At 46.1% G+C, this 60948-nt stretch overlaps 4 protein-coding genes across 4 annotated transcripts in view; all 4 read left to right on the top strand.

The window, feature by feature from the left end:
- Positions 1-2719: 2719 nt before the first annotated feature.
- LOC132579943 (nicotinamide N-methyltransferase-like) lies at positions 2720-9699 on the top strand. The gene is made up of 3 exons (XM_060250525.1): positions 2720-2892; positions 5225-5432; positions 8255-9699. The coding sequence occupies exons 1-3, from the start codon at positions 2739-2741 to the stop codon at positions 8673-8675; spliced, it is 783 nt and encodes a 260-aa protein (XP_060106508.1). The 5' UTR covers positions 2720-2738; the 3' UTR covers positions 8676-9699.
- Positions 9700-11846: 2147 nt separating this feature from the next.
- On the top strand, positions 11847-23000 carry LOC132579942 (nicotinamide N-methyltransferase-like). The gene is made up of 3 exons (XM_060250524.1): positions 11847-12035; positions 17201-17408; positions 22580-23000. The coding sequence occupies exons 1-3, from the start codon at positions 11882-11884 to the stop codon at positions 22998-23000; spliced, it is 783 nt and encodes a 260-aa protein (XP_060106507.1). The 5' UTR covers positions 11847-11881.
- A 10698-nt stretch (positions 23001-33698) lies between these two features.
- On the top strand, positions 33699-41692 carry LOC132579941 (nicotinamide N-methyltransferase-like). The gene is made up of 3 exons (XM_060250522.1): positions 33699-33854; positions 36743-36950; positions 41272-41692. Exons 1-3 carry the CDS (start codon positions 33701-33703, stop codon positions 41690-41692), a joined length of 783 nt encoding a protein of 260 aa, XP_060106505.1. The 5' UTR covers positions 33699-33700.
- Positions 41693-55941: 14249 nt separating this feature from the next.
- LOC132579947 (nicotinamide N-methyltransferase-like) overlaps positions 55942-60948 on the top strand; it is a 5812-nt gene continuing 805 nt past the window's right edge. Inside the window, exon 1 of the mRNA XM_060250529.1 lies at positions 55942-56165. Coding sequence (XP_060106512.1) covers positions 56083-56165 — 83 coding nt within the window. The 5' untranslated portion in view covers positions 55942-56082. The remainder of the gene's footprint in view (positions 56166-60948) is intronic.

The following is a 60948-nucleotide window of genomic DNA, read 5'->3' as shown; positions in this document are numbered from 1 at the left end:
ATGTCTCAATTGATGCTGTAAAATTGTTATCTCTCTCATTATTTCCCCCCCCCCCCCGGTCTTTTCTTCAAATCATTTTCTTTTCTGCCTATTTCTACTTGCAAGTCCTTCAGTTGTTTTTCCTTGGCTCTTTTGTCTTTGTTGTTCATTGTAATTAGTAATCCTCTCATAACAGCTTTATATGTATCCCATACAGTCTGAATAATAACCTCTTGGTCTTCGTTAGCCTGGAAGAAAGCTTTGGTATCTTTTTCAAGAGATTTCACTACTTCAGCTTTTAACAACAGGTCTTCATTTAGTCTCCATCTCCTTCTCTTTCTCCTTCCCTTTGCTGACCACATTAATGGATTGTGGTCTGCACCTATTTTTGGAAGAATCTCTATTTTATTAGTAATAAGTCCCAAATCCTTCGTAGTCCATATCATATCAATTTTTGAGAAGGAATCATGCCTTGCGGGGAAAAAAAAGTATAGTCACGTAGATTAGGATTAAACTTTCTCCAGATGTCTTCCAAACTTTCTTGCTTTATTATTTCAAAAAAAAAAGACTTTGGCAGCTTACCATCTTTTTTCTTTTTGTTTCCCGATCTATCCAGAGAGTTCTTAATTGTTCCATCAAAATCTCCCATTAACATTACCTGTTCATAAGTCATTTGATCAAGTTGTTGCTGAATGTCTTTAAAAAAAGCATCTTTTGCCCCATTAGGGGCATATAGTCCCAACGACAACATTTTTTTTTTCATTCATAAACACCTCCACAGCAATGTATCTGCCTTCATTGTCTTTAAAAACCATTTTTGGCTCCAATTCTTTTTTAATATAAAAGACCACTCCCTTTTTTTTTCTTTAGCTAATGAAAAAAATTCTTCCCCCAAAGCCTTATTCCACAAAAATTTGTAATCCAATTGCTTAATATCTACTTCTTGTAGACATACTATATTATATTTCTGCCTTTTAATCCAATGAAAAATTGCTTTTCTTTTTTGAGGTGAATTAAATCCATTTACATTCCAAGAAATTAATTTGTAATCCATAATGATTTTTCAATTATTTTGTATCCTCAAATTCTTTATTGTCCGCCAAAAATTCATTCATGCCTTGCATGTCCACTATTGTCTTCCTCAGTCTTTTATATTCAAAGCTAAGACCTTCTGGTAAAATCCATCTGTATCTTATATCCTTGTCTCTCAGCTTGTCTGTCAATTTCTTAAATTGTTTTCTATCAGTAATGACTTTCCTCGGCAGTTCCTTCATCATCCGCACTCTGCTTTCCTCCACCACCAATGGACTTTCAAATTGCTTACTTAAGATCCTTCCCACCACGTCCTTTGTGGTAAACTTCACTACCATATCCCTGGGTAGCTTGCGCTTCCTGGCAAATTCTGAATTGACCCTGTAGACATAATCACACAAACGTCCCATCTCGTAAGTGGAAGAAATGTTTTAAATAAATAAGTAATAGATGGGTAAGTGATTTATGTAGTCTGGAGATCAGTTGCAATTCTGAGAGACCTCCAGCTCCCATCTGGAGCTTGAAGCAACATTCTGCTTTTTCAGCATCTCACATTGCCACCTTTTCAAAGACAGTTCTTGCCGCATCGAAGCGTGGTGGAACGAAGGTTGATTATGGGCGGGATAAGCTCCTCTGCTCTTTGGAAGTATTACAGAAACAAGTCTGAGCTTTAGTTGTTTGGATGTTGGTACATAGCCCAGCCTCAAACCCCAAAGGTGTTTCCCTCAACAAAGGTGTTGGAGAGCCAGTTTGGTGTAGTGGTTGGGTGTGTAGATTCTTATCTGGGAGAACTGGGTTTGATTTCCCCACTCCCCCACTTGCACCTGCTAGCATGGCCTTGGGTCGGCCATAGCTCTGGCAGAGGTTGTCCTTGAAAAGGCAGCTGCTGTGAGAGCCCTCTCCAGCCCCACCCATCTCACAGGGTGTCTGTTGTGGGGGAGGAAGGTAAAGGAGATTGTGAGCCACTCTGAGACTCTTTGGAGTGGAGAGCAGGATATAAATCCAATATCTTCATCTACCTCACAGGGTGTCTGTTGTGGGGGAGGAGGGAAAGGAGATTGTGAGCCACTCTGAGACTCTTTGGAGTGGAGAGCAGGATATAAATCCAATATCTTCTTCTTCTTCATATTTGGATTATATTTGAACTACCACACTGTTGGATTTCTTCTTTCATTGTGGAACAAAAGATTCTTCAACCTCAAAGTGTGCCTTGAGTCAAATTTGAGGGACTTTATTATTGGACTTGGTTGGTTTCTCTGTTCCTCTCTATATTGGAGATGTTTGTTTCTGATTAAATACCGTTATATGTATGTGTAGGAAGGAATTATTTTGACAACTTTAATAAATTAACTTTGGATATATCCGTTGCATTAGAGACTTGTTTTGTACACTGAGGCTTTTTGCTTTTCTTTGACCCGCCTGGAGGCTGGCAGTTATGCATCTGAGAAAATCACCCCTTGAGCTGTGTATCATGCAGGGTTATGTTTATAAAGAGGGGCCATCGAGTGCCCTCGCAATACAGATGGGTTATTCAGCCCCATTCACTGGCCTGGAAGCAGGAGAGAGAAACATGACACCAGAAAGGGGTTGAAACAAGGTGGGCAAATCGAAAGAGCTGGATCCTGGGGAAAGCCTTTGGTTGGACTGAGAACCAAAAGGGCTGGACAAACCCATAGAGCCCAACCCCGGACAGAGAGCCTCCGGGAAGCATTCTGCAGGCGTCCATCATGGAGCCAGCCTTCAGTGACAAACAGTATTACGCTCAGCATTTTGACCCAAAAGCCTATCTGGAAGCGTATTACACCTTCAGCTCTGACAAAGAGGCAGAAAAGGCCTTAGCAATCTTTGCTCTGAGAAATCTGCACAAGGCCTTCCTTTCGGGTAAGCAGAGAGGGCTGCTGGGTGTGTTCTGCAGCATTTGCAGAATAGACTTCCTTGGGATTAGATTTGCCAGAATGCAGCGACTGCTCCATTTCCTTCTGTGTGAGGTTGCTGACTTTTCAGCTGGCCTCCTCCATTGCTATAGTTGCAGCAGTAAATAGCTTGAAGTGCTGCTACTCTGGGCAGACCAAACTTCTTTGAAAGGTACTGCGACTTGTTTGCTTTTTCCTGGCATTCAGCTCCCAGTTATCAGGGCTGGCTTGAATATATGCAAACCAAGGAAATTACTTAGGTTGTCAGAGCTTGGGGGTGGGGATAATCCCCTGGAATTAAAGCTCACCTCCAGATGACAGACACCAGTTTAGAGGTGCCAGACCCCCTAGCAGGGGTGAAGGTCCCCCACTTTCGGGTCCTACCCCTCAGTGGCATATAGCTTCCTTTTATGTAGAAGGCTCCAGGTGCAATTGTAGATGTTGCTCGTTAAAATGATGAAGTACTACAAAATGTTATTACTCAATTACTTAGGCATTTGGTGCTCTCCTCCCCCCCATAATGCCCCAATGCAGCTTGTAGAAAATTCCAAAATACAATTGCAACAACCAGTTTTAAAGAATAACAAATAAAACACAAATATAACCTGGGGGCGTACTGGTCTGCCAAACTGCCTAATGCAGGCTACAGGCTGTAGCCCTTAATCTAACAGCCACGGATCAAGAACCCTTTGGCTCTTGCCCTTCCAAGCTAAAACTGCAAACAGAGGAGAGTGGTGGAATTGGGGGGCGGGCAGGACAGCGTGATTTGATGACTGACCACCAATGTAATTTTGACATTCTGCTGGTTCTCATTGCAAATGGATTAACAGTGAATTTATAGGGTTGCCAATCCCCAGGTGGGGTCAGGGGATCCCCCGGTTTCGAAACCCTCTCCCCACTTCAGGGTCATCAAAAAGCACGCCAGGGTATGTGTGGAAATGTCTGCTGGGCACTCCATTGTTCCCTATGGAGACCAATTCTCATAGGGTATAATGGAGAATTGATCTGTGGGTATCTGGGGCTCTGGAGGGGCTGTGTTTTGGGTAGAGGCACCACATTTGCAGCATAGCATCCAGTATCTCTCCTCAAAATACCATCCAAGTCTCAAAAAAATTGGACCAGGGAGTCTAATTCTATGAGCCGCAAAAGAAGATTCCCCTATCTTTCATTATTTCCATGGAGAGATGGCATTTAAAAGGTGATGGCCAGAACTCCCTTTGGAGTTCAATTACACTTGTCACAACCTTGCTCCTGGCTCCACCCCCAATGTCTCCTGGCTCCACCCCCAAAGTCTCCAGATATTTCTTGAATTGGACTGTCAAGCATGCGAGTTCAATGACGAGTCGAAGTTGCTACAAAGACTACGTTTATTGATAGACCGATACTTTGGCATAGACAGTTCTTGAGAAGAATGAAACTGATACATTGATACAATACTTTTGAGGCTTACTTCAAAGGGATTCCGAAGGATGGGGTTGCGGGGTAGCATTCACACATAAACTATCATAAATGTCTAGGTTCCCAAAGCGTTATCAGGACTTTGTCCTTGCTTTCTCCAGATGGCCTATACTCCCTTCATGGGATGTATGAGAAGGTGCCGATTACTTGGTTTCAGTTCCCACTACTTCTAATTGCTAGCCATAAAGCGAGAGGGAGGTGGGGAAGGGAAAGAAGGCAACATGGGTGAGCCCTTCTTGACACTTTGCAGACCAGACTCAAGAAGGACCCTAAAACAATCAATTAGCAATGGAATTTTACTCATGCTTGACATGGACTTGGCAACTCTAGTGAACTATTGCTCAGTTTGAGATGCACCCCCCCAAACATGCTGAAACTACTTGCAAAAATGAAGAGGTTGATGCTACTCTGAAGTATTTAAAATGCAGACAGTTTGTTACATGAGTTGATTTGGAAAGAAATGCCAGCTAAGGGCCAGGGCTTTTTTTGAGAAGGAACGAACAGGAACACAGTTCCAGCTGGCTGGGTGTCAGGGGGCATGTCCTAATATGGAAATGAGTCCCTGCTGGGCTTTTTCTACCAAAATTCTCTGCACAAAACAATGGTGATGTCAGGGGTGTGTGGCCTAATATGCAAAGGAGTTCCTGCTCAGCTTTTTCTATATATAAAAAAAACCCTGCTAAGGGCCATGCTTGACTGACAACCACATCAGCCAACCTGGAAACTCATTGTTGGGTTACCAGAGAAGTGTTGATCAGTTGTGCTCTCTGAAGAAGCACTGCTGAGCAAAAAGAAGCCCTGTACTATCAGCTTGTGTAACCAGAAGGTGTGGTGCCATGCAGGTGGCCTTAAAGGAGACACCCTGATTGATATCGGAAGTGGGCCCACCATCTACCAGCTCCTCTCTGCCTGTGAGTCCTTCCAAGAGATTATCGCCACAGATTATGTCGATGAGAACCGGGAGGAGATGCAGCGGTGGCTGAGGAAGGAGCCGGGAGCTTTCGACTGGAGCCCAGTGGCGAAATACGTCTGTGAGCTGGAAGGGGACAGGTAATGAGTGTTAACTGGCATCTGGCTCCAGTTGCCTACCAAACTCCTGTGTGCCCCCCTTGGTTTGATCATGCCCAGGTCATGCTTCTCTGCCTCTGTTCATTAATACCAGCTATCCACATATCTAATACCCATGGGTGCCTCCCCCAGTGCAAACCAAAGAAACCATGCAATTCGACCACTGACAGCCACAGTATTGGTTTAAGGCAGCCCATGTTTTGCAGGAAAATGTGAAAAGTTTACAAAGGCTAAAACAAACAAATAAAGCTCCAAGATTTAACAGTCATTCGTTGCCCATACAGAGACATGGAGGAAAAAAATAGTTCAGATAGCATTTTGAATCGCCATAGCAACAGACCCAAAAAAGACATCCAAAAACCAATGCCGTGAAAATATTTACTTATTATTTTAGAGTCCTGCTTCTCCCCAAAAAAGTAGGAAAAAAGCAAGAATTCAGGAGCACCTTAAGGAGTAAAAATGTGTGAAAGGGGAGGAGTCTTTGTGAGCCATTGCTCACTTCTTCAGACGGGAAGAAGTTATCTGAAGAAATGAGCAGTTGCAGGTAAATGGAGACAGAAAAAAGGGCCCAGGTTGGAGGAATGGCATAATGCTATTTGGAATCATTTTGTCTTGGGTAAATTAGATCTCTCTTCAGGGTTACAGAATTTAGTTACTTATCAGAAAAAAATTTCAAACAGTCTGGTTTCCGATAGTTCAGTTTCTTCAAGAGAGAGAAATTCTGTCATCTAATTTTTTTCCCCAGGAGTTTATATATATATATATATTTTAAAAAGGATAAATTACTTTTAAATGATAATAGATTAAAGAACAATGAACAGGGGAATAATGGAGTATTGAATTATAGGAAACGAAATTTTGCTTAGGGTTTTAGATTGGATGTAGTTTTGTTTCATATTTCATATTATCTTTTGTGTTACTAATTAGAGATGTAAAATTTCCAGAAACTTTGATGCTCGGGAAAAACCCAGTTTTTTTCTGGGAAAAATGGAAATTTTCGGAATAATTGAAAAAAAAGTTTCTTTTTTCTTTTCCAGATTGAAAGTCATTCTGTTACTTTAGGAACATAAAATATGACTATGGACAATTTTACTTGGCATGAAATTATCACAACTAAATTATCACAAAAATATAGTATATCCAAACAATTATTACAAACAGGATTTATTTTTAAAATAATACTTATTTGTAATTGTAACAAATGGAGCAACAATCCGCTGAACTATTTACTAGTTCATTTGGAACAGACAAAAAAAACCTCCACAAAACAATTTTTAAAAATCCGAAAGTAACAATTATTCATATTTCCTTTCCATAGTATTAAATAAAAATAAAAAACTCATTCTCATAAAAAGAATTGAGGGGGGGGGGGAGTGTATAGAAGGGAGTCTAGGACTAAGTTTCAATGAATGGGGATGACTTAGAACTTGCTTGTCCTCAATGCACAGAAATTAGAATAATCTGATACCATACATATTTTTTAGAAATGAATTGGAAAATATTTGAACACAGTGTCTTAAAATATTATATTCATCATGCTAAAATAAAACGTTCCATAATCATTTTTTTTCTTTTTTTCAATTTTTTCAGAAAAACAAAAACAAAAAAGGCTTCAGGAAAAAAACGGGGGGGGGGGACCCGTTTTTTCCTCCCAAATTTTTCTGGTTTTTTTCCCCCAGGCCTTCACATCTCTATTACTTATATTATGTTTTGTGTTACTAATGTTTCAAAAAAGAAGAAATGAGCCGTGACTCACGAAAGCTCTTCCCCGACACAAATTTTTGTTAGAGCGTTTTCGCACTTACCTTACGCCAGAGCGACGTCCCTCTTCACCGCGCAGCATCTGCACGGATTTCGCACTAATTGCTCCGCAGAACTCGGAAGAGCCGCAAAGTCCCGCGGCTTTTGTGTCGCAAATGTAAACTGGGTTTTGGCGGTTTACATTTGCGACGCAAAAGCCGCGGGACTTTGCGGCTCTTCTGAGTTCTGCGGAGCAATTAGTGCGAAATCCGTGCAGACGCTGCACGGTGAAGAGGGACGTCGCTCCGGCGTAAGGTAAGTGCGAAAACGCTCATAGTCTTGAAGGTGCTCCAGGATTCTGGCTCATTTCTGTGGCTACAGACAAACTGACACAACAATCCATCTAGTCTAAAAAGTGCTACCCAAGGTGGCTGGGAAGAAGCAAGAATTTTTGGGAGAAGCACAAAAAGAAAGCAGGTGGGAAGGTGTGTAGGGGGGAGAGAAGGTGGATGAGAGCAAGCAGGTTTGATGAGAGGCTGGGAGAGGAGAGACAGATCAGAGGGATGTGTGTGGAGGGAGAGGAAAAAATGTAAAGTGGAGACAGAGCAAAGGGGGGGGACTGCAGACTTGCCCTCCCCTGAAACTCCTTGTAGATCTCCCATCTTGTGATGCTTCTTTTGTAAGCATGCTCAGTCCTGTAAGTGTTTTTGAATTTGTTATGCAAATGCATATTATTTATTAAGCCAGGAACCTCCAGGTGGTGCTTGAGGATCTCCCACTATTACAGTTGATTTCCAGATGACCAGGAATCACTTGCCGTAAAGGAAAACAGCTGCTTTGGAGTGCAGACTCTGCTATGGCATTGTGCCTTGCTGAGGTTCCTCCCCTCCTTAAACTCCCCCCTCCCTAGGCTGCATCCCCCAAATCTGCAGGAATTTCTGCAGCTGGAACTGGCAACCCTAATGTTGACTGACTGTGTGATGCCTCTGCAGGAGTAAACTTGCCTTTTAACAGGGCAGTTTGTGGTGCAGGCCTTGTCCCATTGCTCTTGCCTTCTTCCCTAGGGAGAAGTGGGCCCAGAAGCTGGAGAAGGTCCGAAGCAGCGTCAAGCGGGTCCTGAAGTGTGATGTCACCCAGCCCAACCCCTTGGCCCCGCTCTCCCTCCCTCCGGCTGACTGCATCCTCTCTGTCTATTGCTTGGAACTGGCTAGCAAAGACCTCCCGGCCTTCCACTCTGCCTTGAAGAACATCGGCTCCCTCCTAAAGCCAGGAGGACACCTTCTCTTGTTCACTGCACTAGAATCCAGCTTCTATATGCTGGGCCAGTGTCGGTTTGGTTGCCTGTACTTGGAGCAAAAGACTATAGAGGAAGCTGTGAAAGAGGCTGGCTTTGACATTGAATGGGTGGACACCACCAAGCTCAGCTTTCCAATGCCTGTGCTCGATTCTAGTGGGGCTAGTTTCGTGGTTGCCCAGAAACGCTGAAGCAACACGAGCAGGGGGTGGGCTGTGGGGGGAGGCAGGGGTCAGTGAAAATTATAATTTAGCTTTGTTATTGTTGTTAGGCAATACTCACCTCTAGAACAACATTGGAGTCCAGTAGAAGAAGGAGAATTGCAGATTTATACCCCGCCCTTCTCTCTGAATCAGAGACTTGCAATCTCCTATGTCTTCTCCCCCCACAACAGACACCCTGCGAGGTGGATGGAGCTGAGAGGGCTCTCACAGCAGCTGCCCTTTCAAGGACAACCTCTGCCAGAGCTATGGCTGACCCAAGGCCATTCCAGCAGGTGCAAGTGGAGGAGTGGGGAATCAAACCTGGTTCTCCCAGATAAGAGTCCATGCACTTAACCACTACACCAAACTGGCAGCTGCCTGTGGGGGACTTCTCTCATGTGCATGCAGCACACGCAGTTACCACAGCTAGTTGACCCATCAGAAGTGATTTCTTATGGTACACGTCCAACTCACCTCTGTCGGGTCCCTCAAACATCCCTGTTCCAAAGTCCAGTCTCATTGCTTCATTATCCGTTTGCTGTTTCATGTCCAACGGTCAAAGCTGCACTGATAAGCACCCTCCAACCCCTCCTTTTTGACCCAGAGGAATACCAGGAGAGATCTGGGCAGGAGACTTCCATGCCGCAGGAAGAGACTCCGCGTTTCCCCTGGCTGCCATTCTTGATCTGCAAAAGGTCTGTAATGGATCAATGCAGCTTTTGCTGAGGGAGAGGTCAGTTTTGTGAGTATCTTTACTGACCAAATTTCAGTCTCAGGAGCTGGGGCAGGTCAAGTAAGCCTAGATGGCTGTCAAGTGAGACCCCCCCCACACACACACACACTCTTAATGCCTCCTTGCAGGGAATTCTTTCCCTTCCTGCACCTGAGTTGTCTGATGCACACTGCCTAGCAGGTTTTTGTAGCCCACTGGATCTGCATCCCATGCCGAATCTATGCACAAGCCCAAAAATGTGCTGAGTGCAAAACCTACATGACCCTGGAGCTGATGGAATATTTACATAACCCCCACCCCTTTCTGGTTGGTCCAAGATGAACCGTGCCCTTCTCTAGAACTTCTGAAATGAGGACTAGGAAGAATGGAGCCTTTCTCTGCTTTCAGCTACAAGCCCTGGAAATGCTGGCTTATCTTGCAAGGAAGTTATAAAGACCAGAGAATCCTCCGAAGTTTTGCGTCAGCTAGAATTCATTCTTTTCTTGTGTTCTGTATTTCCTTCCCCAGTTTCTCTCATTTCTCAGTCTCTGGGTGCAAGCTCAGAAATAACTTCAAAAACTGGATTTTAGCTTCCTGATCAAAAGGGGTAGAGGAGAATGATGTAAACTGCTTTGTTCTCCACTGTGGGGAAAGATTGTACTTTTCCTAGGTAGAAGCTGCGGGGAAGGGGGGAGGAGAGGGAAAGCTGAAATCAGAGGGGCAGATAAAAGTAGGTGGGTGGTTGACTGGGAAGGAGAGAGGGTTGGGAAATTCCTGGAGATTTGAGGGGTGGAGCCTGGAGAGGGTGGGGTTTGAGAAGGGATAGGATCTCAGAAAGGTGCAATGCCTTAGACCAGGGGTGGCCAAACTTGCTTAACATAAGAGCCACATAGAATAAATGTGAGATGTTTGAGTGCCACAAAACATGGACCTGAGATGTTTGAAAGGGGAAGGAAGGAAGCAAGGAAAGGAGGGAGGGAAGGACGGAGGGAGGCTCAGTCATCAGAAGTGATAGTGTGGGGAATAATCTTGTCCCAAGAAGACTGACGTCTGACTATGGATTTTGGCAAGTAGTTGCAGGCTTTTCATGATCCCTTTTCTTTCAAGGGAGAGAAACCTCACTCTTTTTTCTCTCCTAATGCCTGCTACTCAAATCAAACCTAGAAGTCAGCCTCAGCATCCATTCCATTCGCTGAAAGACAATCTAAGCATCACATCTGAAAATGAATGGATTCAACAGACAGTGTTTTAGCTATCCCCAGCCTGAATTCACACCACTCCTGCTACCCCCAGGATCAAGACCATCCTGCTGCCTGACTTGGAAGGTTCAGCTCCACCATAAAGTAAGAGCTTGCCACGGAAGGGGCTGGCTGGTCAGATTCTCTGGACAGTGCTGGATTCAACCCTGTGGAGGCCACTGGGCAGTCAAAATCTTGGGGGGCCCCTCACAGATTATCTCAGAGTCTGAGCACCTGCCCCACCACCCACAGCCCCCACTGCAGCCATCAGGCACCTTCTCAAAAGCCCCTTTGACAAAGTTGTGGGGGAGAAGCAGAAGGAAGCAAACTTGGCAATGACGCTAGCAGCAGCCTCACCGGCAAATCAGGCAAAGAGTGGCCTAGTTGCTGGTTGTGCCTGCAGGCTCCAAGGGCTGCAAGAAGGGGAGAAACTGGAGGGGAAAGTCGGTCCAGGGCCCCTAAAAGTGTAGGGGCCCATAGGCCAGTGCCTATATGACCTAATTGTTAATCTGGCCCTGCCTCTGGGAAGCAGAAAGAAGGGATACACACACTGCTGAGCTGAGATCCTATGGGGAGGGACGGTGGCTCAGTGGTAGAGCATCTGCTTGGGAAGCAGAAGGTCCCAGATTCAATCCCTGGCGTCTCCAAAAAAGAGTCCAGGCAAATAGGTGTGAAAAACCTCAGCTTGAGACCCTGGAGAGTCGCTGCCAGTCTGAGAAGACAATACTGACTTTGATGGACCAAGGGTCTGATTCAGTTTAAGGCAGCTTCATATGTTCATGTTCATTGTTTTGTCCTTCTGGGGAGGAGTGGGGAGAGAACTGGGCAATCATTAACTGCCTGCTACTGCTGAGACAGTGGAGAGAGTTATAAAATGGGACACTAGGGCCCCATCTCCCGGAACCGCCCCTCTGGCACGGTGTCAGCCTACGTAGCACAGCTCTTGCACCGGCATCAGGGTCCTGAAGCCAAAAAAAAAAAAAAAAAACCCACCTCGTCCAGCGCTGTCTAACTTTATAGGGACAGGATAGTTTTCCCTGTTCTTTTAGAATTAAATTTAATTAAAAATTGAGAAGGCAAGACTTTAGGGAAGGAAACCATTTGTGAGCTGGGAAATGCAAGACAGAAAGAATTTGAGCTTCGGGAGAGAAAAACATTTGGTTCAATGACAAGATCTGCTGAGGCAGGAGAGAGAGAACCATAGAAACCCGACTGTGAAGGATTTTGCAAGGATACAAAGTATTATGGAGGCCGCCTTCACGGAGAAAGACTCCTATGCTCAGCATTTTGTCCCAAAAGATTACGTGGAAATGTATTATTCCTTTTGTCCTGAGACAGAAGATAAAAACAGCCTGTTAGTCTTTGGTCTGAACACTCTCCACAAGGCTTTTCACTCGGGTAAGTTTGGACAGCTTTTGTTTGCTTTAGAGCTCTGGTGCAAGTGATAACCTGGGAATAAAATCTCTCCAGATTGTTCGACTGCTCCAGTTCATTATGCACGGCATTGCCAACTTCATTGCTGACCTTACCCTGGGCCACGAAGAGCCAGGTGATCTTTTGTACCCTGAACATGTTGGCTGAAATTCTGTCCCTTCGGTGTGTTTGGAAGTGGGCAAGTGAAGCTTTTCCAGGCATGGAGGGGAAATAGCTTCATCTGATCGGTAAATAAAGTCTCATCAAGACTTTGTTAAAGGGACAGAGTACTCCTCCCCCCCCCCCCCCGATAGAATGCATTTCTCTCTCGGCTTGGCTTCGCGAACGAAGATTTAAGAAGGGTGCAATAGTCCACGTCTGCTGCAGGCTCGCTGGTGGCTGACAAGACCAATGCGGGACAGGCAGGTCCGGCCACAGTGGCTGCAGGGAAAAGTCTGATTTAGGGTTGGTGCTGTAGCAGTGCGATTCTTCCTCAATCTCCTTTTGTCCTCAAGACCAGCTATGCGCGCGTTCTCAAAGGAAGAGACAGCGGGGTGGAAGGTGTGCCTCCATGCTTTGCAATCTGAGGCTAGGTCAGACCACTGGTGATGGTTGATGCGACAGGTGCCAAGGGATTTCTTCAAGGAGTCCTTGTACCTCTTCTTTGGTGCCCTCTATTTCGATGGCCGGTGGAGAGTTCGCCATACAGGGCAATCTTGGGAAGGCGGTGGTTTTCCATCCTAGAAATATGCCCTGCCCAGCGCAGCTGCGTCTTCAGCAGCAGTGCCTCGATGCTGGTAACCTCCGCCCGCTTGAGGACTTCAGTGTTGGTCACAAAGTCACTCCAGTGGATGTTGAGGATGGTGCGAAGGCAGCGCTGATGAAAGCGCTCGAGGAGTCGCAGGTGATGACGGTATAATGCATTTAAGAACGGTTAAAAATCAGAAATAGAAGTATTATTGTTTTGATTAGGCTTGCCAAGCCCCAGGTCCCAGCGGGGGTTCTTCCGCTTTCCCAGGCTCCTTCCCGCCCCCAGTCAGCTGGCCGGTGGAGGGAAGCCCCGCCCCCACAGCCATCATGTGCCTTTCCCCCTCCGGAGGCTTCAGTCTCTACTCGAGGAAGCCTTCCTCTTTGGAGGGTGTGTCTGCGTCTTTAAGGCTGAAGGGGAGCTGGGTGGGGGAAGAAGGCAGAACAACATGGCTGTGAAAGGAGCCTCTGTGTGTTGCACAATCCTTGCAGAGGTCGTTTGCATAGTGTGAAGGTTGGTTGTCCTGTGTTACTGTGAAAAACTTGAAAGTTCAGAAACTCCTGAGTAGAGGTGCCAATCCCCAGGTTGGGGGCAGGGGATCCCCGGTTTGGAGGCCCTCTGTCATAAGCCCTGACGAGGAGGAGCTGGAAGGGTTAACACACCTGGAAGAGTTGCCAGCCAGTTCCTCAGCTGAACAAACAGTAGCTGGCCCATCAATCACTCTCCAGGCACCAGTGTCAGCTGTTGACGATCACTCTCCTCCAAGCTCTTCTCCTCCCATCTCAAGAGATCGAAGCAGGCTCCGGAAAGAACTTTCAGAGCGAAGACATGAGGCACTCCGAAATCTCTCAGATCTCTCAGCCCTGCGTTCTAGCTGAGTTAGGGGAGGGACGGTGGCTCAGTGGCAGAGCATCTGCTTGGGAAGCAGAAGGTCCCAGGTTCAATCCCTGGCATCTCCAAAAAAGGGTCCAGGCAAATAGGTGTGAAAAACCTCAGCTTGAGACCCTGGAGAGCTGCTGCCAGTCTGGGTAGACAGTACTGACTTTGCTGGACCAAGGGTCTGATTCAGTATAAGAAGAAGAAGATATTGGATTTATATCCCGCCCTCCACTACAAAGAGTCTCAGAGCGGCTCCCAATCGCCTTTACCTTCCTCCCCACAACAGACACCCTGTGAGGTGGGTGGGGCTGAGAGGGCTCTCACAGCAGCTGCCCTTTCAAGGACAACCTCTGCCAGAGCTATGGCTGGCCAAAGGCCATGCTAGCAGGTGCAAGTGGAGGAGTGGGGAATCCAACCTGGTTCTCCCAGATAAGAGAGCTATGGCTGACCCAAGGCCATTCCAGCAGCTGCAAGTGGAGGAGTGGGGAATCAAACCGGGTTCTCCCAGATAAGAGAGCTATGGCTGACCCAAGGCCATGCTAGCAGGTGCAAGTGGAGGAGTGGGGAATCAAACCTGGTTCTCCCAGATAAGAGTCTGCACACTTAACCACTACACCAAACTGGCTCTCCAAGGCAGCTTCATATGTCCATAGTCACTGCAACCCAGGAAGCAGGCTGAATGAGACTCCCATATAGCTCCCACCCAGGACCTAAGAACCTTGTGGAAGCAACAAGTCTATTCTCTGGCTTGCATCCATGCTTCTTCCTGATCTCTGATCCTGAACTGTTTGATTTCCTTGGCACCCTGACCTTTTGGCTTTTGGACATTGACTTCTGATTCTGGTTTGTGATTCTGCATTGGTGACTTGGCTCCTGCTTTACTTCGTGGACTTTGACCTTGGACTGACTTTGGACTCCTGCCTGCCTGCACCCTGAGAAGGTGACACCCTCCGGAGCTTCAGGGTCATCAGAAATGGGCAGTGGGGGAGGGAGGGAAATGTCTGCTGGACCATAGGGTATAATGGAGAATTAATCCCGGGGTATCTGGGGCTCTGGAGGCACGGTTTTTTGAGATAGAGATACCAAATTTTCAGCGTAGCATCTGATGAGTCTCTTCAAAATGCTTGCCAAGTTTCAAAAAGATTGGACCAGGGGGTCCAATTCTATGAGCCCCAGAAGAAGGTGCCCCTATCCATTATTTCTAATGTAGGGAAGGCATTAAAAAGGTATGTGGTCCCCTTAAATGCGATGGCCAGAGCTTCCTTTGGAGTTCAATTGTGCTTGTCAGAACTTTGCTTATGGCTCCACCCCAAATGTCTCCTGGCTCCACCCCCAAAGTCCCCAGATATTTCTTGAATTGGTCTTGGCAACCCTAAGAATGCATCACCTGCTGATCCCATTGCAGGCAGTTGTTTCTGAAGGCAGAAGAGCAGACCAGCCGCTCGGTGTTTTCTGCCCAGCTGGTAACCTCAGTCCAACACCTCCTGCCAAAGAGACGGGGACTGTCACCCGGGGTTCTAGTTGCCACACCCAGACCTGTGGATGTGGCAACTTGGGGGGCTGGCGCAGGGGGAAGGGAAGTCTTGTGCAACATGGCGACATCCATCCTGGGTGGAGAACATAAAGAGTTGCCATCACTGAGCAACACTTTGCCTGCTATCAATTAAAAAGCCAAACGGCAGAGGAGGGAAGGGCTGTCGGGGGGAGGAAAGCTGAAGATGGGGGAAACCAAAAGAGGTCAGTGGGGGGAGGCTACAAGCACAGCCGGGGGAAGAGGGTGGTAGGGAAGTGACAGCCTCCTAGGGTTGCCAGCCTCCAGGTGGGGCCTGGAGATATCCCGCTTTTACAAAGCTGGCAGGGATCAGCTCCCCCGGAGAAAATGGCTGCTTGGAAGGGTGGACTCTAGGGCATTGTACTCTGCTGAGGCTCCTCCCCTCCGCAAACCCCACCCTCTCCCACATCCACCCCCAAAGTCTCCATGAGAGCCAGTTAGGTGTAGTGGTTAAGAGCATGGACTCTTATCTGGGACAACCAGGTTTGATTCCCCACTCCTCCACCTGCACCTGCTGGAATGGCCTTGGGTCAGCCAGAGCTCTGGCAGAGGTTGTCCTTGAAAGGGCAGCTGCTGTGAGAGCCCTCTCAGCCCCACCCACCTCACAGGGTGTCTGTTGTGGGGGGAGAAGATATAGGAGATTGTAAGCCGCTCTGAGTTTCTGATTCAGAGAGAAGGGCGGGGTATAAATCTGCAATTCTTCTTCTTCTTCAGGTACTTTCCAACACAGACCTGGCAACCCTACAGCCTCCCCTCAAGTTCTTGCACATTCCTCACTTGTGTTTTTATAATATTCTTCCCCCAAAGAGCTCAGAGCATCATCGTTCTGTCTATACCAACATGAATAGCTGCTTTCTCCTGAACCAAATCTTGGTCCACCCTGCTCAGACTGGCAGCAGCTCTCCAGGGTCTCAAGCAGAGGCCTATCACATCAGCTACAGCCAGACCATTTTAGCTGGAGATGCTAGGGATTGAATCTGGGACCTTCTGCATGCCAAGCGGAGGCTCTTCCACTGAGTCTTAGCCCCTCTCAAACAGCTCACCTACCCCTGGGCCATTTCAAATAAGGAAAACAGCATGGAGGGAGCTCTAAGCCCCTTTCTCTGTTCTCCAAAATTTCAGTCCACATCTGGGAAGTGTGGGGAACCTCGACCCATGTCCCAGGCACATTCCAAGGAAAATGCAGTGTGTCATTAGACTAACAGAAGGTCTTTGCGGCCAGGGAAAATCACACATCGGCTGCTGTTCCATGTCTCCTACTTCCTATTGATTTCTGAAGAGTTTCATTTGTTTCCATGAAACATGGTCTCAGTTCATTGATTTTCTTCATTTCCGACCCACCTTTCTCCCCAAATGTAGCTGAGATAGGACTGCAGCTTTAAAGTCCAGTCCTAATTTAGTGAAGAAGGAAGCCCCGCCCCCCTTAACCAGGACGAACTTTTTTCTAAGCATGCATCAGATGGCGCTCTTAGCTATCCTAAAAAACTCTGAACGATACACAGTGATATGAGATCTAGCACAAACAATTAAGAAAGTGCTTACAAAACTGTAGCTTAAGCTATCAGTCTCTACTCTCAGGCAGTAGGGTTCCCAGACTCCAGGCGCAGCCTGGAGAACTCCCAAAATTACAACAGAACTTCATGCTACAGAGAACAGTTCTGCTAGAGAAAAGGGCTGCTTTGGATTGTGGATTCTCTGGCATTATACTCCACTGAGGTCCTTCCCTGCCCAAACTCTCTGTCACCAAATCTCCAGGAATTTTTCAACCTGGAGTTGGCAGCCCTATCCTCCTGTGACTGAGAACTTGCAGCTCTAGCAATGGCCTTAATGGGAGACCACATCTGCTGACTTGGAAGGTATCCCCGGGGCTATCAGAGAAGTGTCGATTAGTTCTAGTTCCAGAAGCACAGCTAAACAAAAACAAGCTCTGTGGGGTCAGCTTGTGTGACCTAAATGTGCGATGTGATGCAGGTGGCCTTAAAGGAGACACCCTGATTGATATCGGAAGTGGACCCACCATCTACCAGCTCCTCTCGGCCTGCGAGTCCTTCCGAGAGATCATCGCCACAGATTATACCGACCAGAACCGGGAGGAGATGCAGCGGTGGCTGAGGAAGGAACCGGGAGCTTTCGACTGGAGCCCACTGGTGAAATATGTCTGCGAGCTGGAAGGGGACAGGTACGTAGGTGGAGTTGTAGAACTGCAACCCCCAGTTCTCCCAGAATTGAAATTGATCTCCAGAAATCAGTCCTCCTAGAGGAAACTGGCTGGTTTGCGAGGTGGAGTGTACCCTGTTGAGTCCCTCACCTCTCAAATGCCACCCACCCAGGTTGCATTGCCAGTTCCCTGGTTCAGACAGGGCTCCCCTGATTTTGGGGGCTCCATTTCACCATCAGCAAGCTGGCCGGAGGAGGAAGCCTCATTCCCAAACAGCCCAATCCTGCGTCAATTTCATCAGCACAATAGCATTACTCGGAGGTGACATTATCATGCCAGGTGCATCGTGTGTCTATGTCCTAGCATTTTGGCTAAAACGCTATGGTTACCAGAGAAATGATAATAAAAGTGGATTAGAATAAAATTAATAGGGCTCAAGATGAAGCTACTGTGGCCCAAACACACACAATACCGACCAGAACCGGGAGGAGATGCAGCGGTACAAATTAGGCCTTTGATCATAGCTTTGGTTCTTATTTTGGTAGCAACCAATGCAAACATTGAGACTGTGAAGGTGACACGTGGGTCTTGAGCTGCCTTGGGAGGTTCTCGCAGGGGAGCTCAGCTATCGTAGACCCATGGGCGAAGAACGGTACACTGCTTCTCTCTGGGATGGTTGTCCTTTTCCATTCAGTGGGTGGCTTGGGGAATGATGCACACAGAGCTGTGAAGGAGGAAGGGGGCACCTGCCTAGCCGTTCAGACCAGCCAAATCAACCCTGGTGATCAATGGGGTGGCAGGTGCCACAACCAGATCAACTTCACAGGTGGGTGTACACTAGCTAGAAGAAACTGTATTTTCTGCCACTAGCTGCTCTTTTCACCATGGTAAATAAGACTGGCCGGATGCCAGTTGCTCAGACCAATGCAATAATTGTTCCCATCTACAAAAAACGGATATCATCTTAATCTCTCTGATTTTAGACCAATCAGTCTTTTTATCTGTTATAGCGGAACTATATGCCAATTTTTTGCAAATTAAGCTCAGCACCTGGATGTTATCTAGTAAAATTTTAGGTCCAGAACAGGTGTTTTTTTTGCCAGGGGAAGTCAGCTCTGGACCCCTGTTTAGTCCCCGCTCATTTGATTAATAATTACACGAGATGGAAAAAGTCTAAATTGTATACTGCCTTTCTGGATTAAAGGGGCTTTTGACTCGGTTTCAAGGGAACGTCTCTGGGCAAAGCTCTAGTCTTCTCTGGAGAGCCAGTTTGGTGTAGTGGTTAAGTGTGCGGACTCTTATCTGGGAGAACCGGGTTTGATTCCCCACTCCTCCACTTGCACCTGCTGGAATGGCCTTGGGTCAGCCATAGCTCTTGTAGGAGTTGTCCTTGAAAAGGCAGCTGCTGTGAGAGCCCTCTCAGCCCCACCCACCTCACAGGGTATCTGTTGTGGGGGAGGAGGATAAAGGAGATTGTGAGCTGCTCTGAGACTTTGAGATTAGGAGTGGAGGGCAGGATATAAATCCAATATCATCATCTACCTCACAGGGTGTCTGTTGTGGAGGAGGAAGGGAAAGGAGATTGTGAGCCGCTCTGAGACTTTGAGATTAGGAGTGGAGGGCAGGATATAAATCCAATATCTTCATCTACTTCACAGGGTGTCTGTTGTGGGGGAGGAAGGGAAAGGAGATTGTGAGCCGCTCTGAGACTCTTCAGAGTGGAGGGCGGGATATAAATCCAATATCTTCATCTACCTCACAGGGTGTCTGTTGTGGGGGAGGAAGGGAAAGGAGATTGTGAGCTGCTCTGAGACTCTTCGGAGTGGAGGGCGGGATATAAATCCAATATCATCATCATCATCATAGTCTAGGGGATGTCCCTAGATAACAGGTTATTATTTCTCATTAAAAGACTTCACACCTCCACGTCCTATCAGGTCATGTGCTCTTTGTCTGGGAGTCTCTCCCCCAAGATTATTATTTAAAAAGGGGTTAAGCAGGAGTGCATTTAGACCCCCATTTGCTTAACCTTTTAAAAAATGATTTTGCTCCTTTTTTGTCATTAGTTGATGGCCACAGTCCCAGACTTAGCTCTGCTCTTATTCTTTTGTTGTTAATAATAATAATAATAATAATAATAAATTTATTCTTATATCCCGCCCTCCCCTGCCAAAGGCAGGCTCAGGGCGGCTCACAGGACATGGTATTTACCATGATTACAATAAAATACAATCATTACTATAAAAACAAATTAAAATATAAAATATAGTTGAGTTACAGTCATAAATTAAGTTAAAAGTTAGATAAAACAGTTAAACCATTGTAAATTGTTAATTAAGGTGCTACAATTCAGAATATGTATAGGATGGCTAGATGTCAATTAACCGGGTTCCATCTTAAAAGCGAGCTGAAAGAGGGCGGTTTTGCAAGCCCTGCGAAACTGATTCAGGTCTCGCAGGGCTCGCACCTTCTCTGGTAGTTGATTCCACCATTGGGGAGCCATTGTTGAGAAGGCTTGCTCCCTCGTTGTTTTCAATCTAGCCTCCCTTGGCCCAGGGATATTTAGAAGATTTTGGGAACTAGATCTCAGTGCTCTCTGGGGGACATACGGAGAGAGGCGGTCCCTAAGGTAGGCAGGTCCTCGGCCACACAGGTGACATGGTTCTTCTGTCTAATTCCCAAGCTGGATTAAATTGCTTATTGAACTGTTGTCATGAATACTGTGTGATTAACAGAATGGAGTTGAATTATGTAAAGCCAAAGGTATTGGTCTTTCCCAGCTCCCAGAAATTATATAAGTGGATTATTAATGGTAATAATCTTGAACAGGTCAAGCGCTTTAAATACCTGGGTGTCCACTTTTAATCTAATGCTACCTGGACCCACCATCATAGAATGGCTATCAGTGAAGCTAAAATTAGTGCCTCAGCAATTTATCGCTTTTATTTCTCAGATCAAGGTCACCAATATGTGCCAGCAGCGCTTAAAGCCTTTAATGCTAAAATTGGAGCTCAATTACTATATGGGGTACCTCTCTGGATTGACACAATTGACAGTTCAGTAGAATGTATCCACTGTAGCTTCTTGCGAAAGATCATGGGGATACCTATGTGTGTCCCATGTGTTGCTTTATGTTTCGAGTGTGGTCAGAATTTGCTGGCTACTAAGGCATGGAGTCATACCATTAAATTTTGGTTAGGGCTCCATTTCAACTCTGACTCTCTTAGCCATATGTATCAGCTACTATCTGAATCTGTCATGTCTAGCTGGTTATCTTACATTGAAGCCAAAATAAGTTCCCTGAATTTATCCCTTTTGAGTCCGAGGCTTTTTAAAAAATAGAATCTGGTTTATTGGGTTTGGAGCTACAAACTCTCTATAGCCTTGCCATTGCCAACAGAACCTGCTCTCTGATTGTTCCAAATCCAAGCTTTCCAGCTGTATACGTCTATCAACTCCTAGCTCCAACCTGCGCAGAGACTTTTCTTTGTCCAGATTTAACATTCTTCCCTCAGCCATTTTATCTGGCAGATTCCCCTACTCTAATAGGTGCTGTCCTTGTATGAAGTACTGTGTTGAAACTGTCTCCCATGTTCTTCTTCAGTGCCCTTTTTATCTGGCGTCCTGTTGTGATTTTTACATCCCATATTAGTCCCGCTCCTATTCTGATGATTTTAAGGTTCTTTTCTTGCTTGATAACACAGATATTGAAATAACTGAAATAGTAGCAAAATTTCTTCATATTGTTATGGTTACACACCCTGACAAGTAATATTATGTATTAGGCTTTATTATGCTGTTATTTCTGTTTTTATCTTCCACTTTTAATCTTATTTGTATGGACTCTTTACTCTCCAAATCTGTAATTTGGCCAGCCTTCCATTGCATATGTTTATACATGCCAAAAAAGGCTTGTCTGATGATTATGAAATACAGCAGATTGCTATATTCAGCAATTCCCATGTGTCAATTGCCCCAGTGAGATCATAAAAGTGTGTGTGTGTGTGTGTGTCCCTTTAAAAAAGCCATGCTTGGAAATGCTTCCATAGCCTGGTGAGGGGACTTGTGGGAGTATGACAAATTTCACTTTCATTTAGTAGAATTGCAGCTGCTAGGGTAGGAAAAAAAAAAGAGAATGGGGAAATGAAGACTGTATTCCGGGGAACTGCACTGCTGTATTTTTATTTATTTAGGGAATGGAAAGATCTCCTGGGTCCACTCCCAAAGTTCCCAGATATTTCCTGCCCTGGCAACCCTAACATATTCCCAACTCCTGATGTTGAAGAGAGCGAGGGGAAAGCATGCATTGGCCTGAAGGTGGCATCTTCTACTCCCTAGTGGAGGAGTAGAATAAAAGGTGTTTTAAAAGATATCTGTTCCTACTGGGCTCTTGGGACCAAGAAGGCAGGTGTGAATGCTCACACTGCAGAGGCCTTGAGTATTTGAGCAATAGGTGAGAAATAAGATTGCCAAGCTCCAGGTGAGGCCTGGAAATCTCCCAGTATTGCAACTGAACTCCAGGTGACAGAGAACAGTTCCCCTGGAGGAAACTGATGCTTCAAACGATGACATTGTACCCCAGTGAGGTGCCTCCCCTCCCCAAATGCTGCCCTTGAGGGTTGCCTTTGATTGTAACATCCAGGTCCTTCCCAACCTGGAACTGGCAACTCTAGCCAGAAACCTACTCAGGTGATGTCAGGAGGGAAAATGCTGTTATCGTGGTTTGGAGCAAGCTGCAACAGTTCAGTCTGAGGAGCAGCGGAGCTGAGCCTGCACAGGGAGGCGTTCTGGTTGGAGCTCCTTGCTGTTCTCGATCATCATGTGATATCCGTTAATGTGTGAATCAGCTTTGGAGGAGGAGAGTCAGTTGTATACCCCTGCCCTCCACTACCTGAATGAGTCTCAGAGTGACTTACGATCACTTTCCCTTCCTCTCCCTGCAATACCTTGTGAGGTAGGTGGGGTTAAGAGAGCTCTGAGTGAATTGTGACTGGCCCAAGGTCTGCATGTGGAGGAGTGCATGTGGAGGAGTGAGGAATCAAACCCAGTTCTTTAGAATAGAGTCCTCTGCTCTTAACCAGTAAGTGAAACTGGCACTCAAGTACCTCTAATGAAGGTCAAGGACACAGAAGTACATCTAATTGAGGTTTAGAGCAGAGAGATTGTCTCATTCATCTTTAATTCTGTTCCAGGGAAAGGTGGGCCCAAAAGGAGGAGAAGGTACGAAGAACCGTCAAGCAAGTCCTGAAGTGTGATGTGACCCAGCCCAACCCTCTGGCCCCGCTCTCTTTCCCTCCAGCTGACTGTCTGCTCTCCACCTTGTGCCTAGAAGGGGCTTGCAAAGACCTGCCCACCTACCGTTCTGCTCTGAAGAACATCAGCTCCCTTGTGAAACCCGGAGGGCATTTAGTCTTATTGGTCATCCTGGAGGAAACTTACTACATGGTTGGCCAGCACAAGTTCTCTTGCCTCTACTTGGATCAGGAATCTGTAGAAGAAGCTGTGAAATCAGCTGGCTTTGATATTGAGTGGTTGGAAGCGACCAAGCTCAGCCTCTCAGGGACTTTGTATGATGCTAAAAAGGCCTGTGTTCTGGTTGCACAGAAACACTGAAGTACATCTGGTTAATGGCTGGAACAGAAGACGAAGAGGAGGAAGAGATTGGATTTAAACCCCACTCAGAGTCTCAGAGCAGCTTACAATTTCCTTTCTCTTCCCCTCCCCAACAGACACCCTGTGAGGTAGGTGGGGCTGAGAGAGCTCTTTTGAGAACTGCTCTTGAGAAAGCAGCTCTTTCATGAACTGGGACTGACCCAAGGTCACACCAGCAGCTGCATGTGAAGGAGGATTGGGGAATCAAATCCAGTTCGTTCCTTTTTTTGCCCTGGAAACATGCATGGCTCAGAACAATAGGTTACCCAGATTCTATTGATACACCCAGGAATAATCCCTTCAACACCCATGATCCATAATTAAGCACTGCTCAAGCAACACTTAAGCCTGTTCCCCTTCCCCAACACCCTTCCTGCCTGGTGTTTGTAGGGCCAGCAAGTCTCAAGAAATAAAAATTTCATCATCAAGAAATAAAAATTCCTTCAAATATATTAGAAACAGGAAACCAGCCTGGGAGGCAGTGGGGCCCTTGGATGACCAAGGGGTAAAAGGATTACTGAAGGAGGATAGGGAAATGGCTGAGAGGCTGAATGCATTTTTGCCTCCGTCTTCACTGTGGAAGAGGAGAAGTGTTTGCCTGCTCCAGAACCCCTAATTTTGGAAGGGGTGTTGAAAGACCTGAGTCAGATTGAGGTGACAAGAGAGGAGATCCTACAACTGATAGACGAATTAAAAACTAATAAGTCACCAGGTCCGGATGGCATACATCCAAGGGTTCTGAAAGAACTCAAAGTTGAACTTGTGGATATCCTGACAAAAATATGTAATCTTTCATTAAAATCTGCCTCCGTTCCTGAGGACTAGAAGGTAGCAAATGTCACCCCCATCTTTAAAAAGGGTTCCAGAGGAGATCCGGGAAATTACAGGCCAGTCAGTCTGACTTCAATACCGGGAAAGTTGGTAGAAACCATTATCAAGGACAGAATGAGTAGGCACATTGATGAACACGGGTTACTGAGGAAGACTCAGCATGGGTTCTGTAAGGGCAGGTCTTGCCTCACTAACCTGTTACATTTCTTTGAGGGGGTGAACAAACATGTGGACAAAGGAGACCCGATAGATGTTGTTTACCTTGACTTCCAGAAAGCTTTTGATAAAGTTCCTCATCAAAGGCTCCTTAGAAAGCTCGAGAGTCATGGAGTAAAAGGACAGGTCCTCTTGTGGATCAAAAACTGGCTAATTAATAGGAAGCAGAGAGTGAGTATAAATGGGCAGTCTTTGCAGTGGAGGACGGTAAGCAGTGGGGTGCCGCAGGGCTCAGTACTGGGTCTCATGCTCTTTAACTTGTTCATAAATGATTTGGAGCAGTGAAGTGGCCGAGTTTGCAGATGACACTAAATTGTTCAGGGTGGTGAGAACCAGAGAGGATTGTGAGGAACTCCAAAGGGATCTGTTGAGGCTGGGTGAGTGGGCATCAACATGGCAGATGAAGTTCAATGTGGCCAAGTGCAAAGTAATGCACATTGGGGCCAAGAATCCCAGCTACAAATACAAGATGATGGGTGTGAACTTGCAGAGACTGACCAAGAGAGAGATTTTGGGGTCATGGTAGATAACTCACTGAAAATGTCAAGACAGTGTGCGATTGCAATAAAAAAGGCCAACACTATGCTGGGAATTATTAGGAAGGGAATTGAAAACAAATCAGCCAGTATCATAATGCCCCTGTATAAATCGATGCTGTGGTCTCATTTGGAATACTGTGTGCAATTCTAGTCACTGCACCTCAAAAAGGATATTACAGCATTGGAAAAAGTCCGGATAAGGGCAACTAGAATGATTAAAGGTTTGGAACACTTTCCCTATGAAGAAAGGTTAAAACGTTTGGGGCTCTTTAGCTTGGAGAAACGTCAAGTGCGGGGTGACATGATAGAGGTTTACAAGATAATGCATGGAATGGAGAAAGTAGAGAAAGAAGTACTTTTCTGCCTTTCTCACAATACAAGAACTCGTGGGCATTCAATGAAATTGCTGAGCAGTCAGGTTAAAACAGATAAAAGGAAGTCCTTCTTCACCCAAAGGTTGATTAACATGTGGAATTCACTGCCACAGGAAGTAGTGGCGGCTACAAGCATAGACAGTTTCAAGAGTAGGTTAGATAAAAATATGGAGCAGAGGTCCATCAGTGGCTATTAGCCACAGTGTGTATATATGTGTGTGTGTGTGTGTGTGTGTATAATTTTTTTGGCCACTGTGTGACACAGAGTGTTGGACTGGAGGGGCCACTGGCCTGATCCAACATGGCTTCTCTTATGTTCTTATGTGACACAGAGTGTTGGACTGGATGGGCCATTGGCCTGATCCAACATGGCTTCTCTTATGTTCTTATGTTCTCCCACCCCTTTGTCTACCTCCAGTAGAATGACCAGTTCATTGTCTTCTGATGATGAGTCAACCTGCCTCAGGATACATTTTGCTCTGTGAATATGCCACTCTGCTGGCCCCTCAGTGTATGTGTGTCTGTCTGTTCTTGGACTTTCCCTCCTCTGTCTCACTTCCCAAAATGATGGCCATTTCCTCTTTGACTTGCTGCTTCCACAGACTTCTTAAATCTCATCCATCCCTACAACACTGTGCCCTTTCCTCCCTGATTTTCCTAGTTAGCTCTTGTATGTGTTTGCTGTGTGCACCTTTGTTTTATCCTGTTTCATGTTCTGCAGTTAAAACCTTTCCAACAGAATAACAGTCTGGTTATTTCAAGAGTTCTCTCAAGGACTTTCCTTGTATACATAGGGGTCTTAATCCTTGTTACCCATCTCCCAGGTAATTCTGCAAACATAGTGGAGACTGATTATTTCTCGTAACTATAGAGTCCAGCCTCCAAAGCATTCATTTTTCTCCAGGGGAACTGATCTCTGTAGCCTGGGGGTCCGTTGTAATTCTGGGAGATCTTCAGGTTCCATCTGGAGGTTGGCAACCCAAAGAATAGCACAAGTTCTATTAAAAAAAATTACTGTTATCCTTGCACAATCCTCACTTCCTTGAGAGAAAAGAGGTCCCCTAGGCAGCAGTGCAACCGTTTGGTTTGGATGAGAAAGTCCAGGCAGGACTTGAGGATTCCCCCAAATTATAACTCATTTACAGATATTTTATTCGTCACATCTGGAATCACATAAGCACTGAGAGATTTTTCTATGGAAGAACCTTGTCAGAAGTAAATTTCCTATTTAGAAGATGGAGACCAATTAGGATTAGTTCGCTGGTCATAGTATTAAAGGTTAAGAAAATATTACAGATTTCATTACAACAACTGCAATGCTCTCTTAACCAGCTTCTTTTTTTTAATCATAAGAAACTGTGTATTAATTTCAAAACGTTTGCTAGGACTGCTAATAGAGCCTATATTAGCTCATAATATAGAGCAGGGGTGGCCAACAGTAGCGCCTCAGATTTTTTTTTGCCTACAACTCCCATCAGCCCCAGCCTTCAGCCATGCTGGCTAGGGCTGATGGGAGTTGTAGGCAAAAAAACATCTGGAGAGCTACCATTGGCCACCCCTGATATAGAGCCTATATTATGAATTGGTTCATACTTCAATACTATTAAGAGCAGCCACTGAGCATATATTACCTGCTTGGGCAGCAATAGAGATGCCGCACATAAAGCATCGATCACTATATGATTTATTATGGGAAAAAAGAAAATATAAAAGAGGAATTAAAGACGATAAGAATTTCTTTAAAAATTCATTACAAATATGGTTTAAAGGAAAGAAAAATTAGCCACAGAAATTCCCAATCAGACCACATCTATGAATCTAAAATGGTTTCCTTCGGGGCTATATTCTTCTATTTTTGAATCATGGAAAGCTAAAGGTATAACAAGAATTACTTATTGAATAGACAAAATGTTTTAGATAAAAAATCAGCTGGAACAAAAATTAGATCAATCTATCCTGTGGTATGCTTACCTGCAAGAGCCAGTTTGGTGTAGCGGTTAAGTGTGCAGACTCTTATCTGGGAGAACTGGGTTTGATTCCCCACTCCTCCACTTGCAGCTGCTGGAATGGGCTTGGGATAGCCATAGCTCTCGCAGAATTGTCCTTGAAAGGGCAGCTGCTGTGAGAGCCTTCTCAGCCCCACCCACCTCACAGAGTGTCTGTTGTGGGGAGAGAAGATTGTAAGCCGCTCTGAGTCTCTGATTCAGCGGGAAGGGCGGGGTATAAATCTGCAATTCTTTTTCTTTTTCTTCAATTGAAGCACCTTTTAGAATCTTCATCTGTACAATTTTCAAGGAAAAGACAAATGACACCGTTAGAACAATTGTTACAGAATAAGGGAGAATAAAAATCTGATTTAATCACAGTTATGTATAAAATGCTTAATAACTTAGAGGAAGAGAAATTAACTCTCTATCAAAAACAATGGCATGCCAATTTAAAGGCTAAGATAACAGAACTTGAATGGGATCAAATTTGGACTTCACCTAACTATGCATCAAACATATTTTCAGTTCATCTACAATCTATAAAATTATTAACTAGGTGGTATTTATCACCATCTACACTAAACAGAATGGATTCCACATGCTCTTCATTGTGTTATAAAAAATGTGGACAACTTGCAAATTACTTGCACTGTTGGTGGGCATGCCCTGAGTAGGAATTCTATTGGACCAACATAGTTAGTAAAATAAAAGAAATATTGTCACTAAATATTCCTTTTACACCAAAGACAATTTTATTGGACCTTTGGGAAACTTCAAACATTGATAGTCCAAGAAAAGAAATCAGTTTAATTCTAATTAATATTGCCAAGTTATTAATAGCATTAAAATGGAAAGATAATAAGGTACCAAATTTACAAATGTGGACAAATTTTGAGACAGAACACTTGGCTAGTTGTGTCCAGGCCTTGAATTCAGCAGGAGCTCACAGGAGCACATCTCCTGAACCTTTCTGATAGTTCCCGCTCCTTCTCCCCACCTTGTTCATGGAATGGTAGGTGCAGCTGCATAACAGTCCCTGGATGAGCTCCACCACCTATTTTTTCTACAAAACGACCCCTGGTTGTTTCTGTTCTGTCTCAGAATGCCTTCATCATTTTATATGGTGTTTGCTTGTTAGCCCTGTCTATGAATTTGAGTGGTTTTCCTCCATCTCGTTGTATCTGAAGAAGTGTGTGTGTATGCACACAAAAGCTCACACCCTGCATAAAACTTTGTTGGTCTAAAAGGTGCCACTGGACTCTAAGTTTATTCTAGGTGTCCCATTTGAGAGATAAAAACCTGAAAGGTTAATATGCAATTAAAGGGCCAAACATTAAAAACAAACTGTAAAATAAATCATAAACCAACATACATGCATTTATTGTAGAAAGCTAAAACCATTTAAGGGCCCATCATAAGCCTCTATCCTATGTACAATCATAAAACCACAATGGGAACCCGCTCAACTTGACCTGATGTGTTTTGACCCAGATTGGTCTTCTTCAGAGGTCAGAAAGGTAAGTACACATATTGGCTCATAGTCTCTCTCTCTCGGCTTGACTTTGCGAACGAAGATTTAAGAAAGGTGCAGTAGTCCATGTCTGCTGCAGGCTCGCTGGTGGCTGACAAGACCAATGCGGGACAGGCAGGTCTGGCCACAGTGGCTGCAGGGAAAAGTCTGATTTGGGGTTGGTGCTGTAGCAGTGCGATTCTTCCTCAATCTCCTTTTGTCCTCAAGACCAGCTATGCGTGCGTTCTCAAAGGAAGAGACAGCCTGGTGGATGATGTGCCTCCATGCTTTGCAATCTGAGGCTAGGTCAGACCACTGGTGATGGTTGATGCGACAGGTACCAAAGGATTTCTTCAAGGAGTCCTTGTACCTCTTCTTTGGTGCCCCTCTATTTCGATGGCCAGTGGAAAGTTCGCCATACAGAGCAATCTTGGGAAGGCGGTGGTTTTCCATCCTGGAAATATGCCCTGCCCAGCGCAGCTGCGTCTTCAACAGCAGTGCCTTGATGCTTGTAACCTCCGCCCGCTTGAGGACTTCAGTGTTGGTCACAAAGTCACTCCAGTGGATGTTGAGGATGGTGCGAAGGCAGCGCTGATGAAAGCGCTCAAGGAGTCGCAGGTGATGACGGTATAAAACCCACGATTCGGAGCTGTAGATGAGGGTTGTCATCACAACGGCTTTGTAAACATTGATCTTTGTGCCTTTTTTCAGATGCTTGTTGCTCCGCACTCTTTTATGCAGTCGGCCAAATGCACGGTTTGCCTTTGCCACCATATTATCGATCTCCTTGTCGATCTTGGCATCTGAGGAGATGATGCACCCCAGGTAGCTGAACTGCTGGACTGTCTTCAAAACTGATTCACCCAAAGTGATGCAAGGAGGGTGATAATCTTCCTGGGGTGCAGGCTGGTGGAGAACTTCTGTCTTCTTCAGACTAACTTCTAGGCCGAATAGCTTGGCAGCCTCTGCAAAGCAGGACCTCATATACTGCAGAGCTGATGCCGAGTAGGAGACGAGTGCAGCATCTTCAGCAAACAGTAGCTCTCGGATAAGTTTTTCCATTGTCTTGGAGTGGGCCTTTAGTCACCTCAGGTTGAACAGGCTGCCATCGGTGCGATAGCGGATGTAGACACCATCGTCATCATCTAAACCTACTGTGGCTCTTTGAAGTATCATGCTAAAGAAGATCGTAAAGAGAGTTGGCGCGAGAACGCAGCCTTGCTTTACACCTGTGCCTATTGGAAAGGGTTCCGAGAGATCGTTGCAGTGTCTGACTTGGCCACGCTGGTCTTCATGTAGCTGGATAATCATGCTGAGGAACCTTGGGGGACATCCTAAATGTTCCAAGATTTGCCACAGGCCTTTCCTCCTAACGGTATCGAAAGCTTTGGTAAGGTCGACAAAAGTCACATATAGACCCTTGGTTCCCTGCATTTCTCTTGGAGCTGCCTGAGAACAAATACCATGTCGGTGGTGCTCCTGTTAGCTCTGAAGCCACACTGGCTCTCTGGGAGGAGTTCTTCTGCAATGGTGGGCACCAGTCTGTTCAGGAGTATTCTAGCAAGGATTTTGCCTGCGATGGAGAGCAGGGTTATCCCCCGGTAGTTGGAGCAGTCTGACTTTTCCCCTTTGTTCCTGTGTAGAGTAATGATGATTGCATCACGAAAGTCCTGTGGTAGTTTGCCTTGTTCCCAGCAGGTGACAAGTACTTTGTGAAGTGTGCTATGTAGTACTATGCCCCCATGCTTCCAGATCTCTGGTGGAATTCCATCAACTCCCGCTGCCTTGCCACTTTTCAGTTGCTTGATGGCTTTAACAGTCTCTTCTAGGGTGGGGATCTCATCCAACTCTGTTTTCACTGGTTGAAGTGGGGTGAGTTGGATTGCTGAATCTTGAACTACGCGATTGGCACTGAAGAGAACCTGAAAATACTCTGACCACCGGTTCAGTATGGATGCCTTGTCTGTGAGGAGCACTTGGCCGTCTGCACTATGCAAGGGACTCTGAACCTGATATGATGGACCATATACTGCCTTCAGGGCTTCGTAGAACCCTCTTAAATCACCAGTGTCTGCACACAGCTGGGTTCTCTCTGCAAGCTTGGTCCACCACTCGTTCTGAATGTCTCGAAGCTTGCGCTGGAGGTTGCTATATGCAGCACAAAAGGTTGCTTTTTTCCCAGGACAGAAGGGCTGAGCAAGATGTGCTTGGTAGGCAGATCTCTTTTTCGCCAGTAATTCTTGGATCTCTTGATTGTTCTCGTCAAACCAGTCCTTGTTCTTCCTTGTGAAGAACCCGAGGACTTCTTCAGAGGTCAACAGGATAGTAGTTTTTAGGTGTTCCCAGAGTGCTTCTGGAGAAGGGTCTGTAGGGCAACTGGGGTCCTCAATTCTTATCTGGAGTTTTGACCGAAAGGCAGCTTTAACTTTGGCTGACTGAAGGCTGCCAACCTGAAACTTCCTCCGGGGGATACCGCCTCTCCTGGGTGTAGATTTAAGGTGAAGACGGAGGTTGCAGCGTACAAGACGATGATCTGTATGACATTCTGCACTGGGCATTACTTGGGTGTGTAAGACATCTCGAAGGTCTCTCTGGCGCACCAGGATGTAGTCAATAAGGTGCCAATGCTTGGACTGTGGGTGCATCCAGGTTGTCTTCAGACTATTCTTCTGCTGGAAGATAGTGTTGGTGATGGTGAGCTGATGCTCCGTGCAGAATTCTAGCAGGAGGTGCCCGTTATCATTGCAGTTGCCAATGCCGTGTTTGCAAAGTACTCCTTTCCAGGCTTCCGAGTCTTTACCTACTCTGGCATTGAAGTCGCCAAGGATGATCACCTTGTCCTCTGTAGGGGTCTTCCGTACGAGGTTGCGTAGATCTTCATAGAACTTGTTCTTTTCTGCAAGATCTGCTTGAAGGGTTGGGGCATACACACTGAAGAGTGTTGCATGCTGCTTGTTTTGAAGTGGGAGGCACATGGATATGATGCGATCTGAGTGACCTGTTGGCAGGTTTTCGAGTTTAGAGGCAATGGAGTTCCTGACCATGAGGCCAACGCCAGAAAGGCGGCTCTCAGCCTTTGACTTACCCAACCAGTAGAGGGTATAGCCAGCACCGTGTTCTTGAAGACTACCTTCCTCAGGAAAACGGACCTCACTGAGAGCTGCTATGTTGATATTCAACCTGAAAAGTTCGTGGGCAACTAGAGCAGAGCTTCGTTCAGGGCGACCACTGTCTACTGTGTCAAGCATGGTTCTGATGTTCCAACACGCAAGCTTTAGTCTTTGCACACTTTGTGAGGCAGGTGCATGCCTTTTCTTTGTTGTTATTATTTGACCGCAAATAAGGATGCCCGTTGACTGCGGCTAGCCAACTGGTGGGGGAGGAGACGAGCTTTGTTTAGGCCACCTTTTCTAGGCCCCTCTCCATACGGAGCAAGCAGTGCTGCCTCTAAATAAGGCTGCTTGGTCATTCAGGGTGCTGCCGAAAAATGCTTTCGTCTCCGGGTCAGCATCAGGCAACCAATGCCCTGAACCGCCTACATGCAGGATCGGGACTGCGGCTTCCAGTGGCATCTTCCACCTGCCGTTTCGCCCCTTGCCCATCGCTGCAGGACTTGGTATGTTGTGGGTTGTGGATGTGGATACCCTTCAGGCCTGCGCAGAGGAATTTTTAGGTGAAGCGCAGTGTGCGCAGTACTGGCTCCACCCCTTCACCTTGGGGTCATCTGCCATGGCCCAGTAAGCCGGGGCGCCGGCAGCAAGTCCTCCAGGTGGTAGGTGTTACATTAACGAGCTCTGTCTGCCCGGGCTTGATGTTAGAGTTTTCCTTCTCTTGGCTGGCGAGGTTGGTGAGCCCAGCCTGCCCATCCGGTTATACCGCTGGACATTCGGTCACACCACGATGTGGCAAACTCTGTGAAAAACGGGGGGGGGGGACGAGCGAGAAGGTGTTGCCACAGGTGCAGTAATGTAGGAGAGGCCATTGCAGTGACCATCTGCCAGGCAAAGCCAGACAGTGACCACGCAGCGTTCACTACACCGGGAAAGGAGAGGTGATGTATTGCGCATACACTTTCCCTGGGGGGGCAGGACACCCAGAGGGAGCCCACCCACGCCCCCACCCCGGCTCATAGTACAGAATAGAATAAAACAATAGAACAATGCTGGATCACAAGGAAATTTTATGAAGTGACAAAGGCTTCGAGATATTCTTGAGGCCTCTTATTCTACAGCCTTATGTCTTAATCAATGGCATACATATTGCATCCTGTGCCTTATTGGATGCCACATGGTCCAGAATTGATCAAGATAGGTGTAAGGTCAGAGCCTATGTGCCAAGAGTTAAGTGAAAGATTTGAGGGATACTCAAAGCTCATAAACTTGGGGATGGGGGGGGTCAGTTTGTGTGACTAGTTATGTGACACAAACTGGAACTGGACCCAGCTCTGCCACTTCCGCTCTGCCTGTGAGTCCTTCCGAGAAATCATTGCCACAGATTATACCGACCAGAACTGGGAGGAGATGCAGTGGGAGCTAAGGAAGGAACCGGGAGCTTCTGATTGGAGCTCGGCGGTGAAATATGTCTATGAGCTCAACAGTGAGTGGTATGGAGCATCTGGCCCTTGACTGTTAAATTTAGGGCTTTTTGACCACAGAAGTTCCTGTGAGACTCTCTTGGGCTGGACATTTATGTAACTATTACATGCGTCATCGCTCTCGGTCCTTTTCCAGGGGTTCAAGACATTTAAGATGGGTCCACCACACAGAACATGATCCCTTATTAAAAAAAGGAAGCGAGAACTGGGTGATTAAGAACAGCTTGCTACAGCTGAGACTGGGCTAGCTTGTGACAGCTGACAGCGTCATAAAATGGGATTCCAGGGCTCCACCCCCCACCCCCCCCACCAACTGCCCCTCTGGCATGGTTGTCAGCCTACATAAAACAGCCCTTGCATTGGTAGGAGAGTGCAGAAGTTAGAAAGCACCTCATCCAGAGTTGTCCAACTTTACAGAGACAGGATCATCTTCCCTGTTCTTTTAGAATTAGATTTACTTTAGAGAAGGTAACGATTGGTGAGTTGGGGGTCAGAAGACAAAAAGAACAGGTATTGAGGAGACACCTTTGGTTTGGCGACAAGATCTGCTGAGGCAGGAGAGAGAAAGGCATAGAACCCCGACTGTGAAGGATTTTGCAGGCAGGCATTATGGAGGTGGCCTTCACTGAGAAAGACCATTATGCTCAGCATTTTGACCCAAAAGAGCACCTGGAAACGTATCATTCCTTTGATCCTGAGAGCGAACACAAAAGTCCCGTGTTTGCGTTTGGTCTGAAGACTCTCCACAAGGCTTTTCACTCAGGTAAGTTTTGAGAACTTTTGTTTGTCTTAGAGCTCTGATGCAACCGACAACCTGTGAATAACATCTCTCCAATTCATTTGATTGCTCCACTTTTATTATGAATGGGGTTGCCAACTTTGTTGCTGACCTCAGACCCTGGGCCCTTAAGAGGCCGGTGAACTGCAGAGAGCCAGTTCAGTGTAGTGGGTAAGTTAGCGGACTCTTATCTGGGAGAATCAGGTTTGATTCCCACTCTTCCACATGCATCAGCTGGAATGGCCTTGAGTCAGTCATAATTCTCTCAGTTGCCAGCCTCCAGGTGGGGCCTGGAGATCTCCCACTTTTACAACTGAACTCCAGCTGGCAGACATCAACTTCCCTGCAGAAAATGGTAAGAATAATAGCTTCGCTTAAATGAATGAATGATCCTTTTTCAAACTGTAAACAATATATGTTTTAGGTGCAATTTAACAACTTTTATAAGCTCACCAAATAACAATTTACTATGAAAGGAAGAAAACGCAACTACAACAGTTGCAACAATTCTTTCCTAATAGCTTCTGGAGTTCCATGGATCACTGTCTCTTTAAATTCAGATAGCTTTAATGGTTAGTATGAGCTCATAACTTCCAAAATAAACCAAGTAGCCACTCCCGCTTTCGGTCAGGAATGCTCCCAAAGAGCAGGAAAATGTAAATGGTGAATCCACAGGAAAAACACATTGAAGAGAGAAGAGTACTCGTCAGATCTGGAGACCAAGTCCTATGAGGAAAGGTTGAAGGAGCTGGGGATGTTTAGCCTGGAGAGGAGGTGGCTGAGAGGTGACATGATCACCATCTTCAAGTACTTGAAGGGCTGTCATATAGAGGATGAGGGGTCTGGAGACCAAGTCCTATGAGGAAAGGTCGAAGGAGCTGAGGATGTTTAGCCTGGAGAGGAGACAGCTGAGAGATGATATGATCACCATCTTCAAGTACCTGAAGGGCTGTCCTATAGAGGATGAGGGGTCTGGAGACCAAGTCCTATGAGGAAAGGTCGAAGGAGCTGAGGATGTTTAGCCTGGAGAGGAGACAGCTGAGAGATGATATGATCACCATCTTCAAGTACCTGAAGGGCTGTCCTATAGAGGATGAGGGGTCTGGAGACCAAGTCCTATGAGGAAAGGTTGAAGGATCTGGGCATGTTTACCCTGGAGAGGAGGCAGCTGAGAGGTGATAGGATCACCATCTTCAAGTACTTGAAGGGCTGTCATATAGAGGATGAGGGGTCTGGAGACCAAATCCTATGAGGAAAGGTTGAAGGAGCTGGGAATGTTTAGCCTGGAGAGGAGACAGCTGAGAGATGATATGATCACCATCTTCAAGTACCTGAAGGGCTTTCCTATAGAGGATGAGGGGTCTGGAGACCAAGTCCTATGAGGAAAGGTTGAAGGATCTGGGCATGTTTAGCCTGGAGAGGAGGCAGCTGAGAGGTGATAGGATCACCATCTTCAAGTCCTTGAAGGGCTGTCATAGAGAGGATGGTGTGGAATTATTTTCTGTGGCCCCGGAAGGTAGGACCAGAACCAGTGGGTTGAAATTAAATCAAAAGAGTTTCCGGCTCAACATTAGGAAGAACTTCCTGACCGTTAGAGCGATTCCTCAGTGGAACAGGCTTCCTTGGGAGGTGGTGGGCTCTCCTTCCTTGGAGGTTTTTAAACAGAGGCTAGATGGCCATCTGACAGCAATGAAGATCCTGTGAATTTAGGGGGAGGTCTTTGTGGGTTTCCGGCATTGTGCAGGGGGTTGGATACAGTGTAGAAAGGAGCCCTGTTCCCCTGAATCAGGATTAATTTATGTAAAAGCGGACATCACATAGAACCATTAAGCAGCCTGAAGATCTCTGAACAACACACAGTGATATGAGAGCTAGCACAAACAATTAAGAAAATGCTTAACGAACTGTAGATTAATGTATCAGTCTGTAACCCTGGCCAGTATGGATGCCAGCCTCCAGGTGGGGCCTGCAGATCTCCCAGAATTGCAACAGAACTTCATACTATAGAGAACAGTTCCCCTGGAGAAAAGGGCAGCTTGGGAGGGTGGACTCCCCAGCATTACACCCCACTGAGGACCCTCCCTTCCTAAAACTCCTCCATTACCAAATCTCCAGGAATTTCTCTGCCTGGAATTGGCAACCCTATCCTCCTGTGATCCAGATAGGGTTGCCAAGTCCAATTCAAGAAATATCTGGGGACTTTGGGGGTGGAGCCAGGAGACTTTGGGGGTGGAGCCAGGAGACATTAGGGATGGAGCCAAGATCAAGCCTATGACAAGCATAATTGAACTCCAAAGGGAGTTCGGGCCATCACATTTAAAGGGACGGCACACCTTTTCAATTTCTTCCTTCCATAAGAAATAATGAAGGATAGGGGCACCTTCTTTTGGGGCTCATAGAATTGGACCCCCTGGTCCAATCTTTTTGAAACTTGGGGGGTATTTTGGGGAGAGGCACTAGATGCTATACTGAAAATTTGGTGCTTCTACCCCAAATAATAGCCCCCCCCAGAGCCCCAGATACCCGTGGATCAATTCTCTATGATTTTCTATGGGAATAAATCTCCATAGGGAATAACAGAGTTCCCAGCAGACATTTCCCTCTCCTCCCACCGCTTTCTGACGACCCTGAAGTGGGGGGAGGGCCTCCAAACCAGGGGATCCCCTGCCCCCACCTGGGGATTGGCAACCCTAGATCCAGAGCTGGCAGTTCTCGCAATGGCCTTGATGGGAGGGCACATCTGCTGACCTGGAAGCTTTCCCTTGGCCTATCAGAGAAGTGTTGATCAGTTGTGGTCCCTGAAGAAGTACAGTTGAGCAAAAACAAGCTCTGTGGGGTCAGCTTGTGTAGCCAGAGTGTGTGATTTAATGCAGGTGGCCTTAAAGGAGACACCCTGATTGATATTGGAAGCGGGGCCTCCATCTACCAGCTCCTCTCGGCCTGCGAGTCCTTCCGAGAGATCATCGCCACAGATTATTCCGACCAGAGCCGGGAGGAGATGCAGCGGTGGCTGAGGAAGGAGCCGGGAGCTTTCGACTGGAGCCCAGTGGCGAAATACGTCTGCGAGCTGGAAGGGGACAGGTACGTGGAATGTTATGGTGCAGCCTTCAGGTAGGAGTTGGAGTTCTCCCAGAACTGAAATTCATCTCCAGACTATAGAAATCAGTTCTCCTCGATAGATCCAAGAGGGCAGCCGTGTGGGGCTGAAGCAGTTGAACAAAGCAGGAGTTAAGTGGCACCTTTAAGACCAAGCAAGTTTTATTCAGAACGTCAGCTTTCGTGTGCTCACTTCATCAGACGAGGGGATCAGGTATGAGGAGGTGTGCTTAGAGAGCACACGAAAGCTTACGTTCTGAATGAAAATCGGTTGGTCTTAAAGGTGATACTTGACTCCTGCTTTGTTCAAGTTCTCCTAGATAACATTGGCTGGATTGTAAGGTATGGCATTATGCCCTGCAGAGTCCCTCCCCTCTCTAGATGCCACCCACCCCAGGCTCCACCCCCAAATTTCCAGGAATTTCCCAGTCTGGAGCTGGCAACCCTATTTCCTCCACTTACCTTCTTGGTCTTGCTGCTCATTCATCTTTTGCCTCCTCTGGCTTTTTACCCTCCTCCTTCCTGCAGCACCAGCTCCCAGGCTCTCTTGGCCTTGGCTCTAGAGGTGGGCTCTGCATTTCCCACGCTGTGATAAGAGGAAATGCAATCTCAGATTTAGTTTCATTTTTCTTATTAACAAAATTTATATCCTGCCTTTCTGCCCTCACAAGTCCCAGCAAGGCAACTAGGAAAACATCCAGGAAGGAGAGATCACTGAGGCAACACCAAGCAACAGGAAACGTTCTCCTCCTCCAGTGGATGCTGGTGACAAAGGGGAGAGAGTTGTAGAATGTTGAGTTCTGATGGAGGAGGCCCAGTAGGGTTGCCAATCCCCAGGTGGGGGCAGGGGATCCCCCGATTTGGAGGCCCTCCCCCCCACTTCAGAGTCATCAGAAAGCAGGGGGAGGGGAGGGAAATGTCTGCTGGGAACTCGTTTATTCCATAGGATGACTCCGAAAAAATTCAAGAAGTCTTTACAGACTCGTCATTTAAGATATTCAAGATGGGCGTATAAGAGAGGACAGTCTGAGGACTTTGTAAATTGGCTTTTGAAGAAGCTGCAACGCAGCGGAGCATGATCTAAGCCGGTGATCGCATGAAGGCAAGAATTTTCCTTCTGAAGCCGACACTAGAGGAAGAACTCCGTTTATGATCTTCTGTGGAGTAGGACTACTCTGTAAAGACTTTTTGAATTTTTTTCAGAGTCATTTTATGGAATATTATTCTTCAGCACGGGACTTTGCTTTTGATCTGTGTTATTATTTATGAATGAATTTGAGGACGCTTTTGCATATTTCTAATAGATATCATTTGTAATTTGTTATAAATGCTTTGTTTTCTTTAACGCAGGTTTTTTTTGGCTTACTCTCTGTACTGTGTTGCCATTTCTTCTAACCAGCTGGAGGTTGGCAAAGCACCCATTTTCTCCAAGGGACCTGATCTCTGTCATTTGGAGACCTGTTGTAATTCCAGGAGAGCTGGAGGTTGGCAACCCCGGGTAGCATCAATATTGCCAACGCTGTCACCATGTTTTGAACCATGGAGGGGGAGGTGGGGGAACACCTTAGGAATTAGCATGAGGAAAAACAATGAAGAATATGGCGATAGCAGCAGCCAAAGTCAGATAACTGTGCTGCAGGATAAGAATCACCAGGCATTGCCTAGAAACCTGCCACTCTGTCCTTACAAAGAATGAGCTAGAGCAGGAGTGGCCAACGCTACAGGTGTTTTTTTTTTTGCCTACAACTCCCATCAGCCCCAGCCATCAGCCATGCTGGCTGGGGCTGATGGGAGTTGTAGGCAAAAAAAAAAAACATCTGAAGAGCTACCGTTGGCCACCCCTGAGCGGAAGAGACAGGATTTTTGCATTCCACTTAAAAGCCATCAGTTTTGAAAAAGGCAACGAAACGTTTGACACCGGCTAACGTGGACGGGCTTCATGTGGATGAACTTATTCTTTATCCTGCACCTCATTGAAAAAAACAGTGGACTGAACAAGCAAGACTGTGAAGTGGGATAATTGATTTCCTTAAGTTTCTGTGTACAATCTGGATGAAAGAATTCATTACAGACTGCTCTCTTATGATTTTGGTTCATGAGACTGCAGCAGACTCTTAACCTTCCAAAAGTGCCTGTGATTTTTCTGCAGACTGTTTTGAATTCATTTTGGTGCAGACTGTTTGAGAATAGAGGTCATGTCTTAGTGCCTGCGTGCACTCTTGCGTTTCGTACTGCAGTCTGTTTAAGGTAGAAGCTTTGGATTATTAAAGTGCCTTTTGTGCACATTTATATTGTTTATCTTAGATTATTTAGGAGCAGAGTCTACTCAGTGGTAGAGGCCAAAGGGTTTTCCCTATTACATATATGTTTTGATAGTATAGTTTCACCCTGACGTTTTTTTCTGGGAGACCTGGGTTTGATTCCCCACTCCTCCACTTGCACCTGCTGGCATGGCCTTGGGTCAGCCATAGCTCTGGCAAAGGTTGTCCTTGAAAGGGCAGCTGCTGTGAGAGTCCTCTTAGCCCCACCCACCTCACAGGGTGCCTGTTGTGGGGGAGGGAGATAAAGGAGATTGTGAGCCGCGCTGAGACTCTTGAGTGGAGGGCGGGATATAAATCCAATATCTTCATATTCTTCTTCTTCTTTTCATTTATAGAAACCTGGCTCAGCTGTTTGGAATTTTCCTCTGCTTCCGCAAATAGTTAATCCAGGCAGTGTGGATGCAAGCTCCAGTTGTGGGGTGACAAAATTCAGCTTGAGAAAGAGCCAAAATCCTCCTTAGAATGTTTTTTTTTTGGGGGGGGGGGGGTTGGACAATCTACATGCTTGATAATCTTATCATGCCAGGGCTCTTAGAGTTGCTAGGTTTGGGCTGGAAAATATCCAGAGACTTTGGGGGTGGAGCTGCAAGAGAGTGGGTTTTGGGGAGATTGTACCTCAGCATGGTGCAACGCCATGGAGTCTTGATAATCATGGAAGTTGAACCAGTCTTTGAGGAAAAGGAAGAGGAGAAGAAATTGGACTTATACCCTGACCTTTTCTTGGAGTATCAGAACAGCTGACAGTCTCCTTTCTTTCCTCTCCCCACAACAGGCACCCCGTGTGGTAGGTGGGGCTGAGAGAGCTCTGAGAGAACTGTGACTGTCCCAAGGTCACCCAGCTGGCTGCATGTGGAGGAGGAGTGAGGAGTCAAACCCAAATCTCCAGAATAGAGTCCTCCACTCTTAACCACTACACCATGCTGGCTCTCAAGGCCATCTAATGGGGGTCAAGGTCATGGAAGGACATCTAATGGAGGTTTAGGGTAGAGATCCTTGATCTGGCCCTGGCTTGTCTCATTCATCTTTTATTCTTTTATTATTATTATTTTAAAAATGTAAGCAGGAGTCAAATTTAGTAAGAGTTGTAGTTCAAAATTTAGAATGAGAACTTGAGCATACCCAAGCCAACTTTTTTCGCCAACTCCTAGGCGTCCCTAGGTGTGTGCCTCATTCAGCACTATGTTTGGAATTGGGCCAGCATCTTATTCAATCAAAAGGCTGGTTACTAACTTTTAAATATTGGCTCAAAATTCATTTCAGAAGTGCTCCTAATTCTCTAATCTCATGTTTAAAAAACGATTCGTTTAACTCTCCTTGGTTTGCAACACTGGAAGCGAATATCCAGCAAATTGGCTTCTCGATTGACCACTTCCTCCAAATGGAAGAAAGATGAATTTTGTGATCTATCAGACAAAGACTTTTTGATTTAGAATTACACAACTTCTGCCCATCTCACCCTCATATTTATTCACAAGCTCACCTTAACCTCTCAATTCAGTATGGCCAAATGGCCCAATACCTTCGTAATCTCAGCCACCCCAACCATTTTAGAGCATTTACATTAGTGCGGCTGAATATTTTCCCCTCTAACATGCTGTAGGGTCGATTTCATAACATTCCCTTACAGGAAAGACTCTGTAATTGCCCCACTACTGATATTGACTCAATTTCACATATTATGCTCAATTGCCAGTTACACACAGAGTCTCGTAACAAACTCCTACCTTTATATGCTCATCTTTTTAGAAGCCAATATAGCACAGTTTGATATCTGCTCACTGATACTTTCACAGAAACTACTAATACGATAGCTAATCTTTTAGCAGAAGCAGTTGTTCTTAGACATAGGCTTTTTATATGAATTGTACTTTTTTGGATGAATTTCAATCACTGGAAGTGTATGTTGCAATGTATCTTTTAATACTGCTATGCCATTAAAGCTATTTTGATTTGATTTGTCTCATTCATCATTTATTCTGTTCCAGGGAAAGGTGGGCCCAAAAGGAGGAGAAGGTACGAAAAACCATCAAACAATTCCTGAAGTGTGATGTGACCCAGCCCAACCCTCTGGCCCCGCTCTCTCTCCCTCTAGCCGACTGTCTGCTCTCCACCTTGTGCCTAGAAGCAGCTTGCAAAGACCTGCCCACCTACCGTTCTGCTCTGAAGAACATCAGCTCCCTTGTGAAACCTGGAGGGCATTTAGTCTTAATGGTCATCCTGGAAGAAACTTACTACATGGTTGGCCAGCACAAGTTCTCGTGCCTCTACTTGGATCAGGAATCTGTAGAAGAAGCTGTGAAAGAGGCTGGCTTTGATATTGAGTGGTTGGAAGCGACCAAGCTCAGCCTCCCAAAGGCATTGCATGATGGGAAGGGGTCCTGTGTTCTGGTTGCACGGAAACGTTGAAGGGCATCTGGTAAGCGGCTGGAATACAGGGCCATTGCCAGGATTTTTCATTTAGTGGGGCACACGTCGCCATGCAGAAATTAGGGATTATTAAACCCATCTCCCCCCAAACCCGGTCACCAGCCAGTTAAACCAGGTTTTAAAATGTTTGAGAAAGAAACTTGGGTGGTCTTCCCCCCCACCCACCCCGCTCCACACAGAACTTCTCATCAGTCCTGTACTCTTTGGAGAGATGCTGAGGAGGTCCCGTTGTCTCTTCCACTTGGTCTGTGGCAAAGACACAGGCGGGGTGGGGGAAGTCTTTCCAAGGTTGAAGGAGGGAGGGAAGGGAGGTCCCCACCACCCCCAGTCTCACAGTGATTGAATTAATGGCCCTTGAAAAAAGTCCCTGGGAGAGGTTTTCTTCTTCTTCTTCTTCTTCTTCTTCTTCTTCTTCTTCTTCTTCTTCTTCTTCTTCTTCTTCCATTTCTTCCTCTTCTTCTTCATCTTCTTCCGCTTCCACTTCCTCTTCTTCCTCTTCCACTTCTTCCTCTTGTTCTTCCTCGTCTTCCTCTTCTTCTTCTTCCACTTCTTCCTCTTATTCTTCCTCGTCTTCCTCTTCTTCTTCCACTTCTTCCTCTTCTTATTCCACGTCTTCCTCTTCCTTCTCGTCTTCTTCATTTTCTTCCTCTTCTCCCTTTTCCTCTTCTTCTTCTTCCTCCTGTTCTTCCTGCACTACATAGTATCCCAGCAGCAGGACCACACACTCATGACTCCCTTTAATGCACTACTCCCCCCCCAGGTGGTAAGTAGTGGGGCCAGGAGCCTGGCCTTAGTGCTGTGGTGGTGGGATGGGGAGCCTGGAGGCCCCGCCATAGCTTCAGGCTTGCTAAATAAAATAGGGTTGCCCACTTCTTTGGGGAAAATTCCTGGGGACTTGAGGATGGGGCTTGGGGAGAGTAGAGTTTGGGGGGAAGGGTTTCAGCAGGCTATCATGCTGTAGTGTTAGCAGTTGGGTCCCTCCTCCCACTGAGGGGTAGCTTAAGGCAAAAGCACCCCTTCTCTACACCCTAAAAAATGAAGCTCTGGGCATTTTTTGGTCCAAATTAAGAGAAAATGGATGCTAGTAAGGCACAGTCCTGGGAAAGCAGTTTCAAGGTATAAGAGAAACTGGCTGGCTGCTTTCCTTTTTTTTTGCCCTGGAGACATGCACGGCTCAGAACAATAGATCACTCAGGATCTATTGATCCCTTCAACACCCAAACCCAACTTTCCCTTCACCAATTAGCCTTGATAAGCCCTGTTCAAGGAACACTTAATTCTATTCACCTTCCCCAACACCCTTCCTGCCCAGCATTTGTAGGGCCACCAAATCTCTCCCACCACTTTGTCTACCTCTGGTTGAATTACCAGTTAATTAAGTCAACCTGCCTCAGGATACATTTTGGCCTATAAATATGCCACTCTGCTTACCCTACAGTGTGTGTATGTGTGTTCTTGGGCCTCCTGCAACCCCCGTTTGCCATGGGGGCCCTCTCTCTCGTTTCCCAAAATGCTGGCCATTTAGTCTTCGACTTGCTGCTTTCACAGACTTCTTAAATCTCATCCATCCCTACAACACTGTCCTCTTTCCTCCCTGATTTTCCTAACTAGCTCATGTATGCGTTTGCTGTGTGCACTCTTCTTTTATCCTGTTTCATGTTCTCCAGTGAAAACCTTTCCATCAGAATAACAGCCTGGATATTTCAAGAGTTCTCTCAAGGACTATCCCTGTATACATAGAGATCTTGATTCTTGTTACTCGTCTCTCACTCCATCTGATGCCCCAAACTTAGTGGAGACTGCCTATTTCTGGTAACAATACAGTCCAAACTCCAAAGCATTCATTTTTTTCCAGGGGAACTGATGTCTGTAGGATGGAGATCAGTTATAATTTTGGGAGAACTCAAAGTCCCATCATCTGGAGGCTGACAATTCAAAGAATAGCAAAAGTTCTTTTTATTATTATTATTTTTCATCATTATCCCTGCACAATCCACACTTCCTTGAGAGGAAAGAGGTTCCCTGGGCAGCGGTGCAACCACTTGGTTTGGATGAGATAGTCCAGGTGGGACCTGGGGAGCCCCCAAAATTATAACTCATCTCCAGGCTACGGACATCAGTTCCCCTGGAGAAAATGGATGCTTTGAAAGGTGCGGTCTGTGATGTTGTGTTCCACTGTGCCCCGCCCTCTCCAGACTCCACCCCTAAATCTCTCCTGGACTTTTGTTCCATTTAACTAAATGTTAGCCAGTTGCTGGTGCCATTATTTTAACTAGCCTCTAATTAGCAGTGGTTTATACAGTTATTTAAGAGCTCCATGGCGCAGAGTGTTAAAGCTGCAGTACTGCAGTCCTAAGCTCTGCTCACGACCTGAGTTCAATCCCAGCGAAAGCTGGTTCAGGTAGCCAGCTCAAGGTTGACTCAGCCTTCCATCCTTCTGAGGTCGGTAAAATGAGTCCCCAGCTTGTAGATGACTGGGGAAGACAATGGCAAACCACCCCATAAAAAGTCTGCCGTGAAAACGTTTGAAAGCAACATCACCCCAGAGTCGAAAACGACTGGTGCTTGCACAGGGGACCTTTCTTTTCCTATATGGTTATTAAACCACTCTTAAACCACTGCTAATTAGAGGCTACTTAAAATAAAGGCACCACCAATTGGCTAACATTGGTGGCTTATATGGTTATTCGGAGGAGCCCTGCAGTGCAGAGTGGTAAGGCTGCAGTACTGCAGTCCGAACTCTCTGCTCACGACCTGAGTTCAATCCCGGTGGAAGTTGGGTTCAGGTAGCCAGCTCCAGGTTGACTCAGTCTTCCATCCTTACCAGGTCGGTCAAATGAGTCCCCAGCTTGTTGGGGGGAAAGTGTAGATGACTAGGGAAGGCATTGGCTAACCACCCCGTAAAAAGACTGCCGCGAAAATGTCACAATGTGACATCACCCCGGAGTCCTAAATGACTAGTGCTTGCACAGGGGACTACCTTTACATTTATATGGTTATTAGGGAGGGGAAATGCCACAATACAGCCTGATCTCATCAGATCTTGGAAGCTAAGCAGGATCAGCTCAGGCTCGCACTTGGATGGGAGACTTCCAAGGGCGACTGTGGAGGAAGGTCATGGCAAACCTCCCCCCTTCTCACTTGCCTTAAATGCCCTTCCTGGGGTTACCAAAGGTCAACTGTGACCTGATGCCTTTAGACTCACTCACAGGTGGTTACTGGAGACATGGAGGGGTGGGTGGGCTACACCTGCCAGGAGTCTTACGTTTGGGACAGCATAAATCATACTAGAGTCACATCACTTTAGATATGACTGCTCTCTATACCAAGTCGCATAAAACACCCTGCTACATCAGTGGGGTGTGGCCTAATATGCAAAGGAGTTCCTGCTACAACACGAAGCAAGAATGATGATTGAGAGTGCATTAGAAACAAGATCAAATAAGGATCCACCAACTTATGTCATACTAGAGTTTGGGTTCCTGTTTTTTCAGCAGTGCGTTTGTTTGTGTTTTTTCACTTCAAAAATGGAAACAGGAGACAAATTTAGAAAGGGTAGTAGTTCAAAATTTAGAATGAGAAACAATTTTAAATGGCATATAAATGTATTAAAATTATAACGAGGGGATGTTGGAGAGAAACATATTCTGTTTTATATACCACATGATGTATAACAACCACTGAGATAAAAATTGTTTTATAACTTTTTTTTCCCTCTTGTATCCCCCATTTATCACTATCTTGTATTCCAAAATACAATACATATTTTGAAAGATGTACAAAATATCTGTATGTGACTTCTAGGTATCTCTCTCTACTATGGCTCTTGTTTTTGAGCTGTAACATGTAAAACAATGGTTAAAAATCAGAAATAAAAGTATTATTGTTTTGATGCACTAATTGTTGGGCCCAGTTTGGCAAGCAAAGCAATTTTTCCCCTTACAACTTTATGCCAGGATGCCTTGAGTCCTCCAGTCTCTTCCCCTGCTTCACAGGGCCATCAAAGAGACTCAACAGGAACCACAGCTGTTTTGCAGTCTGGGATGAGGCCCTGCCTCTGTGTGGGTGCTCAGAAAGATCTTTTGAGTACTGGATCAAGACGCTTCCTTAGGTTTGATTCAAGTCCACTGGCACCGTAGAGACCAACAGCTGAGATCAACGGCTCCAAGAATTTATGGCGTCATCCTGGGCAAATCTCTAACTGAGAAATGCAGGCAGAGAACCCGATAAAGCTCTTTACTACCCTGAACAAAGGATTAAGTTTTCCCCTTATTCAGGAGACGGCAGCTCTGTTGGAAACTCACACCGGAAGCTCTCATTTATGTCAGTTCTGGCCCACATAACAAATGAGTTTGACATCCCTGGTGTAGAATTTCAACCACATTAGGCAGACCTCTCAGCATCACTCTAGGCAAGCGCCACAGGGTCAGATAAGGACAGCTCAGAGGGAGACAGATGGAGAGGGAGAGAAGGGAGGGGGAAGGTAAATTGCTCTGTGTGTCTTGCACTGGTAGGGTTGCCATCTCCAGGCTTGGAATTCCTGGAGACTTGAGGCTGGAGCCCGGGGAGTGCAGAGTTTAGGGAGGCAAAGAAACTCAGTAGTGATGTGGTACCATATAATCCATCCACCAAAGCAGCCATTTTCTCCAGGGAAACTGATCTCTGCCCGGTGGAGAATAGTTTATTTCTATATTAGATTTGTGAGTCGCCTAATCTCTGCTGTTGTAAAAGCGGGAGATCTCCAGGCCCCACCTGGAGGCTGGCAGTCCTGTGGGCTTTCCAGGTTTTATGTGGAGTTAATGAAAAGTTTGTCTTCTAAATGGTTGTTGTGTGTGAACTGACTGCATAGAATCTCGACCACATTAGGGAGACCGCACAGCCTCACTCTGGCCAAGCGCCACAGGGTCAGATAAGGACAGCTCAGAGGGAGACAGATGGAGAGGCAAAGAAGGGAGGGGGGAAACAAATTGCTGTCTGTGTGGTTTTTGTTTTGTTTTTTTAACTTTTCAACACTTTTATTATTATTGCCATACAGTTACAACAGTATTCATTATTGCAATGTATTGTGTAATAACCAGTTTTTCAAAGTATTACAATTCAAAAATAGATTAGTTCTTTGCATACAGGGTTGTTTGGTATAACCTTATGCTCTAATAAATATGTTATTACAGGATACCGTAACTCAATTTTCACATACTGCAGGTGAAGTGTGATATGAGTTGAATAAGCAAGTTTACATAAGATAAAATCATCCCAGATCTTCTTTCTCCAGCCGTTTAATGAGGGTAGAGAGCTCTGTGTGTCGTGCACTGGTAGGGTTGCCATCTCCAGGTTGGAAATTCCTGGAGATTTGAGGCTGGAGCCTGGGGAGTGCAGAGTTTAGGGAGGGGAAGTAACTCAGCAGTGATGTGGTACCATAGAGCGTTTTCGCACTGACCTTAATCAGGAGCGACGTCCCTCTTCACCTCGCAGCGTCTGCGCGGATTTCACACTAATTGCTCCGCAGAACCCGGAAGAGCCGCAAAGTCCCGCGGCTTTTGCGTCGCAAATGTAAACTGGTTTTTGGCCAGTTTACATTTGCGACGCAAAAGCCGCGGGACTTTGCGGCTCTTCCGGGTTCTGCGGAGCAATTAGTGCGAAATCCGCGCAGATGCTGCGCGGTGAAGAGGGATGTCGCTCCCGATTAAGGTCAGTGCAAAAACACCCATAGAGTCCACCCTCCAAAGCAGCCATTCTCTTCAGGGGAACTGATCTCTGTGGTCTGGAATCAGTTGTAATCCCAGGAGAACTCCAGTTCCCAACTGGAGGTTGGCAGTCCTAACATGTTGAGACAAGCCGGGGCCAGCAGGCAATCCTGTCACACCTTGCCCAGTACCTCAGGGGAACAAAAATTTTACTTGTCAGAAACAAAATAATGGCACTGTTAGCACTTATCGTTCCGCAAAAGAAAAATATTTATTTTAGAACAGATAGTTGGGAAGGGAGGAAATAAGAACAGAGGATTATAATATAGATTCTGTGGGCAGGCAGAAAAACAAACTAAAAACACAAGAACACCTTTTGTCGTCAGGCGCTATTACATATAAAAATAACCAACACTTTGCTCAACTGGACAACATTCCTTAATATAAACTTTTTAGAAGATGGTTTTGGCTTTTGAATATACACACTATCTCTCTCTGAAGGAGTGGCTGAGCCTGTGTCAGACATTCCACCCAGTGTTCCCTCTAAACTGAGTTAGCGTGAGCTAGCTCACAGATTTTTAGCCTCTAGCTCACACATTTTTGTCTTAGCTCAGGGAGGATGGCCCCAGAGCATACTAATTTATGCAGTAGCTCACAATTTCAATGCCAGTAGCTCACAAAGTAGAATTTTTGCTCACAAGACTCTGCAGCTTAGAGGGAACATTGACCTTTTCTCCCTGGCAGACTAGTTAGTAGAACATTCTCTGACAGAACTACTCTTAGGGTGTTTTCGCACTCACCTTCAGCCGGCGCCGCGACCCTCTTGACGACGGAGGATCTGTGCTGATTTCCCACACGAAGCGCTGGAGCAACCAGAAGAGCCGCCAATTTCCGGCGCGAAGCCCGCTCAAGCGTTTTCCTGCTTCCTGGCGATTTGCGTTTGAGCGGGCTTCGCGCCGGAAATTGGCGGCTCTTCTGGTTGCTCCAGCGCTTCGTGTGGGAAATCAGCACAGATCCTCCGTCGTCAAGAGGGTCGCGGCGCCGGCTGAAGGTGAGTGCGAAAACACCCTTAGAAAAGGATGTTAGTTTAGCCCATTCTTGAGAGGTATACAACACTGTATTCTAATATATTTTTGTTTCAGTGTGTAAACAGAGTAGACTCCAGCTTCATTCTACAGAAGGTTGTTATTTTAACCCATGCTTTAGAGGAGACCAATGGAACGTTACAACAGACTCATTTATTACTGTTCATTATAAAGAAACCTAATAACATAAACATCAATCTCCAATTCTGACGTTTATTGCCTTTGCTATTTTTTCCACCTGGTCCACCCAAATCAATGATTACCAGGCCTCAACTTGTTATTCTTTTAATCTACTGAAAACATTTCCATGATTTTGCAAACTAATTCACTGCCCACGTTCTCTGTATTAAGGACTGCTTGCCATTCCATCCTACTGTCTGACAAAGTGTGCTTCTAGCACACAAAAGCTTGCATTCTGAATAAAACTTTATTGGTCTTAAAGGTGCCACTTGACTCCAACTTTGTTCTATTATAGATTGTGATATCAGTAACCTCATATGGACCATTATAAAGTTTACATGCTAACATTTGTTATATGCAGTGCTGGTCCTAAGGCACATGGAGCCCCAGGCAGACTCCCTGCCTGGCATGCCCCCCCCCCACTGCTGCCTCCCACCCTCCCTCCACCACACCATGCTCCGTCATGCTCGCCCCCCACCCCAAGCTTGCTGCAACAAGGCTGAGCCCTACCGGCTTTGAGGCAGCCGCATGTTTTTTTTTAAGTCAGTGCAGGAGAATCTTCTCCCCCCTCCTTTCTGGAACCAGCAGTCGTGGTGGCAGCAGCGGTGGCGGCAGAGGGGAGAGGCAAACTAGGCAGTTGTCTTGGGCACCGGGGGGGAGCCCAATTTGGCGCCCCCCTCCCAGTGCCCTAAGCAATCGCCTAGTTTGCCTAACGGGCGAGCCGGCCCTGGTTATATGTTTTTTAAAATAGTCACAACTAGAACCCATGAGATTTTCTGTTAAATCTGTCATACGATATCATTGTATCTTCAAGTCAGTTCTGTGCTCTTTGGAGAGATGCTCAAGAGGACCAGCTGTCTCTTCTGCCAGGTCTGCAGCACAGAAGATAAAAGATGAAGATATTGGATTGATATCCTGCCATATACTCTGAATCTCAGAGTCTCAGAGCAGCCACAATCTCCTTTACCTTCCTCCCCCCCGCCCCACAACAGACACCCTGTGAAGTAGGTGGGGCTGAGAGAGCTCTCCCAGAATTTGCCCTTTCAAGGACAACTCTGCAAGAGCTCTGGCTGACCCAAGGCCATTCCAGCAGCTGCAAGTGGAGGAGTGGGGAATCAAACCTGGTTCTCCCAGATAAGAGTCCACACACTTAACCAGTATTCCAAATTGGGAAGACTTCTTGGGAGGGGGTAGAGGGGAAGAAAACCCACATTGGAAAGTAAGAAGAAGATGATGAAGATATTGGATTTATATCCTACCCTATAATCTGAATCTCAGAGTAGGTTACAATCTCCTCTACCTCCCCCACCACAACAGACACCCTGTGAGGTGCATGGGGCTGAGAGAGATCCTACAGCAGCTGCCCTTTCAAGGACAACTGTGCAAGAGCTATGTCTGACCCAAGGCCATTCCAGCAGCTGCAAGTGGAGGAGTGGGGAATCAAACCCGGTTCTCCCAGATAAGAGTCCGCGCACTTAATCACTGCACCAAACTGGCTCTCTACTACACCACTACACCAAACAGGCACAGGCAGGATGAGACGGGCACCACTGGCTACTCTTTCCAGTGTTGATGGAGGGAGAGAATGAAGCCCCCACTCTCCTGTTTCACCAATACTGAACTGACGGTGCAGGACATCCCTGACCATCAGGGTGAGGTCTTCTTCTTCCTTTTCCTGCTTCTCCTCCTCTGGCTCACTCCTGTTTCTCTTTCTGCACTGCATAGTTAGTATCCCAGCAGCAGGGTCACACACACCTGACCAGGGTCACACCTCCTGACAACGTTAATACCAGTAGCTCACAAAGTAGGATTTTTGCTCACAAGACTCTGCAGTAGGGTTGCCAAGTCCAATTCAAGAACTATCTGGGGACTTTGGGGGTGGAGCCAGGAGACTTTGGGGGTGGGGCCAGGAACAAGGGTGTGACAAGCATAATTGAACTCCAAGGGAGTTCAGGCCATCACATTTAAAGGGACGGCACACCTTTTTAAATGTCTTCCTTCTATAGGAAATAATGGAGGATAGGGGCACCTTCTTTTGGGGCTCATAGGATTGGACCCCCTAGTCCAATCGTTTTGAAACTTGGGGGGTACTTTGGAGAGAGGTACTAGATACTATACTGAAAATGTGGTGTCTCTACCTCAAAAAACAGAGAATTGATCTCCACATAGGGAATAATGAAGTGCTCAGCAGACGTTTCCCTTCCCCCCCACTCCATTTCTGGTGACTCCGAAGCGAGGGATTGGCCTCTCTACTCACGAGTTGCTGCCAACTTCTCCAAAGTAACACAGACACCCCATCCCAAGAGGAAGCCTTTCAATCAGAGACTGGAGCCTCCGGAGGTGGAAAGGCACATGGTCCTCTGGGGGCGGGGCTTCCCCCCTCCGGCCAGCTGACTGGGGGTGGGAAGAACCCCCGCTGGGACCTGGGGATTGGCAAGCCTACTCTGCAGCTTAGAGAGAACATTGCACCTGACCCTTTTGGGGTGCAACCCCCCCCCCTCACGGTGGTAAACAGTGGGGCCAGGACCCTGGTCGTAGTGTTGAAGTCATGAGGCCAGGACTTGGGGGGCCCATCATGGCTAAAGACCTGCTAGAATAACTAGGGCTGCCAAATTTGGGGGGGATTCCTGGGGACTTGAGGATGGATCCTGGAGAGAGTAGGGTTTGGGGGGGCGGGGTGGAGGAATCTCAGCAGGGTATCATGCTGTAGTGTTAGCAGTTGGATCCCTCCTCCCACTGAGGGGCAGCTTAAGGCAAAAGCACCCCTCTCTACGTCACCCTAAAACCTGAAGTGCAGGGCATTGCGTAAGCCAAAGTTAACCAAAATGGATACCAGGCAGGCAGAGTCCTGGGAAAGCAGCTTCAAGGCATGAGTAAGAGAGGCTGGCTGGCTACTTTGCTTTTTTCACCCTGGAGACACGCATGGCTCAGATCAACAGGTCACCCAGGGTCTATTAATACACCCAGGAAGAATCCCTTCAACACCCAAGCCCAACTGCCCCTTCACCCATTATCCTTGAGGAAGCACGGTTCAAGCAACACGTAGACCAATCCCCCACAAGCCTTGTCCCTGTCTCACGCTCCTCTTCTCCCTGGGGCTTCCTTCCAATTTGACACTAGCTGCCCCCAGGCTGCAAGTCACTCCGTCTCTTTTGCGCCGCGCGGCAAGTAGAAACCAGTGAGGAACTGCTCTGACAGTCAGGAAGTTCTTCCTAATGTTTAGTCAAAAACTTTTTGTGATTTAATTTCAATCCATTGGTTCTGGTCTGGACTTCTGGGGCCACAGAAAAGAACTCAGCACCATCCTCTATAGGACAGCCCTTCAAGTACTTGAAGATGGTGATCCTATCACCTCTCAGTCATCTCCTCTCCAGGCTAAACATCCCCAACTCCTTCAGCCTTTCCTCATAGGACTTGTTCTCCAGACCCCTCACCATCTTCGTCACCCTCTCTGGACCCATTCCAGCTAAACATCCCCAACTCCTTCAGCCTTTCCTCATAGGACTTGTTCTCCAGACCCCTCACCATCTTTGTCACCCCCCTCTGGTCCCGTGCCAGCTTGTCTATGTCCATCTTAAATTGTGGTGCACAAAATGGAACACAGTACTCTAGGTAAGGTCTAACCAGAACAGAGTAAAGTGATACCATCACTTTGTGTGATCTGGACACTATACTTCTGTTGATACGGTCCAAAATTGCATTGGTCTTTTTAGTTACCGTATCACACTGTTGTCTCATATTCAGTGTATCGTCCACCAAGACCCCTAGATCTTTTTCACACATAATACCAAGACAGGTCTCCTCCATCCTATAGTTATGCATTCAGTTTTTCCTACCTAAATGCAGAACTTTATATTCATCCCTGTTAAAATTCATTTTATGGGTTTCAGCCCAGTTTTCCATCCTGTCAAGATCATCCTGAAACGCTTGGGACTCTTTAGCTTGGAGAAACGTCGACTGCGGGGTGACATGATAGAGGTTTACTAGATAATGCATGGGATGGAGAAAGTAGAGAAAGAAGTCCTTTTCTCCCTTTCCCACAATACAAGAACTCGTGGGCATTCGATGAAATTGCTGAGCAGCCAGGTTAAAACGGATAAAAGGAAGTACTTCTTCACCCAAAGGGTGATTAACATGTGGAATTCACTGCCACAAGAGGTGGTGGCGGCCACAAGCATAGCCACCTTCAAGAGGGGTTTAGATAAAAATATGGAGCAGAGGTCCATCAGTGGCTATTAGCCACATTGTGTGTGTATATATAAATTTTTTTGCCACTGTGTGACACAGAGTGTTGGACTGGATGGGCCATTGGCCTGATCCAACATGGCTTCTCTTATGTTCTTATGTATCCTGTTTCTGTATTTGCAGCCCCTCCCAATTTAGTGTCATCTGCAAATTTAATAAGCATTCCCTCTATTCCATCATTCAAGTCATTTATTAAACAAGATATTAAACAAACAAGGTCCCAGGACAGATCCTTGAGACCCTCCATTTGTCACTCCTCTCCAAGAGGATGAGGAACCATTCACAAACACTTTTTGGGTGTGAACTGTCACCCAGTTCACAGATCCACCTAACAGTAACAAGATCAAAAGTTGTTGTTTTCTTCTTCTTCTCAGATTATACCAACCAGAACTGAGAGGAAATGCAGCGGTGGCTGGAGAATGAACCAGGAGCTTCGGATTGAAGCTCGGTGGCGAAATATGTCTGTGAACTCAACAGGGACAGGTAAGGAGCATCAACTGGCATCTGGCCCTTGGTTTTTAAATTTAGGGCTCATTGACCACACAAGTTCCCATGAGCCTCTCTTGGGCTGGACAGTTATGTAGCTATTGCATCATTTCTTTCAATCTTTTCCCAGGGATTCAAGACATCTAAAATGGGAGCATCATACAGAGAAACCAATGAAAAAAGGGAGGGGAGAACTGGGTGATCAAAACCAGCTTGCTACAGCTGGATGACCAAAGTGAGACTGTGGGAGTGGGAAAGGAAAGGTCCCCTGTGCAAGCACCAGTCGTTTCCGACTCTGACGTTGCTTTTGCAATGTTTTCATGGCAGACTTTTTACGGGGTGGTTTGTCATTGCCTTCTCCAGTCATCTACACTTTCCCCCCAGCAAGCTGGGGACTCATTTGACCGACCTCGGAAGGATGGAAGGCTGAGTCAACCTAGAGCCAGCTACCTGAACCGGGTGAAGCCGGGATCGAACTCAGGTCGTGAGCAGAGAGTTCAGACTGCAGTACTGCTGCTTTAGCACCCTGTGCCACGGGTCATAAAATGGGATTCCAGGGCCTCAGTAACCTGATCCACCCCTCTGGCACAGTGTCAGCTTACATAACACAGCTCTTGCAAAGCCAGACTGTGACAATGGAAAACATCAGACAATGGGCCACACCTCCCTAAACCACCCCTCTGGCACGGTTGTCAGCCTACATCGCACAGCCCTTGCCCTGGTAGGAGGGTGCTGAAGCCAGAAAGCACCTTAGCCATAGCAGTCCAGCTTTATAGGGGCAGGATCATCTTCCCTGTTCTTTTGTTATTAAATTAAGTTAAAGATTGAGAAGGCAGGACTGTAGGGAAGGTAACCATCGGTGAGCTGGGGGACAGAAGACAAACAGAGCACAACTTGAGGAGAGAAAAGCCCTTTGATGACGAGATCTGCTGAGGCAGGAGTGAGAAAAGCTTAGAACCCCGACCGTGAAGGATTTTGCAGACGTACAGGTATTATGGAGGTTGCCTTTACTGAGAAAGATTTCTATGCTCAGCATTTTGTCCCAAGAGATCATCTGGAAATATATTGTTCTTTTAATCCTGAGAGACAAGACATCCGTGTCATGTTCGAATTTTTTCTGAACTCTCTCCACAAGGCTTTTTGCTTGGGTAAGTTTTGACAACTTTTGTTCGTTTAGAGCTCCGGTGCAATGGCAACCTGAACCCATTTTTTTGGGAAGGGTGGGATAGAAATGCAAAGTAATAGAAAAGTGATAAATAAACGAATGAAATGTATAAATGAATGCATGCATGAATGAAAAACTCTCATATTACTGTGACTACCCCAGTTCATTTATTTATTTATTTTATTCGATTTATATCCCACCCTACCCCACCGAGGTGGGCTCAGGGCGGCTTACAACATAAAAACCAACAAAATCAATTTAAATACATTAATAATTATAATTATACAATAAAATACCTAAAATACATATAAAATACATAAAAACACATCATGCATGGGGTTGCCAACTTTGTTCCTGACCTTGGACCCCAAAGGCTTCAGGCATTTTCCAACACAAACCGAGCAACCCTAGCTCAAGAGCAGTTTCTATCAGAGTTCTCTCAGCCCCACCTGCGTCACAGGGTGTCTGTTGTGGGGAGGGGAAGGGAAAGGAGATTGTAAACCACTCTGAGACTCTGAGTGAAGGGTGGAGTATAAATCCAATCACTTTTCTTCTTCTACTCCTACTCCTCCTCTTCTCTGAATATGGTGCCCGGTTAGTCTGGAGGTAAATATTCTGTCCCTTTGCTGTGTTTGGAAGTGGGGAAGTGAAGCTTTTTGCAACATGGAGGTAACATAACATCATATCAACCAGTACATACAGCCCCATCAAGACTTTGTTAAAGGGACAGGACATTGTTTCCTGGAGACCAGCTGCCACCCCTACCCATGGAATGCATCACCTGCTAATTCCATTGCAGCCACTTGCTTCTAAAGCTGTTTCCTGACTCAGCCCAACACCACCTGCCAAGGAGATTGGGGTTCAAGTTGCCCCATCCAGGTCTCCCAAATCCAAGCAGAGGGTGCCAGAGGGAGAAAGAGGAAAAAGTAGGTTGGTGAGCAAGAGACAGAGTTTCCAGGCAGGATATTTTGGGGGCCAGTAAAAGCAGGAGGTTGCGGGGAGGGGTGGGGGAAGAGTGTTGGCCAGGTTCCTTCTGGGTGGAGATCAGAAAGTGATGTCATCCCCAAACAATTTTGGGGTGGAGTCTGAGGAGGAAGCAGCTTGGAGGGGGTCTAGTGCCATAGAGTCCAGCTTCCAAAGTGACCATTTTCTCCAGGAGAACTGACACCTGAAAATCAGTTGTAGTAGCAGATCTCCAGCTACAGCCTGGAGATTGGCAGCTCTACAAGTCCAGCAGGCTATGGTAGTTCTAGCAACAGCCTTGATGAGAGACCACATCTGCTAGCCCTTAGGCTAGCAGAGAAGTGATGATCAATTGTGGTCCCTGAAGAAGCACAGGTGAGCAAAAACAAGCTCTGTAGGGTCAGCTTGTGTGACCCAAATGTGTGATGTGATGCAGGTGGCCTTAAAGGAGACACCCTGATTGATATTGGAAGTGGGGCCTCCATCTACCAGCTCCTCTCGGCCTGTGAGTCCTTCCGAGAGATCATCGCCACAGATTATGCCAACCAGAACCGGGAGGAGATGCAGCGGTGGCTGAAGAAAGAGCCAGGAGCTTTCGACTGGAGCCCAGTGGTGAAATACGTCTGTGAGCTGGAAGGGGACAGGTATGTGGAAAAAAGTCTTGTACATCTTCCATAGTTTGAATACTTGCAGCTGCAGCGTTGGCTATCAAAGTTCTCTATCCGTGCAGGTGTTACCTCTTTTGAAAAGTTGCATAAGAACATAAGAGAAGCCATGTTGGATCAGGCCAATGGCCCATCCAGTCCAACACTCCGTGTCACATAAGAACATAAGAGAAGCCATGTTGGATCAGGCTGAGCCGCTTCGGCGGGGAGGGCGGGATACAAATAAAATGTGACTGACTGACTGACTGACTGAGGCCAATGGCCCCTCCAGTCCAACACTCTGTGTCACATAAGAAGATAAGAGAAGCCATGTTAGATCAGGCCAATGGCCCCTCCAGTCCAACACTCTGTGTTACATAAGAAGATGAGAAGCCGTGTTGGATCAGGCCAATGACCCCTCCAGTCCAACACTCTGTGTCACATAAGAACATAAGAGAAGCCATGTTGGATCAGGCCAATGGCCCATCCAGTCCAACACTCTGTCACATAAGAACATAAGAGAAGCCATGTTGGATCAGGCCAATGGCCCATCCAGTCCAACACTCTGTGTCACACAGTGGCCAAAAATTTTTATATATATATATATATATATATACACACACACACACACATACACTGTGGCTAATAGCCACTGATGGACCTCTGCTCCATATTTTTATCTAACCCCCTCTTGAAGCTGGCTATGCATGTAGCCGCCACTACCTCCTGTGGCAGTGAATTTCACATGTTAATCACCCTTTGAGTGAAGAAGTACCTCCTTTTATCCGTTCTAACCCAACTGCTCAGCAATTTTATTGAATGCCCACGAGTTCTTGTATTGTGAGAGAGGGAGAAAAGTACTTCTTTCTCTACCTTCTCTAGCCTATGCATAATCTTGTAAACCTCTATCATGTCACCCCGCAGTCGATGTTTCTCCAAGCTAAAGAGCCCCAAGCGTTTTAACCTTTCTTCATAGGGAAAGTGTTCCAGCCCTTTAATCATTCTAGTTGCCCTTTACTGCACTTTTTCCAATGCTGTAATATCCTTTTTGAGGTGCGGTGACCAGAATTGCACACAGTATTCCAAATGAGACCGCACCATCGATTTATACAGGAGCACTGCTTCTCTGTGATGCCCAATCTGTAAGGGGAATTATTTCTAAAATGTATATACTGATTAGATTACTTACCTCACAGAAAGAGCTACCCTGTCAAAAAGTATGGCAGAGAGAACTTGGGATTTCCCTCTCCCATGAAATCTGGAGGGAAATCTGTCCTCTTCTCTCTTTTCAATTAATTCTTTAAACATCAGGGCACAGGTGTTTAAAGTTTTGTCTAGCTGGTAACTTACACCTGCCCAGTTATCACATTCAGCTAAAGACATTTTTACTTCATCATGCTGGAATGAATGAATGAATGAATGAATAAATAAATAAATAAATAAAGGGATGTGGAGAAAGAGGATTTTATTATCATATATGGTGGACATGCTCAAAAATCTCCCTTTTTTTGTCTCAAGTCATCACTGAAATTTATTTTATTACAGGTATTCGGATCCTACAATCCTCTAAAATTTGCCTTCTCAATCTCTGGGAGGACTTTATAATATCTGAGCAGAAGAAGGAGTTGATATCCTTTCTGCTAACTGCAGCAAAGTTTCCAATAGCAACAAATTGGAGGTTAAATTTGCCTCCCTCTTTGATTGTCTGACTGAGTAAGTGATGGGAATATTTTATCTTGGATAAAATTGCTCACAATCTGGGTGGTAGGATGAGACCAGCTCGCAGGTCTACCTTTCTTCTTCAGTGGTCCCCTTTTCTAGATTATTTTGCTCATGGTATTTTTGGACAGGGCACATCTAATTCTAGTTCATTGGTTTGGCATTAATAAATACCAATTATTTTTATATCAAAGAATTCAGGTTTTCACGGCTGGTAACATCATTAGGGTTTGTAGAATCTTTCGGGATCAAGTGCTGTGTTCTACTGGAGAAAGTTTTCCTTCCAGACGTTTCGTTCTCAGCTGTGGAGAACATCCTCAGTGGCGTTGAGCGCCTGCTCCGACTGCAACACCACTGAGGATGTTCTCCGCAGCTGAGAACGAAACGTCTGGAAGGAAAACTTTCTCCAGTAGAACACGGCACTTGATCCCGAAAGATTCTACAAACCCTAATATTTTTATATCTTTTATATCTTAGCTCTTTAACTTGTTCATAAATGATTTGTAGTTGGGAGTGAGCAGTGAAGTGGCCAAGTTTGCAGATGACACTAAATTGTTCAGGGTGGTGAGAACCAGAGAGGATTGTGAGAAACTCCAAAGGGATCTGTTGAGGCTGGGTGAGTGGACGGCAATGTGGCAGATGAGGTTCAATGTGGACAAGTGCAAAGTAATGCACATTGGGGCCAAGAATCCCAGCTACAAATACAAGATGATGGGTGTGAACTTGCAGAGACTGACCAAGAGAGAGATCTTGGGGTCATGGTAGATAACTCACTGAAAATGTCATACTGGGAGAAGACAGTTACAGAGCTTTGGGGCCACGATCGAGAAGTCCCTGGTTACCCGCTGCCCAAGGGCACCCAAATCAGATACTCCATAGGTGACCATAATGGCTAGGCAGGTTCATCATTAAGGGAGTAGGAAGTCCTTCAGGTTAAGTCACACACACTTGTCAGTGAGCAGTAAAATCCTAAAATTTCATCCCAGGAAGTCAGAGAAAAGCGCATGCTAACTCTCGGGTAAAACTATAGCTACAGCGAGCTAGTAGTTGTAAAAGCGAGAGATCTCCAGGCCCCACCTGGAGGCTGGCAGTCCAATGGGCTTTCCAGGTTTTATGTGGAGTTATTGAAATGTTTGTTTTATAGATGATTGCTGTGTGTGAACTGACTGTGAAAACTCTCGCGCCCATGAGACAGACTGCTCTGTCAAGCACCACAGGGTCAAATAAGGACAGCTCAGAGGGAGAGAAGGGAGAGGGAAGGCAAGTTGCCCTCTCTGTCTTGCACTGGTAGGGCTGCCATCTCCAGGTTGGGAATTCCTGGAGATTTGAGGCTGGAGCCTGGGGAGTGCAGAGTTTAGGGAAGGGAAGTAACTCAGCAGTGATGTGGTACCACAGAGTCCAGCCTCCAAAGCAGCCATTTTCTCCAGGGGAACTGATCTCTGTGGTCTGGAGAACAGTTGTAACCCCAGAGTACTCCAGCTCCCACCTGTTGCACACGACCTGTGAGCCCAACGTGCTCCCCTGCCCAATTCAATTTTCAAAAAGTTTTATTATTTTTCAGAAAAGAAGTAGGGGTAGGAGATAGGGAAATAGAAACCACAATACAGTCCAGTATTATTTTACATGAGAATACTTTCAAAACTCATAATTCTACAGTAATTTCTTTGCATAAATGATCCCCTATTATTTTGTCTCAACTGCACAAAATCCATTTCAAATTTTTATAGTATACTCCTTTTGTTCAAATTATCTAGTAATTTTGAGAATTCTGATAAAGACAAGTTTTGCAATATAAAATACAGGGGCGGGGGGGGAGGAAAAATAAGTTCACATCGGAGAATCTTAAAAATCTTGGTTATCTAACCAGGCATAAAATTTAATCCAATGTTTTCTTGCTTCTTCTTTAGATTCCCTAGTCATCAACTGGGATAAGAAATCCAACTCTGCTGTTTCCAAAACTTTTCTCACTAAATCCATTTTTGTGGGAATCCCCCTGCCCAATTGAGAGCACACTTGGAGTCCTGTGGGGAAATGGTAACAAATTAATTAATTAGAGAGAAATTGTACAGAGAGATAAAGACCCTCAGGAACCAACAGTTCTCCAAGTAATACAGGAAGTGCAGGTCATTTTATACGTAAAATGACATCACCCCAAATTATACAAAAGTTATAATTGGTCCATCAGGTGCCTGAACTGACAACATGTCCCTGTCTGATTGGATAAGTCCCCCTCAGGTTGCTTGAGCTGATGTGAAAATGTCTCTCTTGCATTTTCCAGAATTGCACTCTACAGTTTGATACAGTGCACACAGTTCTTTTAAAGCAGGGGTGGCCAAACTTGCTTAATGTAAGAGCCACATAGAATAAATGTCAGATGTTTGATAGACACAAGAAATGAATGCCAGATGTTTGAGAGTTGCAAGACAGGAAGGGAAGGGAAGGGGAGGGGAGGCAGGGAGGTGGGACGGAAGGAAGGGAGGGAGGGAGGTGGGGAAGGGAGATGGAGAAAGAGAGGCAGAAAGAAAACAACTTTAACTTTGAACACATTTTTCAAGCAGCCAGCCAGCTTGACTTGGAGAAGGGATTTAAAGAGAGAGATGTCTTTTCCAAGCTGGCCGACGGAAGAAGAAGAAAAAAAAGAGATATTTGATTTATATACTCTGAATCACAGAGCAGCTCACAGTTTCCTCCCCCCCCCCCGCTGCCCAATAACAGACACCCCATGAGGTGGGTGGGGCTGAGAGAGCTCTCCCAGAAGCTGCTCTTTCAAGGACAACTCCTGTGAGAGCTATGGCTGACCCAAAGCCATTCCAGCAAGTACAAGTGGAGCAGTGGGGAATCAAACCTGGTTCTCCCAGATAAGAGTCCCCACACTTAACCACTACACCAAGCTGATGGGGGCTTTCACACAATGTGTGTGAAAGAGCCACATGGGGCTGCTGAGCCACAGTTTGGCCACCCCTGTTTTAAAGTATGCAGGCATCTAGAAGTCCTTTGGCCTGCACATTCAAGGCGTAACTTTGCTTGCAGATTCCAGATTGCACATTTCTTTGTCCTCTTCTCG

Source organism: Heteronotia binoei, chromosome 12 (genome assembly GCF_032191835.1).
Source record: "Heteronotia binoei isolate CCM8104 ecotype False Entrance Well chromosome 12, APGP_CSIRO_Hbin_v1, whole genome shotgun sequence".
Classification (NCBI taxonomy): Eukaryota; Metazoa; Chordata; class Lepidosauria; order Squamata; family Gekkonidae; genus Heteronotia; species Heteronotia binoei.
The sequence above is the reverse complement of the archived record's forward strand: the minus strand, read 5'-3'. Positions and strand labels throughout refer to the sequence as shown.

Bases quoted from the DNA above. Each gene is read 5' to 3' on its own strand.
- LOC132579943 (XM_060250525.1), top strand. From the start codon at position 2,739: ATGGAGCCAGCCTTCAGTGACAAACAGTATTACGCTCAGCATTTTGAC. The intron at 2,893-5,224 runs GTAAGCAGAGAG...GGTGCCATGCAG, and splicing joins GCACAAGGCCTTCCTTTCGG to GTGGCCTTAAAGGAGACACC. The intron at 5,433-8,254 runs GTAATGAGTGTT...CTTCTTCCCTAG, and splicing joins TGTGAGCTGGAAGGGGACAG to GGAGAAGTGGGCCCAGAAGC.
- LOC132579942 (XM_060250524.1), top strand. From the start codon at position 11,882: ATGGAGGCCGCCTTCACGGAGAAAGACTCCTATGCTCAGCATTTTGTC. The intron at 12,036-17,200 runs GTAAGTTTGGAC...GATGTGATGCAG, and splicing joins CCACAAGGCTTTTCACTCGG to GTGGCCTTAAAGGAGACACC. The intron at 17,409-22,579 runs GTACGTAGGTGG...ATTCTGTTCCAG, and splicing joins TGCGAGCTGGAAGGGGACAG to GGAAAGGTGGGCCCAAAAGG.
- LOC132579941 (XM_060250522.1), top strand. From the start codon at position 33,701: ATGGAGGTGGCCTTCACTGAGAAAGACCATTATGCTCAGCATTTTGAC. The intron at 33,855-36,742 runs GTAAGTTTTGAG...GATTTAATGCAG, and splicing joins CCACAAGGCTTTTCACTCAG to GTGGCCTTAAAGGAGACACC. The intron at 36,951-41,271 runs GTACGTGGAATG...ATTCTGTTCCAG, and splicing joins TGCGAGCTGGAAGGGGACAG to GGAAAGGTGGGCCCAAAAGG.